Source organism: Chenopodium album, chromosome 17 (genome assembly GCF_948465745.1).
Source record: "Chenopodium album chromosome 17, dcCheAlbu1.1, whole genome shotgun sequence".
NCBI classification, from domain to species: domain Eukaryota; kingdom Viridiplantae; phylum Streptophyta; class Magnoliopsida; order Caryophyllales; family Amaranthaceae; genus Chenopodium; species Chenopodium album.
The window spans coordinates 29,250,752-29,322,840 of NC_137850.1; the positions used below are offsets into that span (position 1 = coordinate 29,250,752).

Consider the following 72,089-nt stretch of genomic DNA (forward strand, 5'->3'; position numbering starts at 1 on the left):
AGGAGAATATACATTTCATTCATCCATTCACTATTTGTGAATGGCTCATGCAATTTACAACGAAAAACAAGTAACAATGCACAATCACGCGTAAACTAGTAACTAATTAAGGTCGTTAATCCAATTAACACGCCTAATTAAAACTAGTAAAAGTTGTTTAACCGATTATGTAATTTAGCGCAATTAAAATTGAAGCTCCCACTAAATTCCACATCCATCTTAATTATTCCAATTAATTAAGCCGGTAAACCCAAAATTTTGCCAAAATAAAATTTTGCCAATGCCGCTCAAACCCTCAGTTATTTGCATCTTTTCACGCCTTGGTTTAAGGACAGAACCTCAGGTGTTGTATGGACTCCTTGGAGTGCTTAAGGGATGTATTATGGAAGAATAAGGAGGCTAGTGTTTAGGCTAAAGAGGGAGAAGAGAATGATTTTTGATGTAAGGAGAAAGAGAATGATTTTTTGGTGCCCCGAACTGCAAAAAGGAGGGGGGTATTTATAGAGGAAATGAGTCGGGGATCACACGAAACCCTAAAAAAGATAAAAACCCTAATTTGGGGTGCCATGACACGGTCAGTGTCTGCAGCGACACGGCAATGGGTGTCGTGACACGGTACAGATTACCGTGTCGCGGTGCGCAGTTTTGCCCTAAACTGATAAACGCGTGAAAATTGTACGCCGAAAGTACGCATAAAAATCCCGTGACACGGTATGTGTACCATGAAACGACAAAGGACACCGCGACGCGGCACAGTCCACCGTGGCGCGGCACGTGACGCCGTTTCACGGTGTACAGTCTGCCCAAAATTGCGTCTAGGTTCATAAACGCGTGAGAAAACGCGGAAAATATACAAAAAAAAGCACCGTGGCACGGTGTAGAGTACTGTGTCATGGAAATATGCACCGTGCCATGTCAACTTTTGCCGCGACGCAGCATTTTAGCTGTTGCGCGGTAATTTCAGTCTTTTATGCGTTTTTAAAACTATGATAACTTTTTATCCGTAACTCAGAATAAGGCATATACTATATCGTTGGAAAGCTTATCAAGTCTACTTTCCAACCCAATTCGAATCAGGTCAAAAACCTTTTTAGATTTTAAGATATGACCGTTTTAGTGAAAGAGTGTCGGTTTTGGGCCGAGTTTAGTATTTTGCTCATATCTTCTTCATTTTAAATCGGAATTGGGATTATGATATATCTTTGGAAAAAATATTAAAAAAATGCCTATCTAACCAAATAATAATTGAATCAAAATTATATAGCCACAAAATAAGATTAGCTCGGTTTTGTGATGTGGACATGAAAAAAGGAAAACAAGTTATGGTGTGGGGAAAAAGGCTAAGAATTAGGTTGGTTTATGAAATATATTGAATAGAAATATGGATAAGGCACTACAAAGATTAGATTACTCAACCCAACCAATAATGGCGGTGAAAGGTTGTTCATCATTGGGTTTGGTTTCGGGGAGACATTTTTAGGTGTCTATAGTATGGAAGAATTTAGACTCTCAAACAACTCACTTCCGCACGATTGATTGAAAGCACAATTAAGAACATAGAATCAATTAGCTAGAAAGGTTCTAATCCATATAAGCATCATCCACACACAATAATCAAGAACTAATTGCATACTAATCGCAATCAATTATTCAATTCATCAACATACCCTTGATCCATTTCCCTAGAATAAAATCTAAGCTAACAAGGTAAAATAAGAAATAAAGCAAAAATCAAACAACTAATCAAATTAACTACTCAAATAAACAAGCAAATAAACAAAAATAAGAATTAAAGGAAAGCAATAAAGATGAGAGAAAGTTAGAAAGACTCATTGAATATATGAGAAGAAAATCCACAAATTACTTCTTCAACCTCTCAAAACTCCATGAAAATCCAAGCTTTCTCTCTCTAAAACTACTCCTCAACTAGAGAGATAATCCTAATCTAACCCTAAGAGAGAGAAAAATGAAAGAGGTTAAAACTAATCTAATCTAATTCAAAGTTGATTAAAAGCTTAGAGAGTATTAAACCACAAAAATGGGCATTTATAATACAAGCTAAATAAATAAGAAAAGAAAAATAAAATAAAAGAAAATAATGAAAAGAAAAGAAAATAGAAAAAGAAATAAATTAAAATTTAAAGAAAATAAAAAGGAGGAAAACAAAACAAAATTCCCAAAAATACAATCAGAGAAAACCATGCATCATCATTCTCTTCGTGGCTGCTCTGCTCTCTGGTCTTCACCATTGCGCATCATCACCGCTATCTTCCATCATCAAATCAGCACCATCAATAATTATAAGCAAAAAAATCTTGACCACTCCATCTTGATAAATATAACGTGAGAAGCTCATGATACCGTTTTTACACACCTCGAAGGCCGCGCTCGCGGAAAACTTGGCTGCGCCAGCGGTGGCCTAAGCTGCTCCTTCTCCCAGGCATCTCCTCAGCATCTCCTGAAAGTTGGACAAGGTAAGAAGGACCCCTGTCCGCGCCCGCGGCAGAAGAGGTCGCACCCGCGATGGTCTGGGATTGGTTGTGCGCGTAGTACGGTGCTGCTACCGTTGCTGTTATTGTTGTTGGTGAAATTCCGGTGGCTTGCTGCGAGGGTCTGATGTGGCTCGAATTGGTGGCGGTTTTGGCAGCTGACGTTGGTGATTGGAGGTGGTTAACTGCGGCAGGAAACAGGGGTTGAGGGCTGGAGTTTGTGGTGTTTTGGTGGTGTTGAGTTGCGGGCTGTAGCAATTGTTGGGGTTGAGATTGGGTGGTTCGGTGTTGTTTAGTTGTTGCGGAGGTGATTTCTACTGGTGGGTAATGGTGGATGTTTGAGGTGGAGATGGTGGTTGGTGGAGATGGAGGTTGGTGATAAAAATTGAGGGAGCAAGGGAGATAGTGATGTTGTGTGGTGTAAGATAGTGAAGGGTGTGGTGATGGATAAGAGCAAAAGGGCAGCAACTAGTTGTACATTTGACTCAAATTCGAGAATCCGAAGTTGATTTGAACATGAAAATCAAGCATCAACCCGAACACACCTACAACCAAAAACAAACACGAGGGATTGAGAACAAAGAATAAAATAATAAAATAAAACGAATTAAAATAAAATAAAATACGAAACTAAAATAAATAAGAAAACAAGAGAAAAGAGAAATTATTATCAAAAACTATAAAAATAAACTAAAAACACTAAAAATTACCAAAACACTCAAATAAAAGACAAAAGACGAGAATAAGAAAATAATAGAAATAAAGGATAAAAAGAGCTAAATTATTAGAAAATAAACCGGAAAACAACTCTAAAAACACCCCTAAAAGTGACATAAAAGTCACTTATCAAAAATCCCTTGATATGATCATGATGTGAGTGTAAATATGCATTTTAATTATGGCCGCACCTCAATGTGAGGTTACCTACGTATCCATTTAGGAATCAGGCCGAACGTAGATCTAGCCGAACCTCGCACAAGTATGTGTGTACCTCAAAGAGGTCTTTTAAAGGTTGTGACGTGATTAGGCTAAAGGTTGAAGAAAAAAGGGGATAAAGGCTCAAGACCCTAGATAAGCCCCCAAGGTGTGCAACCTTGCTTTTGAATCTTTGTTTTTGTATGCTTGAGATTTCCTCACTTTTGAACTCTCTTTTGTTTATAATTTTTCTCTCTCTTTTTTGCTTTTGCATTTTTTTATTTTTTATTTTGATAAGTGTGGGCAATCCCGATCATGCGGTCTATCACTCACTTGGCATTCATGTTTCTTAGGCATGGTACCAAGCACTGGGTAAAAAACGCAATCTGAGACGTGTTCATATCAAAGACATGTTCATATCAATGATATTGGAACACTTGCCCTTTTGCACACTTTTATATTTTTCTATTTTTGAATTTTTGAGATCTAGGTAAAATCACTCAAGCTTTTGAAATTGCATAAGTTGCACACCATCCCATCCCAAGGTTAGGTAGATGTGGGTTGAAAAAATGAAGGTCTATCGTTAGACGAGGCTCAAAGTGGTTTATCAAGAAAGGATTGTATTCAAAGGGTGAAAGTGATATGATATGGCTACAAAGGCTGCCTCAAATCATTAGTATACCTTGTGCTTAGTCCAACAAATTTTTTTTTTTTATTTAATGATGTAATGCAATGATCATATGCAAGAAAAGAAATGCTCATTTTATTAAAGGAAAAAGAAAAACCTATGAAATAAATCTAAGGAAGATAAAGGGTGCCTATGTTAGACTTATTAAGGGAAGGGGAAATCAAAACAGAAGAAAAACATCATAGAATCTTATCGTTGAAGCCCGCCTTGTGTTTTGCGCTTATCATCACTCGGTCTTCTTGCCAGTTGGAGGTAATGGAAGGTTGTTTGCATCGATGAGGTCTTGAATGAGATTTTGAAACTTGCAACATTGATTTGTAGTATGACCATTGCTTTGATGGTACTTACAATAGGAGACTGGGTACCATTTGGGTGTCCTCCTTTTAGGAGGAAGATTGATGAGTGTCATTTATGGCACTCTTAGGCTAGGTTTTCTTTGTAGTTTTATGCTCGTTTTTAGTCTTTTATGCCGTGGTTTTGCATAATAATGCTTGTTTTGCGTTTTTGTGTGTAAGCTTAGAGAAATGTGTGCTTTTGATGGTTTCTTTCTATTTTATTCATTTCTCGGTTATCTTTTCTCGCTTCTCCGTTTCTTTGACTTGTTTTGTAGGTGTGTTGAGTTTCCCAAGGTTTAATTATCAAGGAGGAAGCTCGAGCGCATTCAAGAAGGTTGATGGAGCTAAGTTCGAGAATCCAAACATGCAATTTAAGCTAGCTCCGCAAGCACGAGAACCTTGGAAGCAATGCTTTGGCTCAAAGTGTTCAAATGCTTGGAAGATAAAGGAGATGCCTTTCTCACGAGCATCGCCTCGAGTGCACCAATGATAGGGATGCTCGGGAGCGCGGAGATCGATCGAGCAAGCGAACGAGCAAGCGAACGAGGCAAGGCCACGAGCACCAAGTAGGGGTGCGCGCGCGCGGCATATGTGGTGCATGCGCGCAGACCCAGCTGTGCGCGCGCGGCCTGGTGGTGCGCACGCACCTGGCGCCCCGTTCCCCTTCGCTTGATTTTCTATTTATAGCTTTAGACTTTTCCTTTTTCAGGGGGGGGGACGACTTATTTTCCAGAATGAGAAGAGAGAGAAAGTAGAGAGAGAAGCTTAAGATTACTTGATTGTACTTGAATTTGATCTTTGATTTCAACTTAATCTTGGATTTCTTTTTCAAATCAATGAAAACTTGTGAGATTTCTTTCCTTTGAATTTACTTTTATTGCAATTTCCTTTAATTCTTGAATGTTTGATTTGAATTCCATTCTTTGCTGTAGAATTTGTTGAGTGATTGAATTTCTGCTTGATTAAACTTGAAATGAATATGATTGTGATTGAATTTGTTTTGTTTCTCAATTTCACCATGATTAGTGAGTAGATTAGTTGCTAGGGAGAAGGGGAAGCATTCTTGATTGATGATTTTTGCTAGTTGATGACCCTTGATTGATTGAATTGTTGCAATTAAATTGGTTGACATAGTTGTGCATGTGATTAATTAGATTAGGAGTGATCAACCTATAAGATTAATCTAGATTGCATTGAAAATTTCAATGACATGAACCCTTGATTTGAGAATTGCTTTAATTGATTGAATTTGATTGTGATTTTCCTAGTTAGCCATTAATAGTGAACCCTAGCTTGGCTTATAGGAGATAGCTTTTGGATTCCTTTGGTTGCAACTATTGTTTGTCCTTTGTAATGTTTGAATTGATTGAGTGATCCATCAATTAACATAATCATTGAGCTTGCATGTGGAATCTATATTCCTTGGTGTTTAGTATATTGAATTTCTCGATTTATCTAGCCTTCTCGATACCTTAGTTACCAACCATATCTTTCTACAATCTTCGAAGTAGCTTGACCTAGGCTATAGCTTACACCTACTCATTCCTTTGGGTTCGACCCTTGACTTACCATATACTCGTATTAGGTTGGTCGAGTGTTTATAAATTTTGTTTTGCTCTAGGAAAGGGTAGAAAACGACCTACATTTTCCATGCGTCAAGGATCTTGCATAGGCCCATTTAGAGCGATGAGTCCCTTAGCAAGGAGTCGATCAAAGGCAATATTATAGCTCATCCCAATTGGGGTGAACTTTCTTTCTGGTTCCTTGGCCTTTAAAGCATTTTTATTGATGCGACTTCCATTTTGATAGGAAGAAGCGGAAGAAGGATCATCGTTCTTCCTGCTCTTGCCATCATTGTTATTAATTTCGACCTTCTTTTTGCTTGGAGGAACACGAAGGCAATTTGAATCAACGAGATCTTGAATGAGATCCATAAGGGTGAAGCACTTTTCTGTGGTGTGACCATGGCCTCTATGATATCTGCAATAGGAGTTTGGATCCCAGTTGGGAAGCCGTTTCTCAGGTGGTGGGTCTTGAATTAGACCAATGGGATGAATGAGATTTCGACCATGAAAATAGTCAAAAGCTTCATTATAAGTCATTCCTATTGGTGTGTATTCTTCAATGGTCATTTTCGCTCGCAGTTTAGGAGCATTGAATTTTTCCTTAAGTTCTTGACTGGAAGAAGAAAGAAGGTGGTCGTTCTTTTCATTCTTTCGGTCCTGGTGATGATACCGTTGTTCTATAACTAACATCCGATTTGCTAGGCCCTCCACCACATTCAAGAGCATACCAATGACATCTTGCGGTTTACGAATGTCTTCGTTTATACTCGTCGAGTTTTCCTTGGTATCATCTAAGAAAACTCCTTCATCCTCCTCAATCATGGACACTTCGTGGGTGGAGGTTATATGGACTGCCTCGATCATGGGCTCACCTATAGGTGTAATAAGGAGAGAAGGATCGAAGGATATTTGATCTTCTGCGCTGGCTAGAATCTCGAAAGTTTTATTGTCATCGATCAGGTCTTGAATAGCTTCTTTGAGTTTCCAACACTCCTCAGTATCGTGACCCTTTCCTTGGTGACATTTGCAGTTTTTATTAGGATCCTACTTTGGTGGCCTGGCTTCTGGAACTGGGTCTTTGATAGGTCATATGGCATTCCTTCCCTTTGGACGCCACCATACTTAAGTATATAATCACAATGGGGCTCAATTGTGGGATGCTTGAAATATTCCCTACATTTTTTGGCGACTCCACTGGGAGGATTTCTATTTTAATTCCTAAAATTTATTTTGGCAATAATTTAGAATGAGTGGATGAGACTTGAAACGTTCTAAGTATTCATGTGCGTAATTTTGATTGACATTAATTGCATAAGCATAAAAAGGTCCGCGTTGGATAGACCATCCGTAATGCGTCAAAAACATAGAATTTTTACACTTAGGAAATTTGGGAAATATCTTTCACAACTATAATCGAAAAAATACTGCGAAACTGGAAAACTCTAAGAACACAGAAAGCTGCTGAGGCATGTAGGAACTAGCGTTGAGAAAACAGTGTCCGTCGCAGTGCGATGGCTCTGTCGCAATGCGATAGCAATATCGCGACGCGACAGGGCCATCTCCTTGCGATAGTCCCTATTGTCTCGTGCCAACTTCTTCCAATACCAAGCTAGAAATCTGCCTTCTTGCTTTGACTGGTTCTAGTATTGTTTGCTCGATTTTACTTCCTGATTGAGTTTTTCCCTCTTTTCTGAAACCCATATGTGCTCTACATATGGCTATAACCTTCTGGGAATTCACGCTCCATCTATCCAATCGAACGCTCATTGCAACGACGGGTACATCCGAGTTTGTGAATTCACCAAACCATGGAAACAAGTTTAACTTGTGGGGTCCCATCCATACGCGCCAACCCTTCCAAAGGTAAGGCTTCTACGCGATTCATATGGACTCATAACCATGGACCCTCCTTTGACTAACCTATTCCTTGAACTTTAAAGAACTAGAGCCATGGTTAGGTTGCAAACTTATTGCATCATGGTGTGCTTATTAACTATTTGTGCATTTTTTTGCTTTTGCATAATCTATGTGTGTTTACACTAACCGTTTATTTGACTTGTGTATAAGTCTAAATAAACTAATTAATGACTAAAGGACTTTGCTTAATTAATTAATATGGTTAATTAAAGCCTAATAAATTGACTAAACTTAACTTAGTACGACTATAGGCTTGTCCTTTTAAAGTAGAATGCTGGAAACAGGCCCAAACTAACGTTTCAGTAATGACGTGAAAGTTTGACCTGTGGCGCGACACGTAAGTGTCCATCGCGACGTGATAACATTATCGCTCCGCAATGGCTCTGGCGCACCGCGACAGTCCCATTGTTTCTACGATAGTACAGTTTTATGCCCGAGTCCTCACGCTGAGTCTAATTAATCAATTTGTTAACAGCTAAAGTCTTAATCAGTCCTTAATTGTGTCTAGGCACATAGTCCCATGGTCTTACACAAGCGTCAAAGCATGCCACTTACACTCACTAGTAAAAGCACACACTTTATATATGAGTCACCATGACCATGTCTTAGGTCCAAGCATAAGTCGTTTTTTTCGTCATTTGAGTTAAGGGGTCCATTCTATTCCCAAAACATCTCTGCATCTATATTATCTTTCCACTCTCCACATATTTCACCATACATGTCATTCCCCTTATTCTTCCATGATCTCTTCCCATCCATTGCATGTTGAATTGAGTTTGAGTCAAAACAATTAATAATAAACATCCATGACTTCCCTTTCCACAGCACTTGATCAAGGAGAGAAGGGGCTTTAATCAAAGACAACACTTTCATCCAAGTCCTGCTTTTTGATAAACCGATTCGATAAAGAAGAAAGGCTAAGAAAATGGCGACCTAAGAAGAAGTTAATGAACTAAGGCAAAACATGGCTAACTTGACCGAGATGTTCAAAACTCTCACTCTTCAAGTCAATGATCCTACTAAACAACAACAATTTGAGCGAATGGAAGAGAGCTTGAGCAAGATTTCTAATGACTAAAAATTTCAAGGGATTAGCTCACAAGGGGTCTCGGTGGACAAGGAACTTCTTCCGCAGAAGTTCAATGCCAATAACATCCAAAATTTCAAGGCAACTGACAACCCTTATTTTCATTTACGAGCTTTTGAGACTATAATGAATATTAAGGGAATTGATAGGAAAATTTTCCCTTCACTATTTTCGCTATCCCTAGAAACCGTTTGTCAACAATGGTTCTTCTCCCTAGACAAGGAGAAAATCTCTTCTTGGGACTCTATCAGAAACGCTTTCATTGATAGGTACAAGTGCAACATTCAAGTTAAAACCGACCATAGACAACTTGAGATGCTGAAACAAAAGGAAAACGAAGGATTTACTTCCTTCTTAAACAGGTGGAGGGAAACTTCTGCTAAGATGGTAGAGGTTCCTATCGAAAAAGAGTTTGTAAGGATGTTCATTTAGAATCTCCAAGACAAATACCAAAATCACTTGAAATATCAATGAAATTTAAATACCTTCAAAGCTGTTTACAACATAGGCATTAATATCGAAGAGGACCTTTTGAAAGTTGATAATGCGAAAGGAAAGAAGAACGACCATCCTTTTTATTCCTCTCCCATTAATGAAGTACATGCTACAAACACTTCTAAACAACGAATCCAAAGGTCGAAAAGAGTGTTCACTCCACTTGGTATGAGTTATGAGGACTAGGCTAGAGCAAAAGAGTCGCCAACAAGTTTTAGAAACTTGTAAACCGTTCACAGGGTGAAGGTTACACCCTTTCACGATCCATGATATCGCTAACTCCATAGTGGTCCTGAACCATAACTGGATATTCGGGGATGAAGGTACAAATCCAACCTAAAAGAGATTGAACCTGCCCTAAAAAGGCCTCTACTTTATTCTTCTCATATTCATGTGTGCTTTCTGACTAACATACAATCAATATATTAATCCTAAACCTGTTTAATCTATGTTGGTTGAATATCAATGCACAAACAAATCTATTATTAGCGATCACTTGAATTAAAATCATATTAGCCTAAATAAAATTATTAATTATCTTATTAAGCGTGATTTCAAGTACAAATTCCCTTTAAACCTACAAGAGAGGGCGTGATCAAGCAATAACAATAATATATCAAGCAACATAATAATATTGATAGCAACAAATCATCATAATCTCAATCTCAATAAAGCATAAAAATATTAGCAAGATCCTAGGCATGATTCTAACAAGATTAATAACAAATCCTAGCATGTCACTAAGCAATAAAAATTAAAGCTTTAGCCCTAACATGACACTAGCATGATATAAGAAAATAGGAGGCAACCTAAATATGATACTAGAAAGCAAAAAATAACATCCTAACATGATACTAGGAATTAAAATAATCTAAGCATGCTTTCTAAAGATATAGAGCAATAAAAATACTTACTTTGTTGCCTCGTATATCTTTCTATCAAAACAATACACACGTTAGTAAGTTCAAGGAAAATATTAAATCAAACAATTAATTTAAATAATTGAAAATAGGGATTTGGGACCAAACCCTCAGAAATTATTAACCTTTCACGTCGAGGTCGAAGGCCACTTCGAACTTGGCTATGTGTGTCTAAGTCTCGTGATGCACGTATGGTGTTTTGAAAAGGCAAGGCTTAGAAATCAAGAAAGAGAAAGAAAGAATAAGCTTCATCTTAGAGAGGGAAGAGATGGTGATTGTTGGTGATTGTTGATGATTGAAAACGGGGACATAACACCCCTATTTATAAAAAAAAAAATCTCCCTTCGAATTCGTCATGGAGTAAAACTGCTCCTATCGTGATGCGATAGAGCTATCGCGACGCGATAGACCCCTCGTAGCGCGATGGCGCGGTTATGATAAAAAAAGATGTACGGAGTCCTTTCCCTAATATAATTAGACGATTAGACTCCGTATTTATCATTAATTTAAGATCAGTTTATCATTAAAATATTTGTTCTACTCCAAATTAAATTCATTATCTTTTCTAAATAAAATAAAAGTATAATTATTAATCCTAATTTCATTAGAACTTAAAAAAACCTTCTAGATTATTCTAGAAGATTAAAGTCAATCCTAATAACTTTAGGAATAATAATTAATAGGCCCTCCATTTGATCATTGGGCCATATATAAAATCATTTTGGGCCCAATTTAGTATTTTGGCCATAACTTCCTCATTATTCATCGGAATTGGGCTTATAATATATCGTTGGAAAGCTCTTTTCGAGCCCCATCCAATTACACAATTATTGGACCCATATCGCGGACCAAACTAAATTGGACTGGACATTTTTCATAAACATGGTACGAAAAGAAATATTTTCGAAAACATAAAGAAGTATTAAAACAAGTGCATCATGAGACTCTTTCTCATTTCACCTCGTTCGATAATCAATGACGTGAAAGGTATTCATCAATGGGTTTGGTTTTTGGGGAGACATAATCAGGTGTCTACACACACACATGCACATAAAATAACATAAAAATGAAAAATAAAAATATAAAACTACACAGTAATACTAGTATGTATATACATCGCATAAGAGTCAATAACATGCAAAGTCCTATATAATCAAAATAAATAAACATAGGTACAACTATGACCCCGGAGGACGAATACCGAAGGTATCGTAAAACCGCAAAGTCCGCGTAGTCACCTCTTGTCCAGCGCCAGCCTCTCTAGTCGTAGGAATAGAAAGAGTAGGGCTAGCCCATCCTAGCTCACCCTGCTGAGGCTCTTGCTGCTGTGGCTGCTGCGACGACGAGCCAACCTCGTACGTCCCACCGGCCGCGAAAGGGGGCAAGTATCGGCGTGCCCTGACCAGGTGGTCTCATCGTCGTACCCTCGGAAGAAGAGCCAGAGTCCTCCGAGACAACAGTATGATCTGATCCCTCGTGACCATCCTCATCCGAGGTATGACGGCGCCGTAATCCGGATCTCTCCCTCCTACCCTCTGGCCTCAAACAAGTACGAGACGGAGGAACAGGCTGAAATCAAATAGTAAGCCAAGTCAAAATAAGAAACAAAAATGCAAATACAAAGCAAGATAAGAGACATACCTCTCTCACTCCACCATCCCACCAGCATGATGCCTGGTGGCTCAACCTCACCAGCTGGTAACGAAAGGCGTCCATAGCTCTCGCCATCCTCGATACCACCTCGCGAGTAAACTACAAAAGAAAAAGATTAGATACAATCAAAACATACCATACAGACGGAAATAAGAGATAAACCTACCCAAGTCTAATGTCGAGGGATCGATCTCTTGACAAGGCGCCACTCCTTAGGAGCCGAGGGTATCATCTCCTCGACCGGTCCATAAGACCCTTGATAGGCGATGGACATGGTCAGCGGTATGAATTCGGCAGCCTCAGCAGCAGCCTGCGGAAATAAAATTCCAATAATTAAACATCATTCGGGGCTACCAAAGTAAAAATCAAAAAATACAAGAACATACCTTCGCTTCCTCCGATATCGAAGGTGGAGGAACCAAACGCGGCAAAAGATTCTCAGAGTAGAACTGGGTCGGGTGGCTAAAAGTCTGCCAATCGACGGCACCAGGCACCGAATCCATGAAAGTCCTAAGACTCGCCTGGTCTATCATGTGCGGTGGAGGACAAGTCGGAACGATGAAAAACGATGACGAGTGCTGGATTGCAACCCTCTCGCCCAAGTACACCACAGCGTCATACGTCCCCTGGAAGTAGCGCCGCTGAGCTATATATTGAGCAGCCCGCGCAGGAACGTCCAATCCGACCCATGGATGGAAAACAGGCTCATGATCCTGAAAAAGGAAACACCCATAAGGCATAATCCTACAAAGGAAGATAAGCGGAAATAATGATAAGTGATTCATACCGCTAGAATTGACTCTCGCACGAATCCGGTAGCAGTCATGCTAGGATAACGGCCTCCTCAACTAGCAGCAATGGGGATCCCTCAAGGCAAGGACCTAGCCGGAGACAAGGTCGAGAAGTACTCGTAGAACCAAACCTGTAATAACACGAAAGTCAGCAAAAAACTAGCTAGCACGGAATAACTAATTCTATTAGAGGAAAACAAGAGTATACCTCTACGATCCTCCAGAAGTTAGAAACGGTGACCTCCTCGTTGTAGCTTCGATGGCGACAAGAGAGTGGCAATCCAAGTAGGAATTCAGCATAGGCCATGCTGGCCCAATCAAAAGTCCCGACCTCTTGGAGGTTAGAAGAGCATGGAGGTAGTAGAGCAATGCTCGGCTACCCTTGTCAGGGGAGAAGCTCCCTGACAGAAGAATCAGAACAAAGATGTGCACCTGCTACTCCGGGGTGGTCGCATCATCTCGGAAAGCTGCCATTAGCGAAGACTGGTGGATGGATTGACCGCTCAGCTGTCTCGCTCTAGGCTCAGCACGAGCTTGGACAACGATAGGACCTAAAAGCTCTTCTACCTCAGGAGAAGAAACAGTAATATCCCTACTAAGAGGAACAACAGTCGACCAGAACTCCAATCCGGTGATAACAGATAAGTTGAGGGGAGTAACAGTCATCTCACCTCAAGGAAAATGGAACGTGTTGGTGGTGTCCCAAAAGAACTCCACCAAAGCCTGTACTAGGAAGCGACTCGAGTCTAGAGAATGAAGAGACTGCGTAGTCTGAAGTAGAGGAGTCAGACCGCATGACGCCCAAAGCGTGCGCAGCTCAGCATTGTGGCGAAAGTAGGTGTCGTAGAGATGTCCAATGTCGTTGTTCCCCGAACCATGGCAACCAACGCGATCATCAATGATACCACGCCGAACGCGCTCCGAGATATGAAAGGTGGGTGCAAAATACAGAGTATGCTTATCCCACTCATGGAACTCCCCAAGACTAGTGGACGTACCCTCGCTTGCGTTGACAGGCTCGTCCTCTCGGTGAGCCCCACGAGAGCGTGAGCCAGAACCACGATGTCGGGCCATACTAATTATGTTCCAACATAAAGGAAGCAAATTAAAAGGTTCTACAGTATCTAAGGTTCGCTTAGTTGCATGATACTATTTTCGTAAAAAAACAGAGTACGTAGTACTACAACAGAGCATGTTTTTCATTCAAGCAATAACAACATTTTGGATCAATCAAACAATTTCTTACAATATTATAGCAAATATTGTGACAAACTAAACACAAAAAGCAAGCAAAAACATGAAGAACAAGCTACATTTTGCTCACGAACTCAAGGTGCCCAACAATGGAAAATCGTTCGTTTCTTCGCCAAATTGAGCCAAACAAGTTTCAAAACACTCCTACGCTAACTAGAGATTTGATAAACAAAGCAAAACAAGCAAAGGCATTTTCGGATTTTTTCGAAAAATTGCAAATAAAACACATAAAATTCTTCCAAATCGAGAGGAGTTTGAGCAAAACTTACATAGATCGGCTAACTAGAGATCGAGAGCTTTGATTTGCAAGAAATTTGAGCAAATTTGGTTGAGAAACGAGCAAGAAAGACCAAAGTGAAGGTTAAAGCGAAAACCAAATGAAATGAGCAACAAACGGCGAAATGAGGAACAAGGGGTTTTATTCCGGAAAACCAGACTCCATCGCGGCGCGACAAGACTAACGCGTCGCAATGACTCGTGGCAGCGCGTGTTGGCTCTCCTTTCTTCAACGATACAACTCTTAGGCCTCATAAATGGCTTATGTGGACTTTAATCAGCATTTTGGGTTCCTTGGTACGCCAGTTAGCCCCTATAAGCGAATTGACATGATTAGTAGTCGGCTCGATTACAATCGCAATAAGTGATCGGCCTGATGAAGGTCATATCACTTTACTTAAGCGCCTAAGTATTGGCTCATCACAAGCACAGAGGTATTGGTTCACAAGCAAATGCAAGCGCCAAAGTGCCAGTTCATTACACTTACAAATGCGCCGAGGTACTGGCACGGCAAAATTACAGCAAGCATTCAAGCAAAGCAAACGTTCAAGCAAAGCATTAGCAAATTGAAAATCATTACAAGCAATGGTTTTCGACGACTTTCACTTAGGTATAAAAGTTGTCAATCAAATAATCAAGTCAAGGTATAGACGATATTTTAGAGACAGCTGCAAGCAGCGGTCTTCTGTAGCGGCGAGGTACTGCCGTGGCGAGGTAATGCCACAAAATTGGAGAACGCTACAAGCAGCGATCTTTGACGATGTCCCTAGGAGATTATCTACAGCGGCGAGGTAATGTCGTGGCAAGGTATTGCCACAACAGCGAAAGATAGCTACAAGTAGCAATCTTCGACAATGTTCCCTAGCTTATGGAGGATTGTCACAAACAAACTAAAGATGGCTACAAGCAGTCACCTTCGACGGTGTTCCCTAACTTGAGGAATATTGTCACGGCAAAAATTGAAAATGGCTACAAGCAGTCACCTTCAACGATGGCGTTCCCTAGCTTGTGGAGGGTCATCACTTCCAAATGCAACAACCAATCGATTACTCCAGAGACGTGTACTCGACGGTGCAACATAAGCGGTTCTAACTCTTTTATCTGTTTAAATAATGCTAGTTTGCAGGTATCGGCATTATAAGGATGATTTAGGATCGCAGAACGTTCTGAGTCATTCTCCATCCCTATCGCTACTTTGACTTTTGTTTTCAAAACTTACGTTTCTCCAAACTCAGTCAAAGTGGGGGCTTCTGTAGACATCAAATTGTGTCTCCCCAAAACCAAACCCAGTGATGAGTACCTTTCACATCATTTGATAATCAAACGAGGTGAAATGTGAAAGAGTCTTGTGATTACTTTGTTTTTAATAAAAATACTTCTTTCTGTTTTCGAAAATATTCTTTTTCGTACCTTATTTATGAAAATGTCCAATTCAATTTAGTTTGGTCCATAATATGGGTCCAATAATAGTGTAGTTGGATGGGGCTCGAAAAGAGCTTTCCAACGATATATTATAAGCCTAATTCCGATGATTAATGAGGAAGTTATGGCCCGAATATTAAATTGGACATTAAATGAGTTTTATGGGTGACCCAATGATCAACTAGAGGGTCCATTTAATTATCATTCCTAAAGTCATTAGGAATTACTTTAATTTTCTAGAATAATCTAAAAGGTTATTTTAAGTTCTAAAGAGATTAGGATTAATAACTATATTTTTAAAAAAAGATAAAGTATTTTAGTTGGAATAAAACAAGTGTTTTAAAGAATTTAATCTGATTTTAAAGATAAAGTACGGACTCTAATTATCGAATTATATTTGAAAAAGGATTTCGTGCGGCTAATAGTTATCCAGCAGCATCATCGCGCCGCGATGGAACCATCGTGTCGCGATGGTCTTGTCGCGCCGCAATGGATGCAGCCTTACTTCGATTGAAATTCGATCTTCTCTAATCATTTCCAGACGTTTTTCTCTATAAATAGGGTCATATTTTCCCGTTTTTAATCATCAACAATCATCTTTCTATTTTCTCTATCTCTAAAAGCTAGAAGCTTATTCTTTCTCCCTCTTTCTAAGCCTTCCCTTTTCAAACACCATTCGTCCATCACGAGACTTAGACACACCTAGCCAAGCTCAAAGTTGCCTTCGCCCTAGACGTGAAAGGTTGATAATTTCTGAGGGTTTGGTCCCAAATCCCTATCATCATGTTAGGATGTTATTTAATATTTTCCTTGAAGTTACTAACAAGTGTATTATTTTGATAGAAAGAGATACGAGGCAACAAAGTAAGTAGTTTTATATCTTTAAAAAGCATGCTTAAATTTTATTAATTTCTAGTATCATGTTAGGATGTTATTTATTTCTTTCTAGCACATGCTAAGGTTGCTTCCTATTTCTTATATCATCTTGGTATCATGTTAGGGATAAAACTTTGATCTTTATTGTTTAGTGGCATGCTAGGATTTGTTATTAATCATGTTAGTACCATGCCTAGGATCTTGCTATTAATATTGTGCTTTGATGAGATTGAGAATATTATTATGATGATGATTTGTTGTGTCGATATTATTATGTTGCTTAATATTGTTGTTATTGCTTGATCACGCCCTCTCTTGCAGGTTTAAAGGGAATTTGTACTTGAAATAACGCTTAGTAAGATAATTAATAATTTTATTTAGGCTAATATGATTTTAATTCAAGTGATCGCCAATGATAGATTTGTTTGTGCATTAATATTCAACCAACATAGCTTAAATAGGTTTAGGTTTAATATATTGATTGTATGTTAGTCAGAAAACGCACATGAATATGAGAAGAATAAAGTACAGGCCTATTTAGGGCAGGTTCAATCTCTTTTAGGTTGGATCTGTACCTTCATCCCCGAATATCCAGTTATGCTTCAGGACCTCTATGGATTTAGCGATCTCATGGATCATGACGGGGTGTAACCTTCACCCTGTGAACGGTTTACAAGTTCCTAAAACTTGTTGGCGACTGTTTTGCTCTAACTTCTTTCCCTTTGGACGCCACCATACTTAAGTGTATGATCACAGTGGGGCTCAAGTGTGGGATGCTTGAAATTATTCCCTACACTACCCCTATCGAATCTTACCCTTTTTATTTTTAGGTCTAATTGGTTTTCGACTTCAGCCTTATAAATAAGAAATTTTCCCCTGTCTTCATCTTTTGAACCTAACAAAAAGACCCTAGTAAAATGAGAAAAGTCATCCACAAAAGTGATATAGTAGCGTTTACCTCCCCTACTCACATAGTTCTTAAAGTCACCTAAGTCACTACGTATAAGTTCTAAAAGAGTAGAAGTACGAGCCACGGATTTTTTAAAAGGTTTTTTAGGATTCTTAGCTTCTACACAAACTTCACATGTATTTATCAAAGGAGGTATTGTTAAAATTAGGTATAAGACTAAGTTGTTTAAGCTTTTCTACAGATGCAACATTCACATGACCTAGTTTAGCATGCCATAATGAAATAGATTCAGCAATATAAACAAAATTAGAAGTTTTATTATTGTCAGTTACAACATCAAGAACAAACAAACCACCATTACATAATCCTTTACCCACAAAATCAGCATTCCTAGTAAGTACAAGTTTATCATATTCAAAAGTTAATTTGATACCAGCTAAAGCACCGGAAATGTGGTTTCTACGAAAGTCAGGCACATGCAAAACATTATGTAAAGAAATGGTTTTTCCAGACGTAAGTTTTAGAGAAACCTTTCCTTTGCCAAGTACACTCACAGTGTTAGAGTTGCCTATAAAGACACATTCTCCTTCGGTCACCATTTCATAGCTATCAAACATCTCCTTGTTTGAGCAGATGTGACAAGTAGCGCCAGTATCTACGACCCATTCCTTGACATTTCTTACAAGATTGACTTCAGAGACAACAACAATTATTATTTCTTTAGCAAGGTTAGCTTGTGCTTGTGATTTGTCGTCTTTCAATTTTGCACCAAGTACTTGTCCTTGTCTGCATTGTTTTGCTGCATGTCCATATTTACCATAAGTAAAGCAATTTCCTTTGAATTGTCTCTTACCTTTGAAGTTATTATTATGTCATCCACCATGGAGTTTGTTCGGACCCTTGCCTTTTGGTCCTTTGTTACCTGCATTCTTTGATTCAACAAGGTTAGCAGTAGAGGAGGAATGATCAGTGGACTTCCCCTTTGTTTGGATTCAGTTTTGTTCTTCTATTTTGATGTGGGAAACGAGCTCTTGGAGGCTAAAGTCTTTTTGTTTGTGTTTCATATAATGAACATAGGTTTCCCAAGAAGGAGGTAATTTTTCAAGAAGGCAATTGGCTTGGAAAAGTTCAAATTTTTCATTCCCTCGGCAATAACATCAGCACATAAATGTTCATATTCGTGAACTTGATCAAGGACAGATTTATCATCAGACATACGAAAATTCAACCAACGACTACAAGTATACTTTTTTGTTCCAAAATCATCAGTACCGTATTTAGACTTCAGAGCATCCCAAATATCTTTTGCATTTTTTGAATTCCTATAAATCATATGTAAAGATGCAGTCACATAATGCAATAACATCCCACGACATGTTTTATTATCCATCTCAAAATCTCTAGTGGAATTAATGAAGGATTTTATGTCTTCGTCGTGTGCAATTACTAAATATATAAAAGGATCAAATTATGGAGATAATTAAGTTCGGACATTTGGGTCGTCGTTTTATCATAGCTAGAGGTACTAACGATCTTTGGGCTAGTAAAATAGCCCAAAGCCCAATTGGACGGATCCTATAAGGTCACACAAAGGGTCTAGATTGGGCATGAGAGGACAAGGCCCATGATGGGCCTCATCCTCTAGTATGGCCGGCCATATGGAGTAAGGTTAAGGGTTTTGGGCTTCCTAACCCTAGTTTAATTATAATGTGATTATAAATAGACTAGGTGTCTAGGGTTTGCTAAGTTGTATGCAATTATCTGATCAGTGTGATCAAACCCTAATTAGCAAACACGAGACCAACCCCTCTCAAACTCTCCCCTCTCTCACGGCACTCTCTCTCCTCCTCGGCGCCAGTGTGGTGGTTCGTGGTGGTGGTAGATCGTGGTGGTCGGCTTAGTCCATTAAAGGTGGTGATCGCGGTTTTCCTCAATCACTCGACCAATCTAGTATTGGAGGACGGCTCGTTCGAAGCTCGTGGACTAAGTAGAGGAGCAACGCTTGGGGCTCTATTCTCTTTCTGATTTGTCAATCATTTGCTACGTGGAATTCACGCTTCAAAGGTATGATTATGTGTTTTGTGTGTTACGCATGTGATCTTGGGATTAGGTACTTGATTGAATATGATTCATGTTTTTCCGCTGCGTAGTACCTATAAACTCCTACAATTAACAGGGGGTTTATCATTAAACAAACAATAATCGGCACCAATTTGACCTAAGAAAAATTCCATTTTTGTAGACCACATCTTATAGTTCTTGCCATCAATGGGGTCTAACTTAGACATGTCGAGAACGAAGGGGTTTGAAAGCATGGAATTATTAAGAGGGATAGCAGAAGGAATACCGGTACCATCCATAATAGCAAAATGACGGGAATAAAAAAAACAAATTCAACTTTAGAATGTAGGAATGAAAATTGATAATAATCGGAACAACTTATCTGAACCAAGTCATGGCATGAATAAACACTGCCCTAAAGTTGAATTTGCCCCGTTACGTACACACGGACTCTTGGCAATCAACCTCCAGGGTTACACGACCTCTGCCTTGTTGGTGTAGTACAAAGAGACAAATTGAGAACATTATGATCAATACCCAAATACAAGAGATTAAATTTTTATGTAGTATATAAATTTTTGTGAAAGAAGAATAGTAGTCTGTGTATTTAATTTGTCTGTGTCGAAATGAGGTAAAGGAGCTTCCTTTATATACTACTTCCACTAAGTATGATAAAAGGAAAGGAAGTAAGTCAATTATGCAAAGAATCAATTCTTTCCCATAATTATGCATGTGATCTCAAGCAATATCAATTACCCGGCATAAATACGAGAATGATGATGACAATTGTCCACTAATTGATACAATCATGCATATGATATCAATTAGTCAAATATTTAGTCCATCAATTATGCTACAAAATGGATAGATTAAAGAAGGTAATTAGGAGATATTTTTGGTGGCCAGAGTCAACAAATCAATGCAGATTTGTAGTTGATCTTTTGAAGCAAACGTATATAGACTTGGAGTTATATCATGGGAGATAAGCAAATGTATTTAGACTTGGGGCTTAGTTAATGTTTTTAGACTTGAAGATTCATCATGGGAGATAGCTAATTATAGGTAGTAACTCCAATAACCCTCTATTGGCTGGATGATATTATGGTGGATGATATCCTCTATTGGCTATATGATATCATTTATGATTGTGTTTATGATATCCTCTATTGGTTGGATGATGTCATGGCTGGATGATATGCTCTATTGGCTATATGATATGATTTATGATTGTGTCTATGATATCCTCTATTGGTTGGATGATATCCTCTATTGGCTATATGATATCATCCAACCATGATATCATATAGCCAATAGAGGATATCATCCAGCCAATAGAGGATATCAAAAATCCGCTGGACTGATGAAATATTTCGTCAGTCGGACTGACGCAATACCTTCTCTTCTCTTATTTAAATACCGAGTATTATTATCCTAAATTACCTTCACTAATTATGATGGTTTTTTTATATTATTATTATATTTTTTTCAATTTTAAAAATAATTCGGTTTGTAAATGGTTCAATTGGTAAACAGTTCGGTTAAAACGGGTTGCGCTTTGATACGGTTTCGGTTTAAACAATTTTTAACCCAACTCAAACACTTTCGGGTTAACAACGATTCAGTCCTGTTCGGTTCGGTTCTATTTCAGTTTGGTTTAGAAATGGTTCGTTTGTTAATGTATTCGATCTTATAAGATTTAATATTATTCAAATCGATTTGGTTACGGGTTTACCAAAAATCGATTCAGGTCAGTTTTTAATTTCAAATAATTTGATTTTAATCAATTTGATTCTTATTTGAGTTGATTGATTTTAGATAGTTAAATGGTTTCTGTTTGAAATTTAACAGTGATAAAAGACACAAATCAATGAAAAACAAAAATCCTAGGGCCATAATCCACCTTACTTACTCCAAAATCGATGCTCAAAGCTCAAATTAAGACCAGAAAAGACCTCATCATTGTCTTAGTGCTCCTAAAAAGAAAACACAATAGCATAATTATTCATTCCCACTACCAACGCGCTATAACAACAGTTAAACCACGCGCTAATGAAATTGCAACGCATGCATCAAAGCTCTCACTTATTACTGGCTAGTAGCTGTCACGTGCTTTACACGTGCGTAAGAAATTTGCCTTCTATTTTGCACGTGATTTTCACGCGCCATCTCTTCTTACATGGTCAACTCACCAACTAACTTTGCTGTACTCCACCGTTCTGCTCAGCTCGACGGCAAGAGAGAGAAAGAGAAAGTGATAGAGAGGAGAGATCTAAGAGATTCGTTGGTTTTTGAGGTATAATTTCACTAAAACCCCTTATTTTTGTTGTTTTGAAACTTGGTATTATCGTTTTTTTTGTGAATTTTGCTGTTTAAGTTTGTTGAAAATGTTGATTTAGTTGATTTAGGGTTTCATGTTCTGTTGTGTTTTTGATTTTATGCTGTTTTTTAGAGTGCTGAGATTGAAGATGGTTTGAAATTGGGGTTTTTTTTAGGGGGGTTTTGGTGGGGTTATGGCAACTGGGATTGTTGGGGGTGAAGGTGGTAATTCTAAGGATAGGAAAAAGTTGGGTGATAGTAAAGTTTACAGTAGGAAATCTTTCAAAGGGCTTAAAACCAACTTAGCTGAAGAAAATTCTCGAAATTTGCCTTCCCAAGAGTTGAATTCTGGGAAGGAGCTTGGTTTTAACAGGTTTGCTGCTTGGTCGTCGAATAATCGAGTGGGTCGAGGTGGTGGTGGTTACACAGGTCATCGCGATATGTTGGGGAATGGAATTAGTGGGACGGGGTTTTCCCGGGTTGAGGATCGGGTTTCGATTAGTTTGATGTGTAAGACGAAGAAGGAGAGGCGTGAATTGAGGAGGAAACTTGAGGGTGAGCTTAATCTAGTTAGGAGTTTGGTGAAGAAGCTCGAACGTAATGGTAGCGGTTTGAGGTCTATGGTGGATGATAGTAATAATGATGTGGGGAAGTTGAAAAGAGTTCATTCTGAGGTTGGTTTGGTGGGGTGGCATGAGGGTAGGCCGATTGATCAGCTGAGTGTTACTGTGCCGGAACATAGTCAAGGTGCCAGTGAGAATGTGGAGAAGGAGAAGAGGACACCTAAGGCAAATCAGTTTTATCAGAGTTCAGATTTCATACTGGGTAAGGACAAGATCACACCATCAGAACAGAACAAGAAATCGAAAGGCATGGGGAAGAAGAACGGGGAGTCTGGATCTGGAGTTGGGATGAGCAGCTCTCTGAGTAAGGTATTTAAGAGTTGTAGTGTATTGCTGGATAAGTTAATGAAGCACAAGCATGGATGGGTCTTTAATACTCCTGTTGATGTGAAGGGCCTTGGTTTGCATGATTATTTCACTATAATTAAGCATCCAATGGACTTGGGTACTGTGAAATCTAGGCTAAATACCAACTGGTACAAATCTCCTAAGGAATTTGCCGAGGATGTTAGACTTACCTTTAATAATGCAATGACTTATAATCCGAAAGGGCATGATGTCTATATAATGGCAGATATAATATCAAAAATGTTTGAAGAAAAGTGGAGTAGTGTAGAGGCAGAATATATGCGGGAGTTGAGACCTTCTATGGACTATGAAGCCAGTCTTTTAACTCCAACGTCAAGAAAGGCTCCACCGGTTCCACCATCCTTGCCGCCTGCAGTTGATATGACCAGGACACTGGATAAATCAGAATCTATGACAAAGTCTGCTGGTGCTAAACCCAAAAACCCTAATCTTACGCCAACTGGCAGGATTCCTGTTCCAAAGAAGCCAAAGGCAAAAGATCCCAATAAGCGAGACATGACATATGTGGAGAAGCAGAAGCTTAGCACTGACCTTCAGAACTTACCTTCAGAGAAGCTTGACAATGTTGTCCAGGTTATTAGGAAGAGGAATCCTTCACTCTGTCAAAATGACGATGAGATTGAGGTGGACATTGATAGTGTTGACACTGAGACTCTTTGGGAGCTGGACAGGTTTGTGATGAACTACAAAAAGAATCTGACCAAAATCAAGAAAATGGCTGAAGTGGCCCATGTTGAAGGGGACGCTGCACCTACTGTAGAAAAGGTGAGAAAGAAACCCTCTTCGCTTGTTAGTTATAAATTGTGATTCTAGCTTGCTGGTTTTCCTGATTTTATTTATTTCATCTCTCCATGCAGAATGAAGCTCCATCCATCTTGGAAAACCCAAAAGAAAATAAAGCTGGTATACTTTTTCTGGATATCTGGACTTATTTATAAGGTTTTTACTTGTTATTATATTCTTTCAACTTTTGAATATGACACAACTTTATTTCAAATGTACGAAGCAGAAGAAAAGAATGACCTTTTGTTGCCTCCTGTTCAACATGAAAAGCAAGCTGGCAATGCCAGCAGATCAAATAGTTCAAGAAGCTCAAGCAGTGACTCTGGATCCTCTTCCAGTGGTACTTTTTTTTTAATTTGTATTTTTTTGAAGTTATGGTTTTGGGCTTATGGTTTCAAGTTTATACACAACCATTTTCCTTTCCTTAACAACTTTGCAAATTAATGCAGAATCTGATAGTGATACTTCCTCAACCTAAGGGTCAGAAAACAAGCATTATCATGGGATTTCAACTCCCTTTTTAGGTAAAAATTTGATTGGATTATCTTATGACGTTCTTTGTTTATTTCTTCTCGTATACGAATGCATTCCTGATTTTTGGTTCATGGATTATGTCTGCTTGTGTTTTGGGTATAAGTGATTTAGTAGGTACTGATTTTCCTAGAAAGGCAACATGCTGTAGGTAATTAAAGTGGATTAATGTAATATTCCTTTCATCCTTTTTATGTATCATGTTTTAAACATCATTTATTATGATGTCTCTTATTACATTTAATTCATGTAATCCCTTTTTATACATTTTGCATTTCGAATGCTCTGGCAGATTATTAGTAAGACAAGTATTTGATACACCCCCCAAAAAACCTTTTTACTAAAAATAGAGGACAAAGACATCATTATTATAATCATTTACTTCATTCCAGGTGCTATCCACTATTAGCCCACTGTAGTCTATGACTGGACATGAAAATTACTTGCTGGGTGTAAGATACCATATTTGTGTATAATTTGAACTTTAAAAGCACCGGCCTTGGCAGGCTAGGGTGGCTGGTCTATGCTGTTGAATGAATTTGTAGCAGATGAGTGTCTTCAACTGTTTTACTGAAAGGACCCCATATTCAAATCTACAATATACTAAAATTAAATTAATTAATGTCTAGGTTTTAGATTGACCTTATTCTTTGCCGATCATACTTGTGACATAATATGATCTGAAATATAGGCTCAACTTAGAAAAATAATAGCGTGCATTTAGTATGATGGTATCAAGTACCAAATCAAGAGAAAATTCATGCAGTCCTCAACCTGCCTTTTAAAGACTTTGAGAAAAAAGCTTACAGGTTCATTAGAAAGATTGGATTGATTTACATTATATCTTGGGTTTACATATAAATATATCAGAAAAATGATGCTCCTGCTCAAAAGTAAATAAAAAGAAGTTTAGGATCTTTTACCGCACCAGAGAGGACTACCACAGGCCAGCCAATGGTGTGTATAGAGAAACGCATTAGCAGGTGTCTTTGTTCAGAGTAGATGAGGAAGTTGTCTAGTACGAAATTTGGAGGAATGGGGAAGACTAGTCATGTATAGCTGTTGTTTTTAAGTAGAGATTTCGTCTTTTTTCTTTAGCTGTAGTTCTTTGTATCTTTAGGTTAAAGGTAAGTGGGTTACTCTTTCTGTTCCTCATTAAAGATACCATTTATCCTCAAAGGTTTAGTTGAAGAATTGTAATGTGGCATTTGTTGATTGAAGTTGAAAAAAAAAAAAAAAGTCTGGCAATATATTAGTTTTTATTTAGGGAAAACAAGAGAATGTATAGTAAAGGGGGGAGGGATGTGCCAGATTTTCTTGTATCAGTTTGTGTGTCATGGTTGAAAAAAAATGTTGTTAGAAACAAATCTACTGATGAGCAAGTAGAATTGTGGTGTGTTAAATTAATTTTTTTTTTTTTTTCCCAAACTGATACCAGAAAGTCGGCAAAATTCGCTATGGTAATTGATTTTTGTGGGGGCAGGTCTTCACCCTTTTACTCCCTCTCTCTCCCCATCCTCTTCTTTTCTGTTGGGTTGAGGTGTTTGAGGGTGCTATGTAGGTACTCCAGATGTTTAAGCTTGTTGCTTCTTTTCTTTATCTTTCTGCAAACGAGTATGCTGTGTGTGTTTTCTGGCTGTTGAAGCTTAAAATAAGTTGCAGAGATATGGAACTCTTTATATAAAGCAATAAATTTGTAAAATCGTGAAATATGTAGGAATGGTACATGAAAGATGAAATTGGTTCATCCAGATTTTGGAATATTGTAAGAATTGTGGTGTACTGGTGTTACAATGAGCGATTATGTTGTTCTTAATAGGCATACCGATGAGACTTGATACTGAGTGTTCATTAACCTAACAAAGCACTTTAGTAACTAGTATATATAGCACCCTGTTCCATTTGGCAAAGTTAAAGAATATGGTTTGTTGGGTGGGGGTGAAAGAAATGAGTCGGTAAAATTTTATATATTGGTGGTTTAATATAAGGTGCTGCCATAGCTGTAAGTATACTTCCATTGAATACATCCTGTATCCCCGGACCCCCCTTCCGCAAGTAGTTCTACTAATGGTGCTTAAGGAACTGATGATGATAACTTCAGAGTATTTTGAACTTCAGATAGTGCTTTGTGAATGAATAACATTGTGCATAAGAAAATATTGTGTTACACTACACACTGCGGGTTGCTAGTTACATTCTTGTCTCTTTTTTCTGACAACAGGTGCTATTCTACTATTCTCAGGGTCTATATGAGATTTTTTTTTTAATTTTTTTTTTGCCTGAATGAAATTGTATGTAAATTAATAAAAAAATTTGTATTATTTGTGAAGATGGTAACAACTGTCCTCGGAGGTGAGTAGTTTTGGGAGGTCACAAACAGTACCCTCAGCATGTGACTCTTGAGGGGAGGGGGAGGGGGAGGGGGAGGGGGAGGGAATAACAGGATGAGTTATTTTGTTTGAATGGCTGGGGCACATCATGAGCCTAGTTCTCATAATTGAGTAATTTGTCTTACAAAGTGCTTAATGTGTAGAAGACATTGAAAAGAGATTTGGACTGAGCCTAGTTCTCAAAATTAAGTACGTCCCTCATACAAAGCGTGTATTGTGTAGAAGACATTAAGAAAGAGGTGTGGACCTGCTTGTTGCTGAAATTCATTTTTATTTGAAGACATGATCTCTTGATAACTTCCGGCTTAACTGAAATTCTTTTATGTAGTTTCTTTAAAATTCAAGAATATTGAGTCAGCTTTCTATCTCAGACTTTATGGTAAAATTGGATTAGCAAATCAATGGAAATTTCAAGATAATTTCTTCAGTTATTGCAGATTTGCAGTGCCAATGAATTTGTTTAATTTTGTTTAGGTAGTTCTTATGCTATTTGTTAATTGTCTTCTTCGTGTATCCAACAGTTGTCATAATTGTAGTAATTATATAGTAATCATGTCAACCAAGTTTCATCATGGATTCGATTTCCTTTGCTTTTAAAATAGCTAGTGTAAAAAAAAAAAAAAAAAAAAAGCCAAACTACACATGGTGGTTGTCATACCTTGTTCACGTTTTATATTAAGGATTGCTAGAGTAATCCCTGTTTTGTTTCGATATCAGAAATTTGATGAATTCTGATGTAAGCTACTGGTGTTCTGAAGTTATGTACTGGTGTTCTGACATATACTTTGCAAAGTTGCAGTTTACATTAAGGATCGAGGAGGGTGCTTTGTGGATGTACAGTGGTTCTGACTATTCTTGGGGCTCTCTGCTGCTGTAGCACATGTTGCATGGAGTACCAGAGTCTGATGTGCAAGAAAGTGGAAAGCCTTGTCCTTGCTAGGTTGTAAAATGTGATTGTAAGAATGTTTAGTTAGGTGATTAGTGGTATAGCTTTTGCTGCTTTGTCTATATTGCTAACAGTGTGATCCCTTCTAGATTCAGGCAAGTTAGAAATATTTATCTGCTAGGGAATTTGATGTAAGCTAACCGAAGAATGTAATCTTCATGGTATGGTAGCAGTACTATTATTTTCCTCCTCATCTAATTAAACCTGTTAGTTTGCTGCTATGGGAGTCTAGAATTTTTTGCTGTATCAGATATTCAGATGAGTATGCACTAATGATCTCGTATATGGAGTCTATCTCTATACAAATAAAAGGAAAGCGGAGGAGGGAGGGGCAATGAATTCCCTTGTTTGTAAACAAAGAATATGAGAATAAATATTTGCTTAGTGGCAATTTCTGTTTCTGTTTTGCCAATACTAAAATGGTACTAGCTTCTTATTTTGCTTGAATTTATAATTTATCCATTAACAATTCTAAATCTCTTAACAATATGTCATACCAAACACTGAAATTTTGTAATTTTAAAATAAATACAGTAGTTTTGTAATTGAAGTTTGGAAAAATTGACAAGAATAATTCTAACTTTGCCTCATTCGTCCAAAATAATCCTAATTTTAAATTATTTTTTAATAATCCGAACTTTTATGTGAATTTGCTTCTAATGGACCCAATCGGTTATCTAACTTGTTTTTACAAGTTACCGGACACGTGTCAGCATTTAACTAGTTCAAAAAATAAAGATAAAATAAATGAAATTTTAAAAAATTAAAGGAAATTAAACAAAAATCTAAATTTTATTAATTAACTAAAGAAATTCACCCGCCATCATACCACCCTCTCCACCGCCACCCCTGTCGATGATCGGCCACGCCGACTCCCAGCCACCCAACCTCCAACGCCGGCAACTAACCTATTGCGCGACCCCCCTTTCCCCATCGCGCAACCACCCAGCCAAACCCAAACCCCATAAATAAACCCCACCCCCTCCCTTCCTCACCACGGATAGCTCCCCTCTCTTGGGGGTTGCGACTTGAGAGTGCTTGAGGGTTGCGAGGAGTACTCGTGCTAGCTGTTGGTATGATGCTAGCGTTGGAGCTGTGATGCTGTGTGATTAGAAGTGGGTTGAATTGGTTCGTTGGCAGGGGAGCTCGGGCAGCGGCAATAATGGCCGTGGGCGCAAGGTAAGGGGGAAAGGGAGGAAGTGGGCTGGTTGACGGCGGCAATGGTGAAGTTGGGTGCCGGCGTGGCCGGTCTCCGGGGCGAGGGATGGCTGGGGCTGCTGGTGTTGGTAGTGGTGGAGCCGTGGAGGTGGGTTTTTTTTTTTTTTTTTTTTTTTTTTTTTTACTTTTTTTAAAATTAGTTAGTTTTTGTTAAATTATTTTTAGAAAAATTTAGTTTTATTGTTAGTTAAATGTTAATTAGTAATTAATAATTGTTTTAAGAAAAAAATTAATAATTTTTCTTAAATAAAATTAAAATTAAAGCTTATTTTTTTGATCAATTAGGTATTGACACATGAAAATTAAATCTTCCATTAAAAAAAAATGTAAATTAAATTTTTGGGAAATTCTCTTTGGTAGACCTCTAATAATAAACATTCTCAGTGGTAAAATACAAAAAAAGTTAATATCCTTGGTAAACTATGTTTTAAAAAGTTAAGTCAATGGTAACATTTAGCAAAATAATTAGCATTTTAAGCATAACTATGGTTAACCATAGTTAAGAACCACCTCCCAACCACCCCGCCACCACCACCTCTATCCCTCCCCCCTGCACGCAGCCCCCCTCCCCCACCGCCTGAAAACCGCCAGCGTCCCTTTCCCCCTAACCAACCGGCGCACAGCCTCCTCCCCTACCGCCGACTTCATCCCCCCTCCCCTTTCCCCTACCCTCGACACCACCAGCCCCCACCCACACCCTTTCCCGAAACGACAAACCCCAAACCCTAAATCCCCACTAGCGACACCTTTTGCTTCAACAAACATCAAATTAGTTTCAATTACATGCAATTCACATAATTTCTTATTCAATTGTGAGGAATTAGGGTTTCGATTATCAGAAATTCACAAATTTAGTTCGATTTTTTTTCATCGTTTTCAATGGTGGTGAGGTGCGAGAAAGGAGAGAAGATAGGGAAGGGTGGTCGAAGGGGTTGGGTACTTGGGGTGTCGGGGTGGGGGTTGGGTAATCGGGGTTGGGTGTCGGGGTTGGGTACTTGGGGTGTCGGGGTGGGGGTTGGGTAATCGGGGTGGGGGGTTTTCTGGTATTCGGGGTTGGGTGTCGGGGTTCTTTGGCTGCGAATTGTGGGAGTTTTGGGTGGTGGAGGTAGGCTGCGGTGGTCGGGAAGGGGTGGAATCGGGGCTGTGTGGGAGTTTCGGCCTGGTGGGGGAATAGGGGGTGAACTGAACGCCGGCCGTCTGGCTGGGGGAGGGGAGCTGCGTGCAAGGGAGGGGGAGGAGGAGACGGGATGGTGGCCGGATGGTAGGGAAGGTGGTGGTAGGGTGGTGATTTTTATTTTTATTTTTTTAATTAATTTTAGAATGGGGGTATTTTAGGCATCACAACTTTTTTTTACTTAGAATGGTTAACCATGGTTAAGAAAAGCCTAATTACATTGATTAAGGTTACCATTGACTTAACTTTTTAAAACATAGTTTACCAAGGATATTAACTTTTTTTGCATTTTACCACTGAGAATGTTTATTATTAGAGGTCTACCAAAGAGAATTTCCCTAAATTTTTTTTAAAAAAAAATTTACCTATTCAACAGGTTATAGGTCACTCGGGACCATTAAAAGCAAATTCACATTAAAATTTAGATTATTAAAAAATAATCCAAAGTTGGGATTATTTTGGGCGAATGAGACAAAGTTGAGATTATTCCCCTGAATCTCTAGTAACGGAATTTATGACTTTCAACTAAGTAAGCTCTTATAATTTTGAAATTAAAATTTGAATTAGAGCAAGGACAAGAATGTTCTCATTCTCGTCCTCTAATTTACTCTCTCTTTTTCTTATTCTTTTGACTCCTCATTTTCTCTTTTATATGTCCTATTTTCTACTTTCTCCTTTCTCAATCCTCTTACTTCCTCTAATTCCTCCGACGTCAATAAAGGATCCTCTTTGAATCTTCCTAATGTAGATGGAGTGTCATGTGTCTATTTATGGTTGGTCGCATATTGCTGAGTATAATTAAAGAAAATCAACAATTATTTGAGTGAGTGCCCACGCATCAGGCAATAAGCCCAAATGTGGCTCTTGAGCCATGGAGCGTACACCCTCTTTTGAAAGAATGGTGCTTCATCTCCGCTCTTATAAGAGTTATTTATATTCTAATCTTGTCTATGGTATAAGGCCTATAAGTCATTGAGTTTCAAAATTGTCGTGCCTATTCTTGTATTCTCTACAAAATGAAAATAAAGTTAAGAAAATTCTCACCCCCTTTTTCATTGCTTGTGAATTATCCTTGCAACAATCACCATCATCAATTCTTCTCTCTAGTAATTCCCAATCTCCCATCACTTCAACCGACTTTAAGCATATTGTTCAATTATATATTTAATGTTACATCTCTTTGTAAAAAGTTAATATGAATCTAATAAAAACATATATACTTTCTCTGTATATATTTAATGTTACATTTTTTTTTTTTTTTTTGGCAATTATTGGAGATGAGAGATATAGAGAGAATAAAAAAAGTGGACCTATGTGACAGGTATTTTTTTTTTTTGAATGAAAAGTAATAATAATATTATTAAATAATAGTTATACGACATCTACAATGATAAATATCTCTAAACCACATATTTAAAGAAAATATCATTACTTTTACAATCAAAATCATAACTAATTTGCATATTTGGCATAGCTCATACTCCACCGCTTCAAGCTTAGCGCGAGTAATGATTTGTCCAAACTGGAACTATCCCCATTTGACACGTGGTGTTCCCAGATTTCTTGAAAAAAGACGGCCTTCCGGGCCCAAATCCCGAGAAAGCCGTAATTCGGCGCAGCCCATCAAAATTAGGTCAGAGTGACCTAATCAAGGGCACATTTACCGATGATCCTATAAATAAGGAGATTCCCCCCACTTTGGGGACATCTACAATTCATGTATTACAGCCTACCCTACATTCTCTCACATCAGAGAAAACACCTGATCTCGAAATCCGAGAAGATCTTACTTTTACCTTTCCGCACTTCTTACTTTCTCCAACGCGTTCTAACTTGATCGTCGAAGGCAGAGCTCCCACAACCGGAGTCTCCGTGTTTTGCAGGTACAGACCGCGCCGGACCAGTCTTGGTGACGTAACTCTCCCGAGGGACAAAAACACCCAAAATACCAAGGTATTCCCATGCCTATCAACAAGTCGCATATTCAAATTACCCATTATATCACACTTTTGCTCGACACTGAGTCCTCTGCTAAAAGAAACCTCCGACTTCTCGTAATCAGTTGGATATGATTTGATCTGATCTAATCTAATCTAATTTGAATTGGTTTGATTTGATCTAATTCAATTATTTCTAAATAATTTGATATAAATTTAAATAAGTTGAGCTTAACATAGACTCTGTTCACTTCACCTTACAAAAATAAAATTATGTAAAAATAATTTCAGATCAATAAATATAAGTTCAATTCAGTAAAAATAATTACAGTTTAGTAAAAATAAGTTCAATTCAGTTAAAAAAAAATAGAGAAGAAATATAATATATAATTAATAAAAATAATTTCAGTTTAGTTAAAATAATTTCATTTCACCAAAAACAAGGTGAAATGAAGACCCCATTTGGTTTGAAGTAAAATGTTTTCATGGAAAATGATTTTCCTATTTTTCTTTGTTTAGTTTGTGAAGTGGTGAAAAATAATTTTTCAAATGATGGAAAATGCAACCTTAATGGTGGAAAACATTTTATTTCAAAAAACAAGGGAAGCTATATTTTCCTCCCTTTACCTTACCTTCTTTTTAGTTTTTTACTTTTCTCTCATCCATTCACACATTCTCACTCCTATTTTTAAAATTTTCTTTGACTTACCTTGTGGGCAACCAAACAAAGGAAAACCAGCACGTCTTGTGTACGACTAGTCACACCGTGTGACCGCTTTTAAATTAATAAAGTAACCCCTAAAACACTATCTGAGTAACTCCTGTAAAACCGGCCGAGTAACTCTTGTAAAACTGGGCGAGTAACCCATATAACACTAACGACACAACCCTTATAATAGGAACAAAGTAACCGTTGAACACTGACTGGATAACCTCTATAAAACTAACAAATAACGGCCAACGATCAACCACATATAAGAATTTGTGAACGAAACTAATTTGTAATTATGCTCTTACTTGAAACTAATTTTTCATTAAAAATGTCTTAAATCAAATAAAACGGTCCGAAAAGGCCTATAATTGTATCCAAGTGTAATAGAATATCAATTCTAAAACACTTCCATGGCATGAGAACATCATGCTTTGCGCCACTAAAATCAAGCACCCTCATCTCTTCCTCCCCAAATTCAAATTTAAATCATTCACAACTTCTTCCCATCTTCATCAATGGTCAGGTCTACAACAATGGAGAGAGAGTTCAATTAACCAAGACCGCGCCTGGGGCCCTAGTGGCCCCGAACCACCATTGAAGCCTGACCAAGTCGAAATCCCAAGTGGGTCAGGTTCATCTTTAGCTGAGCTTGGTGCTATGGTTCTCTCCGCTAGTGACCCAATTGCAAAATCCCAGCTTTCCCACTTTGCTTATTCTAAATGGCGTTCTGAGAAGCTCCCCATTGGGGTTTTCGACCCCCCTTCTCGCCCTGCACGGCCGTGTAAGCCCCAGTTGGTACATTCTTCTTTCTCCCTGATTGTATTGAAATTAATCTCTAATTGTGAAAGTAATTTTAATTTCTGAGTATTGTATTTAAAGTATGATGTATATTTAAATTAAAGAAATATATTTTCAAGGTAATAATATGGTAATAGAGAATATACCACTCTGATTAGAATCAGGTTATAATGGGTGTCACATTGCATTTTATTGGGTTCAATTTGTCTCTATTTTATGGGTTGTAATCAGTAGTACTAGATTTGTCTCTAATCATATGATTAGTAAGTGATGCCAATTCTGCAAAATGTAGGTACCTCCTAAGGATATTCCAACTTCTAAGGATTCCGGGTTGCCGCTCAATGCATATATGCTTCATAACCTTGCTCATGTAGAGTTAAATGCCATTGACTTAGCTTGGGATACTGTCGTCCGTTTTTCTCCATACGAGGAGATTCTCGGAGAGGGGTTCTTTGCTGATTTTGCTCATGTTGCTGATGATGAGAGTCGACATTTTGCTTGGTGTTCACAAAGATTATCTGAACTTGGTTTCAGGTAATTACTAATGAGTGCTCTTTAAGCTTTGTGTTTCATAGTGATATAATGGATGGAATGTCTTCAATTTCTTACTTTGTATTATGTTCTTATGTTAAACTCTTCTTCTATAAGCAGCTATGGAGATATGCCTGCTCATAATCTGCTATGGAGGGAGTGTCAGAAGTCATCTAATGATGTAGCTGCACGTTTGGCTGCAATCCCACTTGTCCAGGTAACCTAACACTGTTAGACATGTCTCAGCCATTTAATATTATTTGAGGTTGTCCATGGTCAATGGAGGTCTGATATTCGTTTGTGCTATAATTGTTTTATGGGACTTCTACCATGGAATTTTAAAAATTGATAGCATGTATTCCACAACATTTTGCCTAGAAATGATTGCAAGGCCTTATGACTGACATATGCCTTAGATTGGAATGCTAAAACAGCTGGTTTTGAAATGATAAACCAAACAACAATTTTAATTCGATATGTGAATCATATTTAAGCAGAGCTTTATCAAGATATATGTCTGTGGTAGTGAACAATCTCACTCAATGTGTGAAGTTTCTTCCTCGTATCTTTATGTCCATCATCCTTCTATGATGATCATTCTTCTTTCATGTATATCATCATTCATGTGGACAAGATCTATATATCAAGCTGCTGGAAAAGCTTCTTGAAACTAATTTAAACCCTTTTCTGATATCTACACGGAGAACACTTAAGTTTATTATTCATATTCGTGGGTTTTGCACTATAGGAACTAAGTAAAATATAGGTCTTTGCTATTCATGGATGCTTTTGGTTGAAATGGAGCTCAATTACTAGATCAAGCACATCATGTTTCACGAATGAGGTCAATGTACTTTAGTCTTCATATCTACAAGCATTGAAAAATTAGCTACAAATCAGCAACTTCATGGATATTGCAGAGAATTTTTTTTACTGGATCTTTTAATACTACGTATTCTGTTGTACTTAAAATTATTGTCCCGAAGAAAAGTATTTAGAAGAATGGCCCATTCTCTCCTCCATTGTTCTTGTACAGTTAGTCATTCATGATAATCCAATGACTGATAGCACTACCCGTGGGTTCACGCTTAAGCTGACTCTTGAAATTCCTCCTTTTGTCTCATCATCAGGACAATATACTTTCACCAAATGATTACCCTTTGAGAGAGTTGAAGCCCTTGCAACCACAAAACGCTTTCATGTCACATATTGGTAGGAATATGGGATTATAATCTAAAAAATCAAATATAAATTAAATATTATCGAGCGAAAATGTTTGAAACTTCTCGGGTTTAATTTCATTTATGCAATAAAGAGTCCTTTTTTTTTTCTTTCCTGCCAAGTTCCGCTTACCCTTCTCAATAGTTCTTTACATTATAAGACAACTTCAATATCCATTAAATATCCTTAACACCAATTTTTCTTCCCATAAATGTTGATGAATTGCATGACAATCCAGTCTCTCTTCCCCTTTGGTATCCCAATTACTCAAGTGCATGGAACCCTAGTATTCCCTTCATCACTTTCCACTAAACTACTAGCCATCTAGCAACTACCATATGGATGATTTTCCCTATAGCTAGACTAGTAACTAAGCATTCTTTTTCTGCGTGAAATGCTTCTTTGTAGTATGACTTGGTTTTATTGACTTTAAATTACAAACTTTATTGATATAAGTGTCTTGGCTCAATCCTATCCAGTCATCCTTCGAGACCTATCTCTATTGATTTTGATTCCCAATATGTACTTAGCTTCTCCAAGGTCTTTCATGGAAAAACAACTTTCTATTGATGGCAAGACACTTATATCGCTAAGGTTTGTAATCCAATAGGTGTCACCCCAATGCTTCAGTCAGTACATCCTTATACCAATAGGTAGTACTACCAGTTAGGCAAGCCAACTAGGGTCCAAACTTAATTCTCAAACATAGAGTCCATTTCGGATTTGATGGCCTCAAGCCATTTCTTAGGTGAAATCAAAGCTTGCTTGTAGGTGTTAGGTTCTGAATTCTCCAAACTCAATATTTTAGAGTCTTTAGTTAACTGAAATCCAAATTCTTGTTTGGAATTCTCGTTCTACTCGACTTATGTGGGGCAAGCATCAATAGAAATGTTCTCTTCAACATCTCAAAGATTTTCGCATGAATAAGATTCAAGTGGGACGATAGGAGTTCGGCTTGGTGAATTAGCTTGCTCTGACTTTACTTGTCATAATAGAGTTATGCGCCCTTGCCTTTGACGCAATTTGATCCACATCCTTATGTTGCTCATCTCGAATTTCTTCGAGAACTATTTTACTCCCACTTGTCTTTTTGGAAATAAACTCTTTTTTGAGAAAGACACCATCACGAGCAACAAGCTCTTTGTTCTCTTGACGATTATAGAATTAGTAACCCCTTGTTTCTTTTAAGTATCCTACAAAGTGACATTTATCTGATTTGAGTGCAAGTTTGTATGATAGTAAACGTTTTACATATACCTCACAACCCCAAATTTGAAGTAAAGATAAGTTTGGAATTTTTCCATTCCATATCTCATATGGAGTCATTTCTACGGCTTTTGACAGGCTTCTATTTAGTGTGTGTAGCTGTTGAGGAAATCTTCAAAAGGAAATTGGAAGATCAGCAAAACTCATCATTGATTGAACCATATTTAGTAAAGTTGGGTTCCTCCTTAAAGAGACGCCGTTTAGTTGTGGCGTTTCAAAGTCAATTGGGAAAGTATTCCACGGTCCTCTAGATGATCATCGAATTCTTGGCTCAAATTTTCGCCACCACGATCAGATCGTAATGCTTTTATTGTCTTACCAAATTGATTTTGTACCTCATTTGGAATTCTTTGAATTTTTCAAAGGATTTTGACTTATGCTTTATTAGGTAGATATAGCCATATCAACTTAAATTATCGGTGAAAGTAATGAAGTAATTAAACCTACCTCTTGCCTTTGAACTCATTGGCCCACAAATATCTGTATGTATGAGTGCTAAGAGTTCATAGGCCCTTTCACCCTTTCCCATAAAAGGTTATTTTGTCATTTTCCCCATTAAGCATGATTCAGAGACATCAAAAGATTCATAATTGTATGACGTAAGGATTCCATCCTTTTGTAACTTTTGGATGCGCTTTTGGTTTATATGACCCATCCGACAATGTCATAGGTAGGTTGGGTTTAAATCATTGTTTCTTGCTATCTATGTTATGGATCGATGCCGTCCTAAGCACATATAAACCATTAGTCAATTTCGCACTAGCATATAACATGTTATTGTAAGAAATGAAACAACATTTATTCTTTATTTCAAAACAAAATCCTTCATTATCCAAAACTGAAACATAAATAATTTTCTTGGTAATCGACAGAACTAGATAACAATTTTTAAGTTCTAAAATTAATTCAGACGACAAATGTAAACAATAACTTCTAACGACAAGTGCATCAATTCTTGCTTCATTTCCGACGCGAAGCTCCACTTCGCCCTTTGCTAGTGTTCCATTTCTTTTTAGTCCGTGCACATCATTAACTATGTGAGAACCACAACCGGTATTTAACACCCATAAAGAAGTAGAAGTCAAATTGATTTCTACAACATAAATGCTTGAAGTGGAAGCACTTGACTTCTTGTCCTCGATTTCTATAACATAAATTCCTGAAGTAGAAACACCTAACTTCTTGTCCTCCCAAGTATTTGGAGTATTTGGGGCAGTTTCTCTTCAGTGACCTATCTTATCACAATAGTCACATTTGCTTTACGCTTCTACTTTTGGCGTAGCGATCAGGTTAGGCTTTTAAAAGACGACAACTTCCTTGCCCTTCTTCTTCTTGCCCACCCCCTTATTTTTGAAACCCTTCCTCTTTTGAACTGTCAAAACCTCTTTCTTTCTTTAGTTATTTAGGAATGTCTCTTTCAGACTAGCAACCCATGCAATTCACTCAAAGTCTTTTCAGACTCATTCATGTAGAATGTCATCCTAAACTGAATAAAGGTGTCAAGCAATGAATAGAGAATGATATCGGTAGCCAATTATAGGCTAGAAGGGAATCCTATACGTTTCATGATTTCAAAAAGACCCATCTTACGTTCCAAATTAGTCTCATGTGGCATTTGAGTAATTTGTCACTCATATGCCACATGTCACCTCTTAATCTTTCCTTTTTATATTCTGTTTTTATTATAAAACTTAAAATAAAAAAAAATATATAATGTTAAAAGTCTTCATACATTTTGTAACTTGCAAAATTGAGTAAGAAAACGAAGTGTTTTGTTTCCACCATAATATAATAAAGTTGAAATAATTAGTAAACATTAATAAACATATGAAGTACAATAAAAATATTCTTTTTTATCTCCTACAGTTAAAATATAATTTAAATCAATACGTCATTTCACATCCCATAATATTCATGTATATATACCTAACTAAATCTTTCATCTTCTTCCACAATTCCACCCTCACTCTCTCTTCTCTTTCTTTTACTAAATTTTTCAGTGTACAATGTACTTCACTCCCCTCAATGATCATGAAACAATTACTTCGTATTTTAAGTCAAAAGTTTGAACTATTGAAAAACATACCTAGACATAAAAATAACCTAAGTAACAACCCGTGCATCGAACGGGCTAAAAGGATAGTTACTATTATATAAGGGTTAACAAGTACTTCGTATTTGGAATAGCGAACCTCAATATATGCGGGACCTAAGTTCATTATGTTGTTATTAATTAGTGAATTCTAGCGCATTGATAACAAACATACAATAAGCTTATAAGCATTTTAAAAAAAATAATAAAATGAAACATTAAATATGAGCTATTATGGCCCCCAATCCTAAGAACTAAGCTTGATTGGGCACCTCCTTGGACTCTTCATGGATCTCCATCCACCTTTGTCATGTGCCTTCTCACCTTGGGCTCTTTTTTGGATTACACATTATTCATATAATTTAACAATATGCAGATCGTATTTAAATTACAAAATTACATTACAATACGTAGATCGTATTTTCTAGTTTAAATATTGGGTCATACCAGTCATCTATAACAATAATAATTTCAGTTCGCAGATCACATTTAGGCCCTATGCAGATTGCATTTAGGCCCTGTTCACTTCACCTTAAAAAAAAATATTCAGTAAAAATAATTTCAGTTTAGTAAAAATAAGTTAAGCCAAAATAATTTCAGTTCAGTAAAAATAATTTTAGTTCAGTAGAAATCAGTAAATTGAAAGAAAAAAATATAATAGAAAATCAGTAAAAATAATTTCAGTTCAGTAAAAATATTTTAGTTCAGCAAAAATAATTTCATTTCAGTAAAAATAATTTCAGTTCAACAAAAATAAGGTGAAGTGAACGGGGCCTTAATGTCAAATCATTTCAAAATATTGAGTTTTCCAGAAATTCTCTTATCTAAGATTATATTCTATAAAAAATAATTCAAGGTTTCATTTTCAAATTTCAAAATTTGAAATTTCATTCTCAAAATTTCATCTTTCAACATACTTTATTTCATTTTAAAATTTTTTTTTACATAAATTAATCATATTGTTTTCACCGCTACACACAAAAAAAAAAAAAAAAAAAAAAACACCCACACACACACACACACACAAAAGGGAATAAAACAAAAGAATACAATGATAAAACAAACATAATACAAAAAATAATATAAGGGTTAAAGCAAACGAAAATTAACAAGAAGAACATATTATCTAAGTTAAAAGAACATGATCTGTATCATTGAAACCCAAAGAACATTTTTAATCTACATACATTAAAGTACATTGTTTGAAATGTAAAGAACATACTTCCTCCGTTTTATTTTAGTTGACACGTTTCTTTAGTCATATTTGTCCATGCACAAATTATATCATTAATATCATTAATTAACGATAAGCAAAAATTATAAAAAGTTGATATTTTTAAAATATACATTGTGACGAATCTAATAAGATCCCACTTGACTATATTTTTCCTTATATATAAAACACAAAACATGGTCAAAGGGAGATGTGTGAATAGTGCTAAAGTCAAAACGTGTTAACTAATAAAAAACAGAGGTAATATACTTTATATATACAAAGAACATATTGATGAGACTCAAAGAACATATTCCATATTATTAATAATAAAAAAAAAATGAATCTGTATCTAAGAAGTGATAAAAGAACATTTATCATAATACGAAGAACATCATCTTCAACCTCAGAAAATAACACGAAAAGTGGAAAAATTAAAAATATCCTTTCTCTGAGCAACGAATTAATCAATTACATCATTAAGAGATTATTTGGAACAATAAAATCAATTCCATTATAACATTGAATCACTTCGAAATTCAAAATTTACCATGGTTTCTCTCTCTATATAAATTCAATTTCTCTTTCTTAACAAAAAGTGAAATTTTATTCACCAAAAAAATTCTATTAATATATAAAATGTTAATAATAAATCAATTGCATAAATCAAGAAATTTAAATAATGAATAAATCCGTTAAATCTGTTGAAAACCACAAACTTTATCTTAGAAAAACTATTTTTTGTATTGCTTATATTAGAATAAGATATGAGAGGATAATGATGATTGTTAATTCTCATCCTCTACATAATTAGCAAATGAGATGATATAAATTCAATGTTTTGTTTTCAATAAAAAATAAGAGAGATTCAAAGAAAATTAAAAGGAGGTAATATAAGAAGAAGTTTTATTGTAATAAGGAAGAGTATATTTTGTTATCTCGGGTTGTAACCCACATTTATTCCTCCATATAATCCCTATTATTATTTGAGTTAGCAATTTGTAAATTGATATAACTCTTATATTTGGTATCAAGAGCCACAAGTACCTACTTTGTCTACCAACTTTGTTTAGCCACAAGTACCCCAATTATTAAAAGACCAATATGAAGATTGGTGCATCAAAATGAAAGAATTTTTGGTTCCTTAGTGATGGGTTTGAAAATCCATCAGATGAAACAAAAACAAAAGCAACATAAACTAAAGAGAAGAAAGATGAGTTGAAAGAAAATCAGAAGAAAGTTCAAAGGGCATTATTTTTTATCTACGTAGGATTAGACCGTGAAACATTTGTGAAAATCTGAAGTGCACCACAAGTAAGGAAGCTTGGGATAATCTTGCAACTATATTTAAAGGATTCGAGAGAGTTCGAGAAATTTGCTTACAGGTACTACGAGGTGAATTTGAGGAAATCAAAATGACTAGTAATGACTAGTAATAACTCAATCTATGAATATTTTTCTTGCCTACTTATAGATGTTAGCCAACAAAAATTAAATGGAGAAAAGATTGAAGATCAAAAGATTGTTGAGAAAGTACTTCTGTCATGCAATAAAAGATTTAACCATGTATTACTTATGATAGAAGAATCAAAAGATATTGATTCGTTATCAATAAAAGAATTTATGGGGTCTCTTTAAGTACATGAACAAAGAATATGTTATAGAGCAAGCACTTGAATCAAAGTTGTCATTAAATAATGAACAAAGAGGTGGAAATCGACGAGGGGGATTTTGTGGACTAGGAAGAGGTCGTGGTAACTACCAACCTCGCAACCAAAGTAATGAGAGAAGTTTTGGCTAAGGGAGAGGGTCAAATAGAGGAGGAAAGAGTTTAAGCGAACGCGGTAAATGAAAAGACATTCAATGTTATAATTGTCAAAATTATGGACATTATGCATCTTACTGTTTGAGCAATCAAACGAATCAAGGCAATCGATTAAATTTTGCTAAATCATCAAGAAACAATGAAGAAAGTCCTACATTGTTACTAGCACATGAAGAAGCTAGTAATCAGCAAGACATGTGGTTTTTCAATTCAGGCGCTAGCAACCACATGCGTAGGAGAAAAAAAAATTTTATTGACCTTGATGAGAAGATTCAAGGGAATGTAAGTTTGGGAGATTCATCCAAACTACAAGTTAAGGTAAACGAAAAATACGGTTTTTCCTCAAGAATGAAAATGAAGAATTCATTTCTAAAGTTTATTACGTACCTAATATGAAAAGTAACAAACTCGGTTTGACAACTTTTAGAAAAAGGATATATTGTTCATATGGAGGGTAATAATCTTCAACTAAAAGATAATAGTGGAAGATTAATTGCTGAATCGAAAATGGCGAAGAATCGCATGTTTCTGCTCCAACTTAACACCGAGGTTCAAAATTGTTTCTATGGTGTTATGGAGAATGAGTCATGGAAATGGCATAAACGTTTTGGGCAATTGCATTTCAATGGCCTAAAACTTTTGCAATTAAAGAATATGGTGCATGGATTACCTACAATTGAAGACCCTAAACAAGTTTGTGAAATATGCACAACTGGAAAACAAGCTAGACCTCCATTCCAAAAGGGATTATCATGGAGAGCTAAAGCACCATTAGAATTAGTACTCACAGATATATGTGGACCATTGGAGCCAATATCTTTGGGAGTTAATCGCTATTTTATTACCTTCATTGATGATTATAGTAGAAAATTATGGGTGTATATGCCGCATTTGATACATTCGTACAATTTAAGGCTCGAGTAGAGCTAAAAAGCTGACGTAAGTTGAAAACACTTAGGTCTGATAGGTGGCGAATATACATCAAGTATACTTAATTAGACAACAATTTACAGCCTCTTATACACCACAACAAAATGGAATTGCCGAACGGAAGAATCAAACAATTCTAGACATGACGCGAAGCATTTTGAAATAAAGAGGATTACCAAAGCAATTCTGGCAGAATTTGTTGCATGGACAACTTATATTCTAAATCGTTGTCCTGCAAAGAGTGTAAAAATATGACACCACAAGAAGCATGGAGTGGTGAGAAGCTAAATGTTGAACATTTTCGATTATTTGGGTGCATAGCTGTAGCACCACAATAATTCTCCTTTTCTAAACCACTTAATTTAAATAAAATAGAAGAGAATCATTAGCATGTTACCGCCGCATGTTATAACGTTAAGGCTTTATCAAAGTATCGCAGCGGAAAATCCAACTTAAATCTTAAAATATATAAAAAGAAAACCAATAAGTCAAAGCTTACAAACTGAAACCATAAAGACCCTTATTTAAAACCAAACCAATATTTAAAACCCAAATCATAAATGAATACCAAAACATAAATAAGTTCAACACAAAGAACGAATGCTCTTAATCACACCAATCCTTTGACCATGAAAGGATCAAGCTAACCCGTGCAATGAAATCCCTGAATTTTACATCATCAAGCTAATCTGTGCAATACTGCTCCCCAATAATACAAGTGTAATAATTGGATCATTACAGGGTTATTGAAAGGCAAAGACCATGACCAAAAGAAAACACACACAAAAGCACACAATCAGCAAAGCTGAGTACATACAAGCTACAACGTACCAAACCTAGCCATACAACGTACCAAACCTAGCAATCATACAACTAATTAAAGTAAATAAACATTTATCATGAATTCATTAACCAAGACTCAACACTAAAATAGTTCAATCAACTCAACATACTCACTAACTAATTCTATACACTTGACTCTTTATATTTAATTTAATTAAATTAATTTAGAGTAAGCAATAGACGAGGTTGTCTAACCCACCAAATCATTTTGGTCCCAAATGACCATTTAAAATAAAAGTTTAGCGCGATGCAAGAATGGGTACGACTCCATTCTCACAAAGTTAGTCTAAGATCTCATCTAACTTTCATTATGAAATAAAAATGTAAATACCAAAAGAAAAGAGGACATGTTGATCAAACGAGCCTCGGAAAGCCACGGGCTACCACTGTATACCCCAATCCATAATTGTTAATACTTTAGAAGTGCACGATTTCCAGAGTTTTATTACTCATCTATATTTCACGTTACGTGATTACAAATTTAATTAATAGCTACCTTATTCAAGTACACCATACATAACAATCATACATACAATTCACTTTTAATCTTATTTAGGAAAACGATGATCACATCACAAATTGACCTTTAATTCCATTAAAATTCCAACATATCCAAAATTGTTGAACATAGTCAACCCACCTAGCCATTTCGGCTTAATCCACATATACTCAACATACTAAAAAATCATGCTTACGTAATAAATAAAATAATAATAACTTCACGGAATAATTAATAAATTCATTCCACGTAAACCATTAAATTCCAATCCTTCAACAATCCTAATGTGGTTAATAAACCAATCCAATAATTATATGCTTGTATCAACATTCCATACAAATAATTAATCCAATTCAATATGCTTGCATCCATAATTCCATACAAACATAATCAATTTTCCAAAACATGTCTCACAAATATAAGTACATGCATTAATTTCAATGTTTAACCAAACAATTTCCATCCAAGTGTTCTCTAAACATGAAACTAAGTTATTTCTTTTTGGTAGCTAAAAATGATACTATTTATAACGAAGTAGACATGTACGTACTTCGTATAAACAATTCTTTGTGTCACTTTTAATCAATTAAAAGTCTCATAAGGAATAATCACTTCCTAGGAAACAACCAATAATAAAAAATTAATACCCAAACTAATTTCTAACAATATAAATTTGATTAAAACTCCTTAAAACTTCCTTTAATTTTTATGCTAAATAATCATTAGAAATACAATAGGAACAAAAGCCTTAATTTAATTGTTCATAAGAACCCTAAAATCCCAATTTAAATAAATTAAAACCCTAGGTTTTAAAACTATAAAATCTTAAAATTTAAAACACAATTATAATCTGAAATTATAATTTTAAATCATCAAAAACATGATTTTGATACTAAATAAACTAATTTCAAACAATAAAATAAAACCCAAAACAAATAAATCAATTTTAAGCAAAAATAAAAAAAAGAAAACAAAGGAGGAGAAAAGGGAATGGGCCACGGCCGGGCCGCTGGTTGGTCGCCCGTGGTTTGGGTCAGCGTCCGCCATCCGGCGACCGACGGTGATGAGGGCAGCAGGCGGCAGCAGCTAGTGTTGGGTGGCAATGGTGTTTCACATGGGAAGGAGGAAAGGAAAAGAAAGAAAGAAAAAAAAGGAAAAAGAAAAGGAAAAGAAAAATAAAGGAAAAATAAAAGAAATAAAATAAAGGAGAAATAAAATAAGACTAATCTTTAGTATGGGGAAAAATTTGGGGATTCATGGGGTATTTATAGGAGAGAGAGTTGTAGGGTAAGTAGGAAGATTGAGCCTCATAAAAATAATGGGCCAATTAAATAAACAAATGGGTTAGACTTTGTTTTTATGAGCAAAATTTGTAGGATGAAGGTTTATAAAATAATTTGTGCTAAAATAATTTTTGACCTTAGCTAATAATTTGAAACTTTTGGAATTAAATTCAGAAAAATACAAATAAATATTATAAATAAAATAAATTCATTTATAAAATATTTAAAAATACGGGGGATTACAATAGCCTATGCTCAAATACCCGAGGCAACGAGAAAGAAGTTAGATGATCGAGGTGAAAAATGTATCTTCATTAGATACAGTTTACAATCCATAACTTATAAATTATACAATCCTATCACTGGAAAGTTGATTGAGAGTAGGGATGTAATATTCAGCGAAGGAGAATCCTGGAAATGGGATGATCAAGAAAAAGAAAAAGAGAAAATTGTGGTTGAAGACTATAACTTATAAATTATACAATCCTATCACTGGAAAGTTGATTGAGAGTAGGGATGTAATATTCAGCAAAGGAGAATCCTGGAAATGGGATGATCAAGAAAAAGAAAAAGAGAAAATTGTGGTTGAAGACTATAACGATATCACAGAAAAGAGTTGTGAAAAACTCAACCCAGGACGCTAACAAATAATTTTGATTCATCATCATCATCGCCATCAGAAGGATCACATTCAACATAAAAAACACCTGTTATATATGAAGAGACAAATGAAGTTGATTCATTCTGCTTATATGCAGACCACGAACCCATTATTTTTGTAGAAGCATTAGGAGAAGAGGAATGGAGATCTGGTATGAAAGAGGAGGTCAATAGAGAAAAATGATACATGGGAGTTGGCTACATTGTCAAAGGGCTATAAGGCCATAGATTTAAAATAGGTTTATAAGATAAAAAGAGGTGCAGATGGAAGTATTGGTAGATACAAGACAAGACTTTTAGCAAAAGGTTACAGGAAAAAGTATGGTGTTGATTATGATGAAGTATTTGCTCCCATAGCTCGTTTTGACATTGTAAGAATGATGATCTCACTTGCCGCATATCACAAATGGAAGATATATCAACTTGATGTTAAGTCAACATTTTTAAATGGAATTTTAAAAGAAGTTTATGTGGAACAACTAGAAGGTTTTGTCATTAAAGGAGAAGAAGATAAAGTGCTTCGTTTGAAAAAAGGCACTTTATGGTGTAAAGCAAGCCCTACGAGCTTGGAATACACGTATAGATGGATACTTGATCCCGAATGGTTTTATCAAGTGTCCGTATGAACATGCAATCTATGTGAAAATCAATGGTGATAATATACTTATAGTAAGCTTATATGTTGATGATCTATTATTCACCGATGTTTGATGATTTTAAATCGGCAATGTTCAAAGATTTTGAAATGACACATTGTGGGCTAGGCATTGAGGTGAAGCAATGTGAAGATGGAATTTTTATCTCACAAATATGCAAAAGAAATATTTAGAAATTTAAAATGGGCTCATGCAAACCAATGAGCACTCTCGTCGCAACATGGTTGAAGTTGATACTACAAAAGTTGGAGAAGGAAAATTAATTGATCCAACTTTATATAAGAGTCTTGTTGGAAGTCTGAGATACTTGACTATCACCAATATTGTATATGGAGTTGGGGAATAGATACATGGAAACACCAAAGTAATCACATGGGTGCACTGCAAAGAGAATAGCAAGGTATATTAAAGGTACCTTAGATTATGGGATGTTTCACTCTTATGGAGATGAAGCAACGTTATAAGGCTATTCAGATAGTGATTGATTGATTGGGCTGGAGATGAAGATGAGAGAAAAAGTTAATTCTTCATGTGCTTTGTCTTGTTGAAACAAACTGGATTTTTTGAAATTGCAATTGCTGAATTGTTGTCTACTAGAGCTTCAGTAACTTCTTGATGTTTGTGTCTCAAGTTAGCAAGTATTTTTCTAAGCCACCAGCTTGCTGCAATGTACTCGGCTTCAGCTGTGGATTGAACTACTACTTCTTGCTTCTTCGAAATCCATGAAAACACTCCAGATCCAAGTGAAAAAGCATATCCCAGAGTACTGTTCATGTCATTGTTTGAACCACCCCAGTCAGTGTCTTAATTTGCAAACAATTTGGAGTTTGCACTTGTGTTAAACATAACACCAAAAGCTAAAGTTCCTCTTATATACCTGAGCACTCTTCTGGCAGCATCAATATGAAAATCACTTGGTTCACTCATGAACCTTGAAAGCAAACTTGCAGCGAACATCACCTTGTTGCTGTTAGGTAAAGTAAACTTCCAACTAAGCTTTTCATATGGAACATTACAAGAGGTGTACCACTGGCTTGCAGTTTTGCATATGGAACTTCTTAAGAACATCATTTGCATATTTCCTTTGAGAGATGAAGATTCCATCTTCAGTTTGATGAACTTCCATCCCTAGGACATAATTCATTAAGCCCAAGTCTGTCATTTCAAACTTCCTTTTCATCTCCTCCTTGAACGAGAGGATCATCTTTGAATTGTTTCCCGTGACAAGAAGATCATCAACATAGAGTGAAACAATGAGCAAATCATTTTCTCCTCGATTCTTTACATAGAGATTGTGCTCATTTTTACGTTTGTTAAACCCTTGTGCAAGTAGATATGAGTCAATCTTGCTGTACCATGCTCGTGGCGCTTGTTTTAGCCCTTAAAGAGCCTTTTTCAGTTTGCACACTTTTTCTTTTTGCCCTTTAATAGCAAATCCTCAATGTAAATTTCCTCCTCGAGTTCATTGAGAAAGGCTGACTTGACATCAAGTTGATAAATCTTCCACTTCTCTAAAGCAATCAGAGTTTTAACCGTCAAGCCTAGCAAATTAGTAGTTGAAAAGAAGGGGAAGAGAAGGGATGGGGGATCACGTGGGATGTGAGATAAGAAAATAGTAGAAGGATAGAGAAGTAGTGGGGCCAGGTCAATTTCAAAAGGGGATAAAAAGTGATGTCTAATAACGAGCTGTACCCCATTTTATTTAAAGAAAAGTCGACTTTTATGGAGAATCAAGAACTCCTTGCCGTAAAAAATGTCTACAGAAGCTCGGTGTTTTTTCTTTGGAAATTCGTTGGTAACGTTTGAGATGGAATATAAAGAGGAGTTCTTTTGCATCTAGATTCTTTGGAAATTCGTTTAAAATCCTTTGGAAATTAAAATCCTTTTTTTGAGTGTGGGGTTAAAATCCTTTTGCATCTAGTTTGCTTCTCTTTTGAGATGGAATATGAGCATAGCAAACAGATCCAAATATTCTCAAGTGTTTTGCTGTTGGCTTTCTTCCACTCCATGCTTTAATTGGAGTTTTGCCTTGAACCACTTTTGTGAGCAGCCTCTTCAGCAAGTAAACAGATGTGCGAACTGCTTCTACCCAGAATTTTTTTGGCATATTTTTCTCACTTAACATACATCGAGCCATCTCCATCACGGTTCTATTCTTTCGTTATAATCCACTGTAAGCTGATGTTCAATCCCCTCATCTTTAATTCCCTCATCTTCACAGAAAATATCAAATTCAGAGGAAGTATATTCCTTGCCTTGATCTGATCTGATTTTTTGTAGTTTACAGCCACTTTGAGTTTCTATTAGTGCTTTAAATTTTTTGAAATAACACTGAAAATTTCAGATTTTTCTCTCATGAAATACACCCATGTCATGCGGGTGAAATCATCGATAAAAAGAATGAAATACTTGTATTCACCAAGAGATAAAGTTTGATGAGGTCCACAAACATCAGTGTGAACGAGCTGCAATTTTTGTGATGCTCTCCACACTTTATCCTTCAAGAAAGGCAGCCTATGTTGCTTGCCAAATTGACAAGACTCACAAAGATCATTAGATACACAAATTGCAGAAAAATCTCTCACTAGATTTTTCTTATGAAGTTCATTGAGAGCACGCATATTAAAGTGTCCATACCTCTTATGCCATAGCTATGTGTCGCTTGAGTTTGCTGCATTCACATTCTCTACCGGATAATCCCACTTCAATAGAAAGCTTTTGTTTTCGATCGGGACTTTTACAATCTCTTTCTTATTGGAGTCAATGATAGTGCAATGGTTATTCTCAAAGACAAGTGAATAACCATTGTTGACTATCTGGCCAACACTAAGCAAACTCTCATTCAAATCTAGAACAAGGAGCACATCATTGATGTACTTCATACCTTTCTTGGTTTGAACACCGATTGTGCCTTTTCTAGTGGATTGTACAACAACACCATTCCCCATACGAATAGGAACTTTGATGTAAGAGTCAAGCTTGTAAAATAAGCTTGAATTGTTTGTCATGTGGGATATGCACCCACTATCAATTAACCATCTTTCCTTGATGCTACAGGCGCTCATCGCTTGACGTGTATAAATCAAATAGTCTTCTGACTCATTGGAAGCACGAGCATTTGTGTTTGACGATTGTTGCTTCTGTTTGTGCCAACAATCCTTCTCCAAATGGCCTAGTTTTTTGCAATGGCTGCACTTCGGTTTTCCCTTATGATAGCAACTTTTTTCAAGGTGATTTGTCTAATTGCATATACCACATGAAGGGAATTTCCCTTTTGTCTGTGGCTGCTGCTTGTGCTTGTCTTTTCTGTTAGATCGTGGGGCACCATACCACATGAAGGGAATTTCCCTTTTGTCTATGGCTGCTCCTTGTCTTTTGTGTCAGATCGTGGGGTACCCTGATTCTTCCTGTTAGTACCTTTGTTAAACGGAAATTTTTTATGAGACTTTGACAGAAAAGCAATTTCCGAGGGTGGGGATGTATCTATGTCATCCTTTGCAAATTTATGCTCATGGGCAAGCAACGAACCCATCAGCTCTGTCACACTAGTTTTGTGATGTCCTTAGATTCAACAATTATTGTGGACATTGTGTTGAACCTTCTGTCCAAAGATCCTAAGATCTTTTGCACTTTTTTTTTGCATCTGAAATCTCTTCTCCATAGATATTCATTTCGTTTACAACCTCCATCAATCTAGAAGTGTAACCTTTTATATCCTCATTCTCCTTCATCTTCATATTATCATATTGACTTCTCAAAGTATTGAGTTGAATATTTTTGATTTTTTCATTGTCATGGAACTCCTCCTTTTTCCTATCTTCTTTTTATTTTATTTTATTTTATTTTTTTAGGCTCTTAAGATCATAAGGCTCTTGATACCAATTGTTACAGCAAAGCTCGACAGTGTATGTAGAAAGAAAGTGGGAAGATTTCTTATGTTTATTTGATATGTACAAGAGTACTTTATATAGGGGTGAGGGATGCCTTCTACATTATTGTGAAGCAATGAAGAGTCACAACTTTTGGCATTTCAACTACTCCTAATAACTCTAGTACATTCAAGTTTATTCACTGATTTCTTCACTAATTGCTGAACACTAAAAGTCTTATTTACTAACAATAAAACTACCACTCCTAAACATAAGGAAACCACTATTCTACTAAAGCTTAATCCACTACGCCTAAACTGATAAAAACAAACTCCGCATTTAGTCACTATCTTTATTTACTCCAATTAACACATGCACCTAAGAAATAGATAACTACTTTGAATAAATCCAACATGTCACTTGGTCTCTAACTAATACAATTCAGTTGCTATCATTTAGTTTATGTAGTAGTTTAGTGGGTTTGAATTGTTAAGTAGATAAGAGGTAGATTATTAGGACTTTGTTGTTGATGGGTCAATTAATTGTTGCATTAAAATAAGAAATGATGGTTTATGCATCCACCTTTTTAGCTTTGGTTGTTTAATATCTCTTCACTATTTAAGTAGAGTTGTACGTTGGTTTTTTGGGTGTGCAAGTAAAATTTAAGTTTGTGGATGTGATCCTGCTATGCCTTGTGCTCCTCCGCAATCAAGGCCCCAAGCTCCCCTTGGGACAGTTCGTTACAATGTGCAACCGTCATTCTTAGGCATATTCTCGGCATCTTTAGGATTTTATGAAGTAGGTTTATCCTTATCATTGTGTTTGCCATTGTCCTTACCCTTTGGGATCATTCTAGCGCTTTCCCTTGTCGTTTGCTTCCAAAGAGGTAGCAACATTATTATTGTTTTCTACGCGTGATCAACAAGAGTGTTAGCGGCCACGGAAGAAGTTTCAATGTTTTACTAGTGCAATTTTTTATTATTTTTTTTCCCAAAATTTTTAAACTAGAATGAAATTGTAAAGCTTATCTTCTTCCTCGGACATTTCCTTGATATCTAACATCAAAGAACTTAACTCACTAAAAAGCAGCCTAGCCTATTTATACTAAACTAATGCTGGCCATAACTCGATCAAATAGGCATAACTATCCACTACTTTAGTAACTACCCATTACATATTAACCATCCATTATCATTAATTGTATAGTTAGCAGCATTTCATCATAACATCCACCAATTTATGAAGACTAGCAACGTAGGTTGTTATAATAACCACCCACTTCCCCACTACTCCCCCTACTAAATTTCTGCATCCACCGTCACATCACGCCCACTAAGGGTTTGATAATTGCCGAGTGGTTACCACGTACCACTACCCGTGATCCCACTTTTGAGATCATGATAACCTTCGGGTGATTACCTTTATTAGTAATTATCACCGATGATTTCCGTTGTGGCATCCAATGTAACCACCTAATTAACTCACCAACGTGGCTACTAAAGTAACCACTAAATAGTAACCAAGTAAGATAAATACCTTCCATAATCCCCCACCAATCTATAAAACAGTTCAGGGCGCAATGAAGCGAGAGGGGTTCTGCTGCGCCTAGGCGTGCCTACTCTGTGCGCCTCTTTGAAAAGAGGCATAGTATATGGACAGTTATAAAATTTTGGCTGAAGTTTGCTTCAAGTGCGCCTTTGGTGCGCCCCATGTGCTTTTTGTGCACCTAATCCAGAACGCCTAACCCAAACCACATTAAGCGCTCACCCCTGATTGCCTTACGCCTTAGGCGCACTTTTTCAAAACACTGATCCCCACTTGCTAGTGATCATAGTAACCACAACCCACATGCTTACCTATACTCGTGTGCAAGTGCTAAGCCTTTACGGACTACTATGTTTAGGCATGATACCTTAGATTTCACCCGAGTCCAAGTCGATGTCCACCTTTCCATCTTGTGCCATATCCCCGATAGACGTCCCTATGTTTAAAGCTACACCTATGACTCATGGCCATAAGGCCACCCATGGTCGGCCACAGAGTGAGCACCTACCACCTAAAGAGCATTCTTCTACAATGGCTAATTTAGCCAGCTTGCACAATAATGGCCTCGAGGGCCAAGTCATTGCCCTCTGTTCCACCAACACAATGTTGGCCTCAAGGGCCATTTCCTTTCCATTGATTCTACCAAGGGTGTGGCTACAGGGTTCCTATGGCTACGTTGTATGATGGAAATCTGGATGTGTTAGATAATCCAAGTGTGATAGGTCGGAGTTTGCACTCGACAACCTCTCCATGCACCCCAATGGGAGCATGCGGAGGAGTTACCACGTCCGCGTCACAGCCCATGGTCCTTGACAATATATGTGACAATATATCTTGTTTCTTTTGTTGTTTTTTTGGCGATGTCCAGTGTTTTAACTTAATGCATGTTAAAAGTTTATAGAAACTTTGTTGTTGTGCAGACTTAGTGATTGAAATTGCAAATTTTCACAATCTAGATTAATGATACAAGTATTAAGAATGATGTTGTTCTAAATAAAGATAGTAATTTAACCAAAAATATACTTATGAGAAAAATGTATTCATTTTTTAACCTTTTTACCACATCTCTTGCGTGATACATAGAACCATTTATATTCACTTTGTACACAAAACTATTGAGTTTAACGTAACAAAGTGAATTTCTTCCTTAATTTCCATTAGTTTATCCAAGATTTTTCTTTTATGTGCTTGTAGAAATTGTCACCAGTGGATTAAGACAAGACTTGAAAATTGTGGTTGTCTCACACATACAACTTCATCTGACTTTGCTCAACATAATAGACCCCCTGGTTTTACTCAAGCAATGCCTAACCTCCAAGTTGCTCAACAACCTCCTCTCCATTTAGATCCATTTAGAACCTCCACTGTAGATGGTTCAGGCGAACCTCTTCTGAAGTACCAGATCAACAAAGTCTCTGAAAATTTGTTTGACCAAACTTCCTATTTGGTTCTTTTACTGGAACTTCCACTGATGTTTGGGTGAACCTCTCTTAGGTTTGCGAGATTCTGCTTCTTTGTTTCTCCTTTTTGCTTCTAGCTCTTTAGCTTCTAAGCTCCTATGCTCCTATGATTCCTTGAGATATAATTGTGCCTTCAAAACTCCCTTCTAAGATGCAGCTTTATCAACTATGATTTTTCATGATTAACTTTCTTTGTTTACTTAATATCTTGTAAACTTATGCCAGATTGAGGAAAGTGATCTATATTCTCATTTGATTGAAGCAATATTTTATAGTAGCCATTCTAGAAAGAGGAGTAACAAGGGAATAGGAATAGCTCTGGATGGCTAAGTGAAAGCAATTAAAAGCGTAATAACAGAAACTAATTACAAGAGAATACTAAGCTGATACATTTTTAGCTTAAATATCTCTATCATGACCCCTTTCTTGGTTACTCTCCATGTCCAAGCTTAGAGAATGGAGATTTTTGCATCTTAATATGTTCCACAAAGACCTCTGCATTCACAATATTGAAAGATCTTCCACGTGTTGGTTTTTGGATAACATTTGGATGGACTGAATATTGATATGTCCAACTTGTTATGCCATAACCTACGTGGCTACATACTGTTGAATATGCTCGTGAGATCTCTAAACCATAGCCTGAGAATTTCAGGAGTAGATTTTTCATTGTGCCAAGCTTTCTTTGGGAGCTCTACATCTCACTCTTAATGATTCGAATTTTTTAATGGAAAAGCCTGATCCACTTGCCATTTTCACACCTAGGACTTTTGAGAGAGGATAGAGAGTGTTAAATAGTTGAAGAGAGAAATAGTCAGGAGAGAGGAAGATGAGGAAGGAGAGAAATAAGGGTTGTGCATAGGAGACAAAAAAAGGGGAAAGCAAATAAAGAAAAAAGGGTAGTCTCTTCTTATCGTCGACACTTTTGCAATTCTATATCAGGATCAAGAATTTGCAACTCTTTCCTTTGAAATAAATTTATCATTTTATCATCATGTGAGTAACACTTAGTAGGTTCTTACCAAACATCATGGATTTTTTATTTTTCTTTTCAACTTTATGGCACGTACCAATTGTTGGCCTTGATATAGACTTTGAGCTATAATTTTGCTAGAGGGAGAATTGGTGGAGAAATTTATACCATGAAATTATAATAAAAGATTGGTTTAAAAAAGTTATATAGTACAATATTCTAATGTCCTATTTAATTAATTACAACTAAACTAAGTAAGGTTATGAGATAAATGCTACTCTGTAATATCCTATCATTTAATGGAAGGATCTAATACATTATGCTTAATTTAGGATTTATAAATACTTAAGAGTTGAATAATTTTCCACACATATTTTAGGATGGAGATTGAAGAGTCCCTGATTTAACAAACTTGTTGTCGTGTGTTCCTTCACTACCAAGTGCTCTCGAGTATACAATTGTGCCGAGTCCTTATTTGTATGCGTATGATGTATTTAATGCTAGTTAATCATGTGGGTTGGGTCCGTTTGATGAGAAAATGTCTTTTTACTTGGTTTTTGCTGTACTTGTTAAAAGAAAAATGCTTCTAATCCTCATTATTATTCCTTGGTTGAATATCTTTGTGATGAAGCTTGTATTTTCATTTTCCATGTTCTTTGAGTACTTTGTTCAGATAGTTGTATACTTTGCTGTAATTCGCTTATGTTGGAGCAACCCGTTATGTATCCATAATTTCTGTTTTTCTAAGATCTATTTTTCTCTATGGCTCTATAAATGTTTTTCGATAAGTGTTTTATGCATTGTTCACATGGAAAAAGTGTTATGTTACCCGGCCTCTTCATTTTACCTTAAGTACCCGTGTCGGTCCCTCGACACCCGGATATGGGTATGACATTTAGACGCAACGTTTAAGTTAAAAATTATGTATTTTTTTTCCACAAAATAGGCGGGTTGGACACTTGGACACGTACTCGTGTCGGACATGTGTACCCGATTTCAAGTAACATGGAGAAAAACTCTTCTAGGTTGGGTGCTTATTAGCCACTGAAGGGAGTAACGTTATGTATCTATAATTTCTGCTTTTCTAGGATATACTTACCGCTATATACGTTTTTTCAATAAGTGTTTTGTGCATTGTTCACATAGAAAAACTCTTCTAGGTTGGGTGCTTATTAGCCACTGAAGGGAGTAACTTTATGTATCTATAATTTCTGCCTTTCTAGGATATGTTTACCTCTATATTTTTTCAACAAGTGTTTTGTGCATTGTGGGTAAGCCATCTCTTCCAGGTTTATATATAAAAGAATTTTTCTATGGTAAACCCTGCTGGCAGAATTCTATAGTATTGTATGATACCTCCGTTTCTTTATGTTCTTAAATTTTCCGTTTTTATCTTTCTCATAATTTTTTTAACATGTATACTTCTTTCCAAGTTTGGCAATATCTTTACTACCTTACCCTTCTTTTCTAACAATATTTACCCTTTCCACTCATTTTCTTCTATATCCACCTTTGTTCTTACACCTACCCACCTTTGTATGCTCTTCATCTTACATTTTTCACCTTTTTCATACCTACCTTCACCCACACTCTCTCCTTTATCTATGCAAACAGCAAATGATGAGAACATCACGAAACAGAAGTAATGTTATTAAAAATAATTGTTGACCAAGCTGTATTGAGTAAGAGATCCAGCCATCTCCAATTCTCAGCTTGATGAACTTTTATAAGCTTATGAATTTGCATTTAACCCTATTATTTTGACTTATGGTCTGGTTATTTACATACATTATCTATCCTCTTATCTATCAAATCTAATTGCTTGTTAGTAATTAGGAGGCCAGGGGACTTGATGCAGGACCGCGACTTGTGAAGAAGTTGATTGGATTTGGAGATAAACAAACTTCAAGAATAGTAGCTCAAATCGCTGATGAAGAAGTTGCTCATGTTGCTGTTGGAGTATATTGGTTCTTCTCTGTTTGTCAAAAGATGGGGCGAGTCCCTTGTTCCACTTTCAAAGGTGTCAACTTTATGTTTTTTTTTTTTTTTTTTTTCACAAAATATAATTTTTTTTTTTTTAACTGTGGACTTGTACCCTATTCCGATAAATATATGTAATATTTATCTTCAATAATATGTATACCTTTCCATTTTTTTTTTGGTTTTGTTTTTGGCTGATAATGCGATTTGTGGTGCAGATCTGCTAAAGGATTATGATATAGAAGTTAAAGGACCCTTCAATTATTCAGCTCGAGATGAGGCTGGCCTGCCCCGCCATTGGTTAGTCAAATTCTTTATTAAACTGAGCTGTGGTACTGACAGTTGACAAATGCAAATAAAAATGCTTTCTTGATTTTTCTTTCGAATATGGATTTTAAAAAAAAAAAGTCATATATGCCTGAGGGATTAGTCTTTCTATTGTTTAACTCTAGATGAGTTTGGCTAACCCTGCCTTTTGTTGGTCAAATTCATTATCTAGTGTCCATGTTGGGTAGATTGATATTGCTGCAATGACAATTTATGCAGCTGATATGCTTGCTATTTTTCCTTTAAAGATGATTTGCACTTGTAATGCTAAATAATTAAATCAATTCTGCTCAAATAATTGTTAGCCCTCTCCTATGATAAGGTCTTATGCCTTATTCTGCCTTTCACCCACCTGCACAGATACCTTTTTCTTTGTTTACTGTTCAGCAAGACATGATATGAAGTCAGTGAACAATGTAAAAAAGTGTTTGAGGCTTGTGTGGTTGGAATGTTCTTTAGATTTATGGCTATGATTCGTGAATGAGATGCTTAGTAATACTTTCAGAATGTTTGGTATATTAGTCTGGATATGGGGTTATAATTCTATTTCAAACCTAAGGAAATAATACGTTAAAACCAGCATTGAATGGAATTCAATACGATACACAGTATAGGCATGGGTACATTAAAGCCAAGTACAATGCCTAAAATGAATGACGATGGGTTTTATTACAACACAAAGCTATAATAGTTTTAATTGAAGTTGTGAAACACTAAAGTAGAACTCTAGTAGACAAGTACTGACTGATTAATTAACTCTATGAAGTCCGAGATGCTTTGGACAGTGGTCCAATATATGACAATGGTTTATGGTTAACAGAAGTTTGATTAAAATATGGCGTGTTTTCTTTAACTTACATGCTTTCTCCCTCTTATTCCAATAGTTAGTCTTCTAATCTTGTTGTTAGCTCTAAGTTGAGCTTTGTGCAAGTCTAATGTTGGAGTAATACACTAATAACACCAGCCTTACAATAAGCATAGTTACATCATATCAAGAGAAATGGATTGTATAGCAGAAGAAATATTGACATAATGAAGAATAATAAGCATTTTGCTAATCATAGGAGAACAAAAGTGAGCTCAATAGTGAGATGGGAGAAAGTGAACATTCCCAAGCATTGTTTAAGATATGCGCTCACCCCTTTTTTTTGTGGCACAAACTACCTAATATCTGCTGTGCTTGGTGGGGTACCTTGGCATGTTACACTGTTACTAATGATGATTTAGAACCTGTTTTGGGAGCATTCATGCCTTTGATAAAATCGGAGAAATGAAATCAGAAGAAAAAATTTGTGAAATACTTGTATTGATTAGATTTCAAGGCAACGACGGAATAATGTGTAGCTGCTAGTAGGATTGATGTCTTAAAAATGATTACACATTTTAAGATTGAAACTTGGTGATATTGTTATACATGTAATGTCCCAACTTATAAGTAGTTCATTGGCACAAACTTTGAAGCATTAATTTGTCTATTCAAATATTCACAACACGAGAAATTAGCTGGAATCTGTGCTTGTCTACAAGCTTGTGTTATTCACTCTGACGCTTGGTTTTCTTTATTGTTAAACATTTAGTTTTCTTCGTATTCTTCTTTACAACATATCGTTAATTAAAAATTTTAAGGTACAGTAGCCTGTACCTTGCTTGATACAGATAAAAAACGCGGAAAGAACATGTAGCTGTTTTACAAAGAACATACATCTGTTTTGTAAAGAATATATAGTGGTTTTGTGAAGAACATTCACTTTTATTTATTTATTTTTATATCTATATAACATCTATAATAATAATAAAGAACATGAAAATATTATGTAATGAACATTATCCATATATATTCACTATAATTTTAAACAAAATTCAAAGAACATTTCACAATAAACAATGAACATTATATCACAAATAAAAGTACATTATACTGACAATCAAAAAACATGGAAATATATTCTTTTCACTTTCTTTAGTACAAATATATTTTTTTTACTTTAGGTATATGTTCATTACATTTTAGTAGTATGTTCTTTTCACTACAGCTTAATTTTCTTTACATTTATATAATATGTTATTTTCATGAAACGGATGTACGATACAAGGTACCCACGCCTGTAGGAACCACACACCGACCCAAGTCTGGTTTCCAATCAAACTTTAAGTCTGGTTCTTCAATTTACTACCCTGTATGAGATATACCAATTGTCTTTTCTCTGACAATTGAATGTAGACTGACTTTTATTCAATCTTGTTTCCAGGTATGATGCATCATTAACTGACGATCAAAGCAAAGAACAGCTTTCTGAGGTGTGTGTGACTGTTGTCTGTAGGTTTTTGCTCTGATAAATGCATAAATCTACTATTTAATCATATAAAAATTCACCATTTCACAAGCTTGTCAGGTATATGAAAGACTTGCTCATATAATTGAGATGGAGAAAGAAAATGCCAATTCAAGCAGCCACCCTAGGTGATTGTAGAAGAAATGGTTACAGCTTGTGGAACTTCTCCACCGCGTTCTGCTTCTAAGCTAACTTGTGACTGTCATTTGGCTAATTCTTATAACACCATGTCACCTATGATCTAAAAAGTCATATTCCGTGTTCTAACTTGTAAACATCAACCTGTTTCTCTCTTTTAAGACAGTTGGATGCAGGATCTACTCCACAAGAAGTGACACGAACATAGATGATATCATCAAAACCTCCCATTTCGTACTGCTGGGGTTCCCTATTTTGGTTTGGACGTTGGTGGATGTAGGCTGCGTAAGTTTAGAGCTGAAATATTTGAAATTTTTTTTATGTATTTATTAGTGTAAATTTGTTGTATACCACATGGAAATATGATGCTTTGCATTCTTCTACGTGATCGTTGTAGACTTAGCATTTTTTTGGCACGTGCTGCACATGCTGAAGCTATTTCGGTTGTTGGTTAGTTGATTTGACTCAACAAACAAATCGGGGCAATGCTGAAATTGCGCGCCAAAGCTTGCTCATAAGTCATAACCTTAGAAAATTAGAAATAGCAGGTTTCTTGCAAAAAAAAGAAAAATATTTTATTTAACTTTCATTTTTTATGAATTCTTGCTTTTGCTACCACTTGATGAATTTCATTCAAAGAAGTATTGATCATGACTCGTTGAGCCCTCATTTATGTATGCCTTTTGAATACCATCAATTATGATATGAAATATCTCTAATTGCTTGCACAATATCTTCTCCTTAACTTAATTCATATTAGTTTCAGATTTGAACTCCAATTGGGAGATACTACATTAAGTGGAATACATTCAATATGGGTAGATCTTTTTATAACGTCCAAAATAGCATACGAGACTAACAAACTAAAACGGAGAGAGTATTTTTTATTTATTAATTGCATAACATTAATTAATTTCATAAATTCTAATGTGCTAGGAGCATACGTTAGAAATTGCCTTTTTTTGTTTTGGCACTATTCATAACTTAAATTGTAACCATTGTTTGTAAAAACCCCTACGTATCGCAAAACTTGTTTGTCATTTTTCTACTTTTGTTGGAATTAATTTTCGGGATGGTTGACTTTATAGGTAACCTGACCAAATTCGTGCAGAGGTCCTAAAAATTACTAGATTAAAAAAAAAAGGTACTCTAACATTCTAAATTAAAATACTAATACACTTATCATACTTTGTAGGGTCAAACAATGCTTGTTTATAGTTCCAAAAAAAAAAACACATTTCCCTACCAAGAGAAAATATCGTATTTTTATACTATACGATTGTCATATATATACATATAATAATACGGTAAAATATACACACTTTTTTAATATAAAAAAGAAGATTATTCTTACCCAAATCTGCACTAACAACTTATTCTTATCTCCTTCTACCTTCCTTCTTATCCGAAAAAATCAAGCAAAATTTCGACCACTATGTTCCAAAATAACCAAGAACATCAACCTATCTTCACCTTCAAAAAAGACATGAGGATGATACGGGTGTACTTCATGTACATTGTGGGGTTAGTGGTCCTCCCAATGGCCGCATTAATTTACCTATTACTCCCTCCGTTTTTAAATACTTGCTCTATTTCTCCATGTGCGGAGTTTTAGGAGAAATTGGAGAAAGTAGTAAAATATAGAGATAGTGGGGTTAGTGGAAGGTAAATTGGAGAAGAGAGAATCTAAAGTAATAAAATTGGGTCCCACTAGTTGAAAGAAATAAATTAAATATTATAAAAACTTTCCAAATAACGAAATGAAGCAAGTATTTAAAAACGGTCGCGAAAGGAAAGTGGAGCAAGTATTTAAAAACAAAGGGAGTAATTAACAAGTGAAGCCCGAAATAAATTTGGTGGAGCAGGGCAAAAATGCATGAGGTATCAGCCGTACTTCGATTTTTTTGTAATTTAGTAGTTTAGAAATACAAATTGTAACATGCATTTCGGAAATTATGAATAAAGAATATTAGTATTACTCGTGTTTTTCGTGTAATAGAGTAAAATATTGTAATTATGTTTCTAAAATAATATATTAGCATATACTTGTGTTATTACCACATAATTTTAAAAAACGATAGCAAAATAATAATAATTGTTGCAAAAATAACAATTATAATAATAAAAATAAAAAAAAATAATGATATAAATAATTTTAATAATAAATACTCACAATAGTAGGACCAAAATTTGGTGTCTACAGATTGCCCCACATTGATTGAGTTTAATAAAACGATAATCAATGTTTGAGAAAATGACACAATTTTGATTAATGAGATGCACGATAATCCCAATTGATTTTCAATTAATTGCAACTTAACCGTTGGCTTTGGTTCATTTGAAAAATTGGCTTAAAAAAATAGTGAAATTCTCACTCAATTGCAACACAAATGTAGGCTTGGGTGCAGTTGAAAAACTGGCTGAAAAGAGAGTGAAATTTTCACTCAATTGCAACGTAAATATTAGCTCATATGCAGTTGAGAAACTGGCTTAACCTTCTGCCAATTAAGTAGTGGTTTTTGAAGAAAACTCCCATATGTCTAAATTTAGATGGATGTTTATTGGATCCTCTAAAAAAGATCAAAATCTCAAGTCGTATGAATTTGAAGAATTGAAACAATTATTTCTTAAAAAACAGAACACAATCATGGATTTCGGATGCAAAAACATCATGTGGTTTGTAATGAGTTTACGAAAAAGCAAACTATTTTGGCTTCTTCTTTTTGGAGCCATTAAGGGGTAGTGATAACCCTACAATATAGCATCAACTAAAATTTATTGTTATTCATAAAAAATTCGTTGCCAACTCTAGTTAGCAACAGGTTGGAAACGAAAACTTGTTGTTGCTAAAAGGCTTGTTGACATGGGATTTTGGCTACCAGTTGCAAAATAATTTTGTTGCAATATTGCATCCATTAAATATAGTTTCCATGATGTTTGCTGTTTTTGGTGTATGCATTGCAAACTTTGGCAACAGATTACCATTGGTTGTTGCTAAAAGTAGCAACAAATTATTAATGTTGGTTCCCAAAAATAGCAACAATTTTTAAAAGTTGGTTCATAAAAATAGCAACAAATCATAAATATTGGTTGATATCAACACTACGAGACAAAAACCCAATCCCTATTAGCAATTCGGTTCAACTCAATCCCTTTACTAATCCGAAACCTCACTTGGGTCAATCTGGCTCGACTTTGCATGTAAGACTCTTTGAATCCCTAGTCTCAAGAATCGCAGTTGGTAGGAGTCGAAGTTGTGACCTCAAAGTCACATGGTGAAACTCTTACCAATTATACCAAGTACTATTAGTTTACTTCTATGCATAATTCATAATAAGTGAATAAAATATTAGAGACGAAATTGAAAAATTTCCCTCTAAATTAGGGACGAAATGTAATACCCTAGAAATTCCTTTATTTTAAAATACCTGTTTTGCTCTGTTTAAAACTTAAAATAGAAAAATCTAAGACAAAGGCAACTATCAAAGACACACAGCGGAAGACTATCTTTAAATCATTCAAAACGACTCAACTTAAAAAGTCAACCAACGAAAGTAAAGTCAAACCAAAGTAAAACGAAGTCAACCTACAACTTGGAACCATTGTAGGCCCTTAACAAAACCGAACCAATTCAAAACCTTTGCGTTAGTCTCACAACCATAATATAACAAAATAATTAAAGTAATAAACATATCATAAACTCATGGAAACTAGCATGATTCGCTCTCCACTCATGCCCATCATGAATATGCTTCCTCACCTGAAAAGCTTCTCTCTACTTGTTTCCACTACTCTCCATTAAAAATGGGTCATCATAGGGCCAAGGTAAAAGACAAGGCCAACAAACACACAAACACACAATCAGCAAAGCTGAGTACATAAGTGTAATTAAACACACTAACATGTTTCCACCTATCAACACACAACTTACCTCGTTGCACCTGTTTACAAGCACACAATATACAACATGAATTCTCAATTAAGTAACTAAATGATTCATTTAGCATTGATTACGCATAGAACGGGTTTCCCCCCTAACCTGCCCCAATAAAGGGGTACTAACACGGGAGCTAACCGTGCTAGTATAAAAGAACCACTCGTAAGTGGCGGAATTCCTGCGCATAATAATAAAAGGAAAATACAACGTCCTGTACTCCCAGTAAAAGTTATGGTTAAATATCAAACCCCATAATTCCCCCCATATGTTCATACTCAAGGTATATACGTTCCAAGAGTTTTGGTGCGTAATCTCTTTCACTTTACGTTATTTACATATTATTAAACTTGGTGATTACTCTCAAACCATAACACAACCAAACATTATAATTATCCAAACAATTAAACATTCCAATTTAATTCTTGAATAATTAGTGACCACATAAAATTTATTGTTGAACCCTTTTTAAATCTAGCTCGGTGTCAAAAACACCTTAAACGTGTAATGCGCCAAAATTCCTATCCTTCGGTGTTAGAAATAACTTAAGTGCACTAAGGCACCAATATATAATTTATTCCTCGTGTATATAGACACTTACATAGCTCTTTTCTCATGCTTATAGCATCAATAATAATTATATGAACTATAATAAAATCCCCTTTTAATATTCCTAACCAAATTAAACATTTAGTTCAATTAAACATGCTCTCTATCACACCAATAATAAAAGTGTGGTTCATATATAACATGCCAAAATAATTATTTCCATTCAATAATCCATCGCAAATAATCCATGCTTCATAATTCAATCACCAACATCAACCAAATAATAAATTCCAACCAAAACTATAACAATACTATTTGGAATCAATTATTCAAAGCCTAGCATGTTCCTATATCACCAAATCAATGCCAAGTATGCAAACGTACCTTGAATACGATCTTAAAATTTCCATGACTAATAGAAATCACTCACTTGGAAGTCTCCTACAATCCAAAATCATAATATGACATTAAAATCTACTCCACACAAATTTCCAGCAATATATATACTCTTATTAAACCACTCATAATTTAATTAAAACAAGCTGAAAATTAATTTAAAAACCTCTTATTTTAATCCCAATTAATGGGTAGTCAAAATTCCTTCAAAAAACTTAATTTTTAGCTTACTAACAAAATTTCCAGCAATATTAATTCATGAAAACTTGCTGTAATTATCTTTAAAAACCTCAATTAAAGGTTTAAACCACCCTAAATCATATTCCTTAAATAATTAATTATTTACAAACCTAGGGTTTCAAATTTGGGGCTTTTTAATTAAAATTAAAATTTGAAAATTAATTTGCACCATACTTAAAATCAATCATCATAAAATCATCATAAAACTCATAATTAATAATTAGATTTAGGATTAAACAAAAGAAATAAAAAAAAGAATAATTTTTTTTCTCAAATGGTGGTCGGACAACAGCCACGGCACCACAGCCGGTTGTTGCCGTGCTGCTGGTGGCACCGTTCCTGCTGCCGGCTACTGCTGGTGGTGGCCGGCGGCCCACCGGTGGTGTGGTGGTGGCCGGCGGTGGTGTGTGCAAAAAGGGGAAGGGAAAAGAAAGAAAAAGAAAAAGAAATGAAGGAGAAGGGAGAGAAAGTTTACCTTGGGTATTCTTCACTCTGGACAAAGTTTAATTTACCTAAGTGTTGAATATTTATACCCCTTTCTCTAGAAACCCTTTTTACCTTAATTTTCCTTTTCTATCTTTACTAATCCCTTTCCTAATAAAACTTAACTAAAATAAAACTTTCCTAAAATAAATCCCAACTTAATAAAATAATTAATTAAATAAAACTTTCCTTTTATAAAATATTTCCAAACTTATTTAAAATGAGTTAAGATAATAAACGGGGACTAAACTTTATGTTTTTTCACCTTTTGGGGACTCATCTTTTTTCTTTCACTCTTTGGGGATTCAAGTGGTAAGGGGTTAACTATAGTTATTTTGTGGGGCCAACTAGCTTTTCAAAAGGCAACAAATGGGGAATAAATATTTTTTCACCTTGTAGGGAGTCATCTATTTTTTTTCACTTTTTGGGGATTAAGGTTAAATATCAGGTCATTTATTAATCCATTGATTTAACTCATCTGAGCATTAATTGATGATTTTTCAAAAAAAAAAAAAAAAAAACTAAATTGTGAAAATATGACCATCTATTTAATTTCAAATAAATACACTTCTCTTTCTCAATTGTTTTACAGTGGATACAACAGCCAAAATCTCAAACAAACCTAAAACACTGTATTCATTTTTCTTCATCTTTTTATCCATTTTTCTTCATCTTTTTGTTCTTTAAAAATCCAAATTTTTTTCACACGAAATTAGCTTACCAAAAATCAAGAGAGTACCTGCAATCATAGTACCAAATCAGATCATGTATCATTGTCATAGGTTGGCCAAAAAAGGGGTTTCCAATAATCTCAAGCACCCATTTATGAGGTTCTAGCTATATATGTGAGAATTTCATAATGGGTGTTTTTTTTTTCAATGGATTGACCATCCATATCCAAATGAGATAAGAGATGAGATGGTGGCTTGCATGAGAACTAACATGCTTTGGAATATGAACTATAACAGATGAAGACTGTTACAAAAGTAGTACTACTTATTGTAATTCTATTGGTGACGAAAGAGAAAGATGAGAGCTTGTGACTTTGTGAGTGAGTTTAAAAAGCTAATTGGCCCCACAAACTAACTATAGTTAACCACTTACCACTTGAGTCCCCAAAGAGTGAAAAAAAAAGATGAGTCCCCAAAAGGTGAAAAAACATAAAGTTTAGTCCCCATATGCTACCTTAACTCTATTTAAAATAAATAATTCAAATGCCATAAATGATTCATTTCAAATTATTTAAATACCTCACAAATTACTTATTTAAAATAAAATAGGTATAAAAATATGGAGTATTACACGAAACCAAAAATTCGTTTCTAAATTAGAGACGAAATTGAAATCCATCTCTATTTAATGTCATTATAGCAACAAATAATAAGAAGAGTGTCTTCAAATAATTTTATACTTAATAGCAAAAAGTGGCCTACATATAAATTAACAACAAAATATAACATAACTTGTTTCAATGGCAACAAATAAAAATACATTATCATCTAACATCAATAGTTTAGACAACTTGTTTCTAATGGCAACAATTCAAAAATTCATTGCCTTTGTTTGTTTCTAAATCAATACAATTAAAATATTCGTTGTCATAGTTTGTTGCTATATGGAAATAAGATAAAAATATGATGTCATCTAGTAACAACTAGTAAGACAATTTGTTTAAAATAGCAATAAATCAAAAATATGTAGCCATTAATTAATAAAAAACTAAAGTATAAAATGTCGCTTTTAATTAGGCAATAAAAAAAATTATATTCGTTGTTATTTAGCAACGTCTTAAAAATCTATTGCCAAACTTAGTTGCTAAAAATCTTTTATTTTTGTAGTGATCCAACTCTTTACTTGCAAACTAAGATTTCAAGAAAGCATATATATATACTCTACATTTAATCTATGGATGATATTTAATTTAGGGCTTGTTCGGCGCTTGCTTTTGAGTAGCTTTTAGTGGTTTGACTTTGTCAAACCACTACTTAACAAAAAATGTAAATGTTTGGCAAGGTAGTGGTTAGGGTAGCTTTTAGTGGTGGAGGTAGCTTTTATGGAAAATTAGAAATATTAGCTTTTGAACGTAAAGGTAATTTTTGAGGTAGCTGTTGAAAATTTAATCTATAGTTCAAAAAAAAATATTGGTATTTATATGTAAAAGCTAGTTAACCGCTACTTTATTGAACACTCATACCTAAATTATCTATATTTTCGGTGGTCTAGGTTCGTGTAGTGGCGGGTTTCGTCGTTTCAATGGTTTGGGTTTGTGGGATGGTGAGTTTCAGTGGTGGTTGCTTAGGTGGGAGTGGGTTGTTTATGGTTCGTGGGGTGGCGTGGTGGTTCAACATCCGTGAGCGGTGGTGGTTCTCCTCTATTTAATTGTGATTTTTTTTTTAATATTTTAAATTAATTATCCCTTCTCTCTCCTCTTACTTTTGAATAACCTTATTATAGAAATTTTGTCTTGGGTTCCGCGCACACCCTCTTTGTTGCAGATAATAGTGGGCGGAGGGAGTATTTCAATTTCTTTATCTAGTATATAACAACTTCAATGGAGGAGGGAAAGCACTAGAAAACGAAAAGCACCTACTCTTTAGGATTAACAATGCATTAATTTCTCCTCTTTTCTTAGGGTTTTCGTTCAATTCGGTGGCAAAGCCGTCGAAAATGATGGTTGTTGTTGGTGTATGTTGTGGTGCTGGGTTATACTATTGTATGAGATCGTGGTGAAGAAAGTCAATAACCTGCCATTGTTATGTTGAGAATAAAAGAAAGAAGGGAGGAGGAAGAAACTCGAGAAAGGAAGGATGAAGAGAGGTGCAGTGAGTCATGCGCATCCAAATAAATATAATTAAATAATCGGTGTGCACGAATTCATAGGCACAAAATAACAAATGTTCCATTTGAGATCCAAAAAATGTATCTCAAAAGTTGAGGTACCGAACTACCGGGTTCTCCTCGACAGGACTAGATCTTTAGGGGACTATATTCTTTTCATTTAGCTAGCAAAATTAAATTATCCCTAAAAGTTTGTCTTTCTTCGCATATTCAGTTATTATTATGAGTTTGCTCAATCTCATTCACTACTTATGAGTAGGGATGGCTGTGGGTTTAGGACCCGATCTAAATTCGGTTAGACCTAATATATTTAGGGTCTAGGTCCTAAAATTTTAGACCTAATAATGGATCTGGAACCTAAATTTTTTTTTAATAGATCTGGGTCGGATTTAAGTCTAAGTTAGTTCGAATCTATAAAGTTTATAACCGACTCATAGAGGTTCTTATATTATAGAATCTTGATGATGAAATTGATGATAAAATAGAGGACTTAATAGACCAAAGAAAACTTGCTGGATGCAGCAACTTTGTTTTTAGGATTTTTTTACTTTTACCACAAAAAAAAATCACAAAATTGTTTTTTACTACCAAAATTTTTAAAAGTTTTATTTTACCACCAAAAAAAATTCTAAAAATTGTTTTTTACCACCTATCATCAAGAAAACTGTTAAATTTAACGGTTTAAAAAAAATTTCTTCGATTTTCGTGCGCAAAACATGTTGTTCATAGGTTTAAGGGGGCATTTTGATTCTACAGGTCCAATTTGAGGTCAGAATTGACAAAAAATGATCGGAAATGCCTTGTTTTGCGTGTTTCACGCAAATCGAGGTATTTTTAAACAAGCAAAAGGAAGTATTTCCGATCATTTTTTGTCAATTATGACCTCAAATTGGACCCATAAGACCAAAATGCCCCCCAAAACCCTAAATACCATGTGTTTGGCACGATAATTGAAAATTTAAAAAATTCGTTAGGTTTTTGACGGCAGGTGGTAAAAAAACAATTTTTAATTTTTTTTTGGTGGTAAAATAAAACTTTTAAAATTTTTGGTAGTAAAAAACAATTTTGTGATTTTTTTTGGTGGTAAAAGTAAAAAAATTCTTTTTTTAAGAATCTTTTCTTTTTAGTTTTTTTGAAAGGTTATAATGTATTTTTTTTTTTATATGATGTTTATTGATATACATTATGTATCAAGATTTTTTTTTTTGGGTAAATAGAAAAATTTATTACCAAAGTAAAGAAAGTTACAACTTACAAAAGTCAAGCTGTAACCAGCCCAAGAACACCAAAAGACCTAACACAAGCCAAACCTCACCATACAGCTCCAAATTCAGCTTAGCCACCTTCTAGGAAGGGTTCTAAACTGAACTAGGAGCACCTATTGGACTCAGGCAACTAGCCACCTTCCCAGAAGGGTACTAGAAAGCCAGGACCAGACAAAAAACCTAACAACAACAAACAAAAACCAACAAACAAACTGCTGCAACAAACAAGAAAGAACATAAAAGAAAGAATAAAACAGCTGCAACAAAAAAACCAAAACTACCTCAAAAGTAGATGTCTGTCAACAGCAGAACATCTACAAGTAATCCTAAACACAATCTCCCTGAAAACATTCTCAACAGGCAGATAAGAACTAGTAAACATATCACTATTCCTCTAGATCCAGATAGCATATACTGCTTCAGCCATACACATCAGATATAGCCTGCCAAAACCTCTGGACTTCCTGCAAAACTTCAAACTCCAGCCAACTTCCTTACTGAAAACCTGGACAGTTTTCCTGCATTTCAGCAGGATTAAGATTTTCTGCCAAATTTTCCTAAAATAAGCACATTGAAAGAACAAGTGCTGAGCAATCTCAGCAGCACTCACACACAAAACACAAGTAGGATCAAAATGAGGGTGCCAAATTAGGACCCTTTCTTTGGTTAACAATCTATTATGCAAAGCTAACCACAATATGAAAACATTTTTTTGGAGATGTTGTATTATTATAAACACTTTTTGGAGATGCTGTATTGTTACAGACAAGTCTCTTCCAGTCAGTCTTTGGGGCTTAAGGTCTTAAAAGCTTGTAAATTTTCTTTATTTGCATACCAGCCCCATGCTTCACTCTATCCCAACCCCCAATACTATCAATAACTTGCCTACACTTCAAGATCCTTTTTAGAACCCATGAACTCTTTTGAGGCACAGGATCATCCCAAACATTCTTGCTCTTGAAATAGTATATATGTACCCATTTAACCCACAAAGAATCAGCTTTATGGGCAATATCCCATAAAAGCTTAGTGATAGCAGAGATGTTCTACTCAGGAAGAGAGATTACATTCCACCCACCACTAACTTCGGGAAGACAAGCTGTATTCCAGGAAACCAAAGCTTTCCTTGAAGGATTAGACTTCCCAGTCCAAAGGAAAGCCCTAAACCTAGCCTCAATCTCTTTCAAAATTTTCTTAGGAAGCACAGAAATTTGAGACCAATAAGTTTGAACCCAAAAAAGAACACTCTTCACCAATTGGAGCCTACCAGCATAAGAGAGGTGAGTAGTAGCCCAACCAGTGATTCTAGAAGTAACCCTGTCCACTAAAGGCTTACATTGACTAATAATGAGCTTTTTTGAAGATAAGGGAACCCCCAGGTACCTAAAAGGGATAGTACCTAGAGAAACCCCAAGAACCTAGAGAAGAACAACCTGATCATTAGCAGACACCCCACCAAAATAAGCCTCACTTTTATCTAAGTTTACAGAAAAACCTAAAGCCTCAGAGAACTTAGAGAAAGCCTGAAAAAGAAGCTATATAGTAACTTTATCAGCAATAGAGAACATGAGCAGTTCATAAGCAAACATTAGATGAGTAAACTGCATCTTTTCATATCTTGGGTGATAGTTAAAATCAGGAATCTCATGGAGCTCATGTAAACACCTTGACAAATATTCCATTCCAATAGTAAAGAGGAAAGGAGACATGGGATCTCCTTGCCTAAGCCCCTTCTTTGCATGGAAAGGAGGAGCAGGGACTCCTTTAATAAGGACATAAAAGGAGGCTGTGGAAAGACAACTCATGATCCAAGCAACAAAGATACCAAGGAACCCTAACTCTTCCATAACCTTTCTGAGAAAACTCCATTCAATAGAGTCATAGGCCTTTTTAAGATCCACTTTCACCATACACCTTGGGGTGATAAACTTATTAGTATACCCTTTAATGAGCTCAATAGCAAGCAGAATATTGTCACAAATATGCTTCCTAGGAATGAACCCTGCCTGAGCATCATCCACCACTTCTCCAATAACGTTAGCCAGTCGAGCTGACAAGATTTTAGAAACAATCTTGTAAAGAACTGAACAACAAGCTATAGGCCTGAAATCCTTAGCATAAGAAGGATTTTGCACCTTAGGCACCAAAGTGACAGTTGTGCAATTCTAGTCTTTATGCATTACACCAGTATCAAAGAACTCCAGCATAGCAGCATACACATCATATTTAACAATATGCCATGCTTTCTGAAAAAAGAAGGAGTTAAACCCATCAATTCCAAGAGCTTTTGAAGTATCGATTCCTTTCAAAGTTGTATCAATCTCATATGTAGAAATAGGAGCTATCAGAATTTGCTGAGCTTCCCTAGAAAGCTGCTTCCCTTTCCTCAAAGTAACAAGATCCACTGCAAGTAGAGAAATAGCCCTGGACCCCATCAACCTCATATAGAACCCAATAATCTCCTGTTCAATTTCATTTGGCTTCTTCAAAAGAACCTGACTCTCATTGAAGATAGAATAAATTATAATTCTGTTATTCCTAGTCTTCATAACAGAAATAAATAGTGAGTGTTAGAGTCACCTAACTTAACCCAGTCAACTCTAGACTTTTGCTTGTAAATACTTTCCTGTATATTCCCCCAATATTTGATCTTCTGAATACACTCAGCTCCCTAAAGAATCAGAGCAGGATCATAATTACTAGCAAGTAAAGTTTGTACTGCAAGAAGAGTGTTATGAGCATTATCAATTTTGGAATCAATATTACTAAAATGCATAGTATTCAACTTTTTCATCTATTCTTTGAGCAACTTCAACTTATTCCATATGCACTTCATAGCCCCACCAGAACTAGCTGTTTGCCAAGCAGTCTGAACAGAAGAATCAAAATCTGAATGGCCTAGCTTTGCCAGGAGAAGAAGGAATGACCTTAAAGAGAAGTGGGGTATGATCAGACAAGGAAGGAGGAAGATAAATAGCCTCAACATGCTCATATTGATCAACCCAAGCTTGGTTAACCAACCCTCTAACAATCCTGGTGCAAGTTCTGGGTTCATCATGAGCCTTATTAGACTAAGAGAAAGGCAGCCCTTTACTCTTAATCTCAGGAATCTCCATGTCATTAATAAAATGCTAAAAGTCCCTTGTTTCATAATCAGTTACAGCATTTCCATGAATCCTGCCTTCATAGTGCAGAATAGAATTAAAATCTCCAGCACAAAACCAAGGAAAAGTATAAATTGGCAGGTTTCTATCTCCTTCCCACAGAGCTTTCCTATCATGAGTAGAGT

At 35.9% G+C, this 72,089-nt stretch overlaps 2 protein-coding genes across 7 annotated transcripts; both read left to right on the forward strand.

Moving 5' to 3' along the window:
* Nucleotides 1-21,557: 21,557 nt before the first annotated feature.
* On the forward strand, nt 21,558-27,833 carry LOC145589555 (transcription factor GTE4-like). Of its 4 annotated transcripts, none has more exons than XM_081646173.1 (6): nt 21,558-21,947; nt 22,104-23,727; nt 23,820-23,865; nt 23,969-24,085; nt 24,195-24,269; nt 27,466-27,833. In XM_081646173.1, exons 2-5 carry the CDS (start codon nt 22,165-22,167, stop codon nt 24,221-24,223), a joined length of 1,755 nt encoding a protein of 584 aa, XP_081502299.1. In that variant the 5' UTR covers nt 21,558-21,947; nt 22,104-22,164; the 3' UTR covers nt 24,224-24,269; nt 27,466-27,833. The 4 variants fall into 4 exon arrangements, with proteins under 4 accessions (XP_081502299.1, XP_081502298.1, XP_081502300.1 ...); XM_081646175.1 differs by having other exon boundaries at nt 21,560-21,947; nt 22,310-23,727; XM_081646172.1 differs by having other exon boundaries at nt 21,558-23,727.
* Nucleotides 27,834-33,037: 5,204 nt separating this feature from the next.
* On the forward strand, nt 33,038-59,770 carry LOC145587752 (uncharacterized). Of its 3 annotated transcripts, XR_014101422.1 has the most exons (8): nt 33,039-33,448; nt 33,744-33,985; nt 34,103-34,199; nt 56,154-56,337; nt 56,516-56,597; nt 58,874-58,922; nt 59,018-59,380; nt 59,493-59,770. XR_014101422.1 is itself a non-coding variant. In XM_081644440.1 (7 exons), exons 1-7 carry the CDS (start codon nt 33,080-33,082, stop codon nt 59,040-59,042), a joined length of 1,056 nt encoding a protein of 351 aa, XP_081500566.1. In that variant the 5' UTR covers nt 33,038-33,079; the 3' UTR covers nt 59,043-59,770. The 3 variants fall into 3 exon arrangements, 2 of the variants coding, with proteins under 2 accessions (XP_081500566.1, XP_081500565.1); XM_081644440.1 differs by having other exon boundaries at nt 33,038-33,448; nt 59,010-59,770; XM_081644439.1 differs by having other exon boundaries at nt 59,018-59,770.
* The last annotated feature ends 12,319 nt before the right edge of the window (nt 59,771-72,089 follow it).

Coding starts and splice junctions, on each gene's coding strand:
- LOC145589555 (XM_081646172.1), top strand. CDS start 22,165: ATGGCAACTGGGATTGTTGGGGGTGAAGGTGGTAATTCTAAGGATAGG. Junction 23,866..23,968: donor CCCAAAAGAAAATAAAGCTG/GTATACTTTTTC, acceptor AAATGTACGAAG/CAGAAGAAAAGAATGACCTT. Junction 24,086..24,194: donor CTCTGGATCCTCTTCCAGTG/GTACTTTTTTTT, acceptor AAATTAATGCAG/AATCTGATAGTGATACTTCC.
- LOC145587752 (XM_081644439.1), top strand. CDS start 33,080: ATGCTTTGCGCCACTAAAATCAAGCACCCTCATCTCTTCCTCCCCAAA. Junction 33,449..33,743: donor GGCCGTGTAAGCCCCAGTTG/GTACATTCTTCT, acceptor TGCAAAATGTAG/GTACCTCCTAAGGATATTCC. Junction 34,200..56,153: donor CTGCAATCCCACTTGTCCAG/GTAACCTAACAC, acceptor GTTAGTAATTAG/GAGGCCAGGGGACTTGATGC.